At 36.3% G+C, this 72,089-nt stretch overlaps 3 protein-coding genes and 1 long non-coding RNA gene across 4 annotated transcripts; 1 reads left to right on the forward strand and 3 right to left on the reverse strand.

Annotated features, from left to right (window-relative positions):
• Positions 1-23,256: 23,256 nt before the first annotated feature.
• On the reverse strand, positions 23,257-27,252 carry LOC140860829 (uncharacterized). Its single transcript, XM_073263834.1, has one exon. It carries the CDS (start codon positions 27,250-27,252, stop codon positions 23,257-23,259), a length of 3,996 nt encoding a protein of 1,331 aa, XP_073119935.1.
• Positions 27,253-31,029: 3,777 nt separating this feature from the next.
• Positions 31,030-32,110, reverse strand: LOC140866023 (agglutinin-2-like). The gene has a single exon (XM_073270878.1). The coding sequence runs from the start codon at positions 32,105-32,107 to the stop codon at positions 31,229-31,231; it is 879 nt and encodes a 292-aa protein (XP_073126979.1). The 5' UTR covers positions 32,108-32,110; the 3' UTR covers positions 31,030-31,228.
• A 15,878-nt stretch (positions 32,111-47,988) lies between these two features.
• Positions 47,989-49,285, forward strand: LOC140867652 (uncharacterized). The gene is made up of 3 exons (XR_012145218.1): positions 47,989-48,341; positions 48,713-48,771; positions 48,869-49,285. It is a non-coding gene; the product is annotated as an uncharacterized lncRNA (long non-coding RNA).
• Positions 49,286-52,025: 2,740 nt separating this feature from the next.
• On the reverse strand, positions 52,026-52,996 carry LOC140867403 (agglutinin-2-like). Its single transcript, XM_073272468.1, has one exon. It carries the CDS (start codon positions 52,959-52,961, stop codon positions 52,125-52,127), a length of 837 nt encoding a protein of 278 aa, XP_073128569.1. The 5' UTR covers positions 52,962-52,996; the 3' UTR covers positions 52,026-52,124.
• Positions 52,997-72,089: the final 19,093 nt, after the last annotated feature.

Consider the following 72,089-nt stretch of genomic DNA (forward strand, 5'->3'; position numbering starts at 1 on the left):
TAAGACAACTTATGTTTAAAATAGATTTTGGAGGGAAGTATTGTACATGTTAAATTTAGGAAAAAAAATTGCTTTTTTGGTTTTGTATGTTTGTTACTTTGCAATTTGATCCTTTATATTTTTATATTTCAGTTTTAGTCCACTATATTTTTTGGAGAAAATTTTAGTCTTTTTTTATGTGAGCAGACGTTAATATTACACTAATAAAATCTCTTTTTACTCTCCAAATACTCATCATCTTCGTCAACAAAATAATTTCTATAAGACATCGTACCTGCAACAAAAGTGTTAGTAATAAAATATTTTTTTACCCAAAATCTCACAAGTCACTTGAAAAAAAAATCACTCAAACACTCTTTTTTTCGCTTAAAATATTTAGAGCTTCTGTACGTGCATAAGCTATGTGCATCTCCAGTCCATTTTTTTTTTTTATATATATGTACTCTTGTTTGTAAAAAAAAATGAAATTAAAAATAAAATGTGTCCAATAATACATTGTACGGATAAATATATATATATATATATATATATATATATATATATATTTGTTGAAAATATATTATATTATATTAGAATTGAATGTAGAAAATTGAGTTGTATTATTTTGAAAATTAGTGTGTGATGATGTAGATGATGATGAATTAATTTTTGGACTAATCTCCAATTGAGATCTATAAATAGGTCTCTCCATTTGTGTAGAAAATCACAATTTGAGAGAAGAAATTTTAAAGTGTGGAGTTTGAGAATATTTTGAGTTTTTGAGTTTTTATAAATTTTTACTTTTTTCACAACACGTTATCAGCACGATCGCTCGAAGGTTTTGTAAAATTTCCAAAGCTCACAACACAAGAAAAAGGTAACAAGAGTATGAATATTTATTTTATTGTTTATTTATTTATTGTGTATATATTTAATATATAATATCATGTTATGAAAAAATAAGTTTTTTTTTTCAAAAACTTGTTATAAATCCTGGGAGGATGTTAAGACGACATCTCACACTCCCGGTAAGGGATACGACAAGTATAAAAGCCTCTAAGGTTTTTAAACAATATAATCATATTTGTATAATTTCATGTTATTATATAAAAGGTTGTCTATGACACCGATCTTATAATAATGTGATATGATATACTATACCTGACTTTATACTAACTATATTGGTATAATTTCACAATATTATATAAAAGGTTGTCTATGACACCGATCTTATAATAATGTGATATGATATACATAATTATTTAATTATGATTATCAATATATGCTTCACATGATTATCACGAATTTTTATTCATCACATACTCGATTTTTTTTCTTACCCCCAACGGTCACAAACGGTAACAAAACGGCTAGTTTTTTTCCTATAAATATGTTCACTCAAACTCATTTTCAATCACACCAAAATTCATTCTTTCTCTCAAATTAATTTATCCTCGATTTTTCGAAGATGAAGATGATGGCATTTACAAGGCTATTTTTCATAACGATTATGATCATCATGCTCACGAGTCTTGTACTCACCAACGATTTTCCACCACATATTTTTTCTCTATTTGTACACGCACTTGTAATCTTCGTTCTTCCATTATTTTGTATTGTCATATTAATGGAAATTAACTAATAAAATGCATTGTTATTTTTCTAGTACCACCATGTCAAACTTGGCAAAGCTTAAATTCGTTGCACTCGATATCACTGGAAAAAATTATATGCCATGGACTCTTGATGTTGAGATGCATCTTGAGTCATTGGGTCTAAGTGAAACCATCAAAGAAAATAATATATCAACCTCATAAGATAAAGCAAAAGCTATGATTTTCTTACGCCGACATCTTGATGAAGGGTTGAAATGTGAGTATCTCACAGAAAAAGACTCAATGATTTTATGGAAAGGGTTGAAAGAAAGATTTGAGCATATAAGGGAAGTTATACTTCCGACCGCCCGAGATGAATGGAATACATTAAGATTCCAAGACTTTAAAAAAGTCAGTGATTATAACTCAGCGATGTATCGAATAGTCTCGCAATTGAAATTTTGTGGGCATGTGATTACTGAAATGAAAATGCTTAAGAAGACATTTTCCACCTTCCATGCATCAAATATAACTCTACAACAACAGTATAGAGTGCGTGGATTTTCGAGATATTCTGAACTCATCGCATGTCTTCTTGTGGCGAAAAAGAACAACGAATTGTTAATGAGAAATCATCAATCCCGACCCACTGGATCAACGGCATTTCCTGAAGCAAATGTCGTAATTAAAAATGAAAACCAAAATCAAAGGCATAGACAAGATTTTGGTCGTGAACGAGGTCGAGGACGTGGGCGTGGACGTGGACGTAGAAATGACCGTGGTCGTGGACGCGGTCGTGGATATGAAAATAATCGAGATAGTTATTTCAGTAACTCATCTCAAAAGAGCGTCATGTACCACCCACCAAAAAGGCAGCATGAAAACATGAGTGAAAATGAAAATAACTCAAAAAGAACCGAGAGTGTTTGTTATAGATGTGGCACTCCGGGACATTGGTCACGTACTTGTCAAGCCCCTGAGCACCTTTGTAAGCTCTATAAATAATCAATAAAGGAAAAAGGAAAAGAGACCAATTTTGTTGAAAATAGTGACCATTTAATTGGTTCAACTAGTTTCAATGCTGCAGATTTTATGAATGATTTCGAAGACATTGATTAAAAGATTGGTGGCACTAGATTGTAACAAATTTGTATTTTTTTATGCATTCTTGTATTATAAAGCATGTTACATTTTACATTTGTAATGTACTTATTTTTTCTTTATTGAATTTTTGTGAAGTTTGATATGAAAAATGCTACGAGCAAACATGAAAATAATCTCATGGAAATTTGCATACCAGATAGTGGTACAACACACACTATTCTTCGAGATGAAAGATATTTCTTGGAACTAAAACCAACAAAAACAATGGTGAATACAATATGAGGTCCTGTAGACTTGATTGAAGGTTTTGGTAAAGCACAATTTTTGTTACCTAATGGTACAAAATTTTTGATTAGAGATGCTTTATATTCACCACGATCGAAAAGAAATTTGTTGAGTTTTATGATATATATTCTCATGGGTATGATACTGAGACAATGACTGATGGAAATCAGAAATATATGTGTCTTACCACATATAAGTCAGGAAAGAAATATGTAGTTGAGAAACTACCATTGCTCCCTACTGGATTGCATTATACACATATAAGTCCAATTGAATCAAATATGGTGATGGATAATTCATCAATATTAACCAATTGGCATGATCGATTGGGACATCCTGGTTCAACAATGATGCGAAAAATTATTGAAAATACACATGGTCATCCACTGAAAGACCAGAAGATCTTTCAGAATAATAAGTTTCAATGTAAAGCATGTTCACTTGGAAAACTTATTATAAGACCATCACCAGCTAAAATCCAAACTGAATCACCCATATTTCTTGAATGTATTCAGGGTGATATTTGTGGGCCAATTCATCCACCATGTGGACCATTTCGATATTTTATGGTATTGATCGATGCCTCTAGCAGATGGTCACATGTATGCTTATTGTCAACTCGAAATGTGGCATTTGCAAGATTGATGGCTCAAATAATAAAATTACGAAATCAATTTCCCGATTATACAATCAAGAAAATAAGACTTGATAATGCTGGAGAATTTACATCCCAGACTTTCAATGATTATAGTATGTCAATGGGAATCACTGTTGAACATCCTGTAGCTCATGTTCATACGCAAAATGGATTAGCTGAATAATTGATTAAACGTATACAACTGATTGCTAGACCAATGATTATGAAAACAAAACTCCCTGTTTCTATATGGGGACATGCAATATTACATGCCGCTGCATTAATTCGCATCAGACCAAGTGCTTATCATAAATGCTCACCATTGCAGCTTGCATTTGGTAAAGAACCAAATATTTCTCACTTGAGAATTTTTGGATGTATGGTGTATGTGCCTATTGCACCACCTCAAAGATCAAAAGTGGGTCCTCAAAGAAAGACCGGTATCTATATCGGATATGATAGTCCATCGATCATTCGATATCTTGAGCCTCAAACGAGCGATGTGTTTACAACACATTTTGCTGATTGTCATTTTGATGAAAATATATTCCCAATGTTAGGGGGAGAAAAGAAACACATCGAAAAAGAAATCACATGGTATGTACCAACATTATTGCATTTGGATCTGAGAACCAAACAATGTGAAAAAGATGTACATCAAATTGTGCACTTGCAAAGAATAGCAAATCAAATGCCAGATGCATTTGCAGACACAAAAGGGGTAACTAAATCATATATACCTGCTATAAATGCCCCTGCTCGAATTGAAATTCCAAAGAAACAGATTGAAGACACTCATGATTTCATTAAACGCCTGAAGCGTGGAAGGCCAGTCGGTTCCAAGGATAAAAATCCTCGAAAAAGAAAAGGCATAGAGAAACACGATGATCATAAAATAGAAAATGGTGTTCCAGAAGAAACACCTGATGATAAAAATGTTCTGTCAGAACCACAAACTGACGAGAATCGTGAAATCTCTATCAATTATATTAATACTGGAAAAATATGGAACCGAAAAGATATAGAAGATATTGATGATATATTTTCTTTGATGTGGAATATGACATCATAAATGAAAATGAGGATCATGAACCAAAATCTTTTGGTGAATGTAAAACTCGTCATGATTGGGCCAAATGGAAAGATGCCATTCAGGTTGAATTGGATTCGCTAAATAAACGTAATGTTTTTGGACCTATAGTCCTCACACCTAAAGGTGTAAAACCTATTGGATACAAATAGGTTTTTATTCGAAAGCGAAATGAGAAAAAATAAAATAGTAAGATATAAAGCTAGACTTGTTGCACAAGGTTTTTCTCAAAGACCTGGAATTGATTATGAAGAAACGTATTCTCCTGTTATGGATGCAATTATGTTTCGATATTTGATTAGTTTGGCAGTATCTGAAAATTTGAAAATGTGTCTTGTGTATGTTGTTACAGCTTACTTATATGGATCACTTGATAGTGATATATACATGAAAATCCCTGAAGAATTTAAGATGTCTGAAGCACAAAATTCAAAACCCAGAGAATTTTATTCTGTGAAATTGCAAAGATCATTATATGGGTTGAAGCAATCCGGCCGAATGTGGTATAATCGGCTAAGTGAACACTTGATGAAAAAAGAATATGTAAATGATCCAATATGCCCTTGTGTTTTCATCAAGAAAACAACATTCGGATGTGTAATTATTGCTGTATATGTTGATGATTTAAACATCATTGGAACGAATAAGGAAATTCAAGAAGTTATGATGTACTTGAAAGAAGAATTCGGAATGAAGGATCTTGGGAAAACCAAGTATTGCCTGGGTTTGCAAATTGAACAAAAAAAATGTGGAATTTTTGTTCACCAGGCAAATTATACAGAAAATGTCCTTAAACGTTTTAATATGGATAAATCAAATCCATTAAGTACTCCAATGGTTGTAAGATCATTAAACATAGAAAAAGATCCATTTCGTCCATGTGAAGGTGATGAAGTTATTCTTGGTCCTGAAGTACCATATCTAAGTGTCATTGGTGCCCTTATGTATCTTGCAAATTGCACTAGACCAGATATATCTTTTGCTGTAAATTTATTGGCAAGATTCAGTTCATATCCAACAAAGAGGCACTGGAACGGAATTAAACATATATTTCGTTATCTACGAGGAACGACAGATTTGGGACTTTTGTACTCAAAAGACACCAATCAAAGTATCATTGGTTATGCTGATGCTGGATATTTATCTGATCCACATAAGGCACGTTCTCAAACCGGACCGAACCCGGAGGAAAAAATCGACATCATCAATTGGCGCCGTCTGTGAGAATTTGAAGAAAAAGAATTGAGATGGCTGGAGCGAATGGAGTAAACGCACAGATGGATCAACGTACTAATTACCGCCGCTGTTGAAAGAGCTATGAATGAGAGTAGTTTAAACAATTTTTATGATCGATGGAAAAACAAGTTTGATTACTTATGTGTTGGCCATTTTCGGCAAAGTCTTTTGAATGTTATTTTCTATTATTTTGTGCACTTTTAATACTCTTATTTAATAAAGAGATGATACTTCTGCAAGAAGGTTTTATTTTCCCAAATTTTTATTTTTTTAAGTATGTATGTTTTTTAGTAACGCTCCGATTGAGAAATTGGGACGTTACATTCCAATAATGTTATGGTAGCTGTTATTTTAGGTAAACTCAATTAATGAGAGATGCCCACTCCAGTTGCTATAGAAATCTAGAGCACAAGCCCTCATCATGTAAGACCCATGTCCCACATGAGAAAAATAAAAGGTTTAAAATGAGTTTAAAATGAGCTACAATGGACTTCTATAGAAACTTGGGTTAATCATTTTCGTAAAGCGAGGACAAATACGAAGTATTTTCTATAAAAGCCCATTGTGTTCAGTCGCGTGGGTGCGGGCTTGGGCCGGGGCATGACAGAATGGTATCAGAGACGGTCACCAGCCGGCAGACCCCGGGAAATAAGTACCATGCGAGGCAAAGTGCTACGTGCGTGGGAGCCACCTCTTGAACCTGCGGGGCAAAGTGCTACATGACGGGAGCCACCTCTTGAACCCGTATGAGCCTTCTCTAGATTCCCGGTGCTGGTGTATCGGAGGTTAGGTCGCGACGAGGACGTCGCATTCTGAAGGAGGGGTGATTGTGAGACCCATGTCCCACATGGGAAAAATAAAATGTTTAAAATGAGTTTAAAATGGGCTACAATGGACTTCTATAGAAACTTGAATTAATCATTTTCGTAAAACGATGACGAATACGAAGTAGTTGCTATAGGAGCCCATTGTGTGCAGTCGCGGGCCTGGGCCCAGGGCGTGACACATCATATCTTCAATATTTCCTTCAAATAAAACCCGAAGAATGATATGCACATACATGAAATAAATTATAAATAAAACATTTAAAAACACACATGAAACCATATGAATGCATGCCAAATAAATCTAAAAACACAAAATAATGCACACAAAATGCACTTATCAATGACTCAGTATAAATCCAATGCATTATCCATCATAATCATCATATAAAACTTATAAGCATGCCAATACCTCAAATAGCAATTAGACATTTTACATATATATCCTCATAAAGACTGTAAGATGACGATCAATCCGTACCTTAATTTCCAAATAATTACCAGAGTAATTCTTATAAACTTGGTGCAAATCCTAGTTACTCCAAACTTGAGGCAGTTATCATTCCCATCAATCTTAAGATATATTTCAACTTCCAAACAATTCAAATATTCAATCTTAGAGTCAAAAATGCCCAAATTAATATTCTGAAAAATTTCGAAAAGTACAAATAATTTCTAGAACTATTATATACTAATTTTAAAGTATTTTAAGACCCTAACATCCGACAATTCAACAAAATAGTTTGGAAATACCTAAATTATATAATCTGAATTCTTGAATTAAATTCTACAAAATTAGAAAATTTGATGTATACCTCAATTCGGCTCAAATATAGCACCTACAACCAACAAATAATCATATATCAATTATTCAAATTCAAATCAACCAAAAATCCCAAAACTTCAAAATCCGAGCTTGAAATTACCTTAATTATTCGAATTACAGATCTAAACAACCGAAACAACCCTCTCCTAAAATACGGCGACGATGGGCTGCGAACGGAGGCGGCTGCGCAAAGTCGAGCTTCAAGTGACACGAGAAAAGCTTACAAAATGGGTACCAAAAGAAAGTTCTCGTCGCGTGGATTTCGAAACTACTTTTGGATTTAAAATCGGACGAACGACGGAGAAAAAATCAACAAAAGAAGAAACGAAATGGAAAGAAAAGTAAAGGAAGAGATCTGTCGTGAGAGAGAGAGAGAGAGAGAGAGAGAGAGAGAGAGGATATTTTTGTATGTACATGCATGCTGTAACGTCCCATATTTTAAAACATTTAATAAAAGAGTTGCGGAAAAAGAGTGATAAAAATTTGCATACTAGATAGTGGTACAACGCACACTATTCTTCGAGATGAAAGATATTTCTTGGAACTAAAACCAACAAAAACAATGGTGAATACAATATGAGGTCCTGTAGACTTGATTGAAGGTTTTGGTAAAGCACAATTTTTGTTACCTAATGGTACAAAATTTTTTATTAGAGATGCTTTATATTCACCATGATCGAAAAGAAATTTGTTGAGTTTTAATGATATATATTCTCATGGGTATGATACTGAGACAATGACTGATGGAAATCAGAAATATATGTGTCTTACCACATATAAGTCAGGAAAGAAATATGTAGTTGAGAAACTAGCAATGCTCCCTACTGGATTGCATTATACACATATAAGTCCAATTGAATCAAATATGGTGATGGATAATTCATCAATATTAACCAATTGACATGATCGATTGGGACATCCTGGTTCAACAATGATGCGAAAAATTATTGAAAATACACATGGTCATCCACTGAAAGACCAGAAGATCTTTCAGAATAATAAGTTTCAATGTAAAGCATGTTCACTTGGAAAACTTATTATAAGACCATCACCAGCTAAAATCCAAACTGAATCACCCATATTTCTTGAATGTATTCAGGGTGATATTTGTGGGCCAATTCATCCACCATGTGGACCATTTCGATATTTTATGGTATTGATCGATGCCTCTAGCAGATGGTCACATGTATGCTTATTGTCAACTCGGAATGTGGCATTTGCAAGATTGATGGCTCAAATAATAAAATTACAAAATCAATTTCCCGATTATACAATTAAGAAAATAAGACTTGATAATGCTGGAGAATTTACATCCCAGATTTTCAATGATTATTGTATGTCAATGGGAATCACTGTTGAACATCCTGTAGCTCATGTTCATACGCAAAATGGATTAGCTGAATAATTGATTAAACATCTACAACTGATTGCTAGACCAATGATTATGAAAACAAAACTCCCTGTTTCTATATGGGGACATGCAATATTACATGCCGCTGCATTAATTCGCATCAGACCAAGTGCTTATCATAAATGCTCACCATTGCAGCTTGCATTTGGTAAAGAACCAAATATTTCTCACTTGAGAATTTTTGGATGTATGGTGTATGTGCCTATTGCACCACCTCAAAGATCAAAAGTGGGTCCTCAAAGGAAGATCGGTATCTATATCGGATATGATAGTCCATCGATCATTCGATATCTTGAGCCTCAAACGAGCGATGTGTTTACAACACATTTTGCTGATTGTCATTTTGATGAAAATATATTCCCAATGTTAGGGGGAGAAAAGAAACACATCGAAAAATAAATCACATGGTATGTACCAACATTATTGCATTTGGATCTGAGAACCAAACAATGTGAAAAAGATGTACAGCAAATTGTGCACTTGCAAAGAATAGCAAATCAAATGCCAGATGCATTTGCAGACACAAAAGGGGTAACTAAATCATATATACCTGCTATAAATGCCCCTGCTCGAATTGAAATTCCAAAGAAACAGATTGAAGACACTCATGATGTCATTAAACGCCTGAAGCGTGGAAGGCCAGTCGGTTCCAAGGATAAAAATCCTCGAAAAAGAAAAGGCATAGAGAAACACGATGATCATAAAATAGAAAATGGTGTTCCAGAAGAAACACCTGATGATAAAAATGTTCTGTCAGAACCACAAACTGACGAGAATCGTGAAATCTCTATCAATTATATTAATACTGGAAAAATATGGAACCGAAAAGATATAGAAGATATTGATGATATATTTTCTTTGATGTGGAATATGACATCATAAATGAAAATGAGGATCATGAACCAAAATCTTTTGGTGAATGTAAAACTCGTCATGATTGGGCCAAATGGAAAGATGTCATCCAGGTTGAATTGGATTCGCTAAATAAACGTAATGTTGTTGGACCTATAGTCCTCACACCTAAAGGTGTAAAACCTATTGGATACAAATGGGTTTTTATTCGAAAGCGAAATGAGAAAAAATAAAATAGTAAGATATAAAGCTAGACTTGTTGCACAAGGTTTTTCTCAAAGACCTGGAATTGATTATGAAGAAACGTATTCTCCTGTTATGGATGCAATTATGTTTCGATATTTGATTAGTTTGGCAGTATCTGAAAATTTGAAAATGTGTCTTATGCATGTTGTTACAGCTTACTTATATGGATCACTTGATAGTGATATATACATGAAAATCCCTGAAGGATTTAAGATGTCTGAAGCACAAAATTCAAAACCCAGAGAATTTTATTCTGTGAAATTGCAAAGATCATTATATGGGTTGAAGCAATCCGACCGAATGTGGTATAATCGGCTAAGTGAACACTTGATGAAAAAAGAATATGTAAATGATCCAATATGCCCTTGTGTTTTCATCAAGAAAACAACATTCGGATGTGTAATTATTGCTGTATATGTTGATGATTTAAACATCATTGGAACGAATAAGGAAATTCAAGAAGTTATGATGTACTTGAAAGAAGAATTCGAAATGAAGGATCTTGGGAAAACCAAGTATTGCCTGGGTTCGCAAATTGAACAAAAAAAATGTGGAATTTTTGTTCACCAGGAAAATTATACAGAAAATGTCCTTAAACGTTTTAATATGGATAAATCAAATCCATTAAGTACTCCAATGGTTGTAAGATCATTAAACATAGAAAAAGATCCATTTCGTCCATGTGAAGGTGATGAAGTTATTCTTGGTCCTGAAGTACCATATCTAAGTGTCATTGGTGCCCTTATGTATCTTGCAAATTGCACTAGACCAGATATATCTTTTGCTGTAAATTTATTGGCAAGATTCAGTTCATATCCAACAAAGAGGCACTGGAACGGAATTAAACATATATTTCGTTATCTACGAGGAACGACAGATTTGGGACTTTTGTACTCAAAAGACACCAATCAAAGTATCATTGGTTATGCTGATGCTGGATATTTATCTGATCCACATAAGGCACGTTCTCAAACCGGACCGAACCCGGAGGAAAAAATCGACATCATCAATTGGCGCCGTCTGTGAGAATTTGAAGAAAAAGAATTGAGATGGCTGGAGCGAATGGAGTAAACGCACAGATGGATCAATGTACTAATTACCGCCGCTGTTGAAAGAGCTATGAATGAGAGTATTTTAAACAATTTTTATGATCGATGGAAAAACAAGTTTGATTACTTATGTGTTGGCCATTTTCGGCAAAGTCTTTTGAATGTTATTTTCTATTATTTTGTGCACTTTTAATACTCTTATTTAATAAAGAGATGATACTTCTGCAAGAAGGTTTTATTTTCCCAAATTTTTATTTTTTTAAGTATGTATGTTTTTTAGTAACGCTCCGATTGAGAAATTGGGACGTTACATTCCAATAATGTTATGGTAGCTGTTATTTTAGGTAAACTCAATTAATGAGAGATGCCCACTCCAGTTGCTACAGAAATCTAGAGCACAAGCCCTCATCATGTAAGACCCATGTCCCACATGAGAAAAATAAAAGGTTTAAAATGAGTTTAAAATGAGCTACAATGGACTTCTATAGAAACTTGGGTTAATCATTTTCGTAAAGCGAGGACAAATACGAAGTATTTTCTATAAAAGCCCATTGTGTTCAGTCGCGTGGGTGCGGGCTTGGGCCGGGGCATGACAGAATGGTATCAGAGACGGTCACCAGCCGGCAGACCCCGGGAAATAAGTACCATGCGAGGCAAAGTGCTACGTGCGTGGGAGCCACCTCTTGAACCTGCGGGGCAAAGTGCTACATGACGGGAGCCACCTCTTGAACCCGTATGAGCCTTCTCTAGATTCCCGGTGCTGGTGTATCGGAGGTTAGGTCGCGACGAGGACGTCGCATTCTGAAGGAGGGGTGATTGTGAGACCCATGTCCCACATGGGAAAAATAAAATGTTTAAAATGAGTTTAAAATGGGCTACAATGGACTTCTATAGAAACTTGAATTAATCATTTTCGTAAAACGATGACGAATACGAAGTAGTTGCTATAGGAGCCCATTGTGTGCAGTCGCGGGCCTGGGCCCAGGGCGTGACACATCATATCTTCAATATTTCCTTCAAATAAAACCCGAAGAATGATATGCACATACATGAAATAAATTATAAATAAAACATTTAAAAACACACATGAAACCATATGAATGCATGCCAAATAAATCTAAAAACACAAAATAATGCACACAAAATGCACTTATCAATGACTCAGTATAAATCCAATGCATTATCCATCATAATCATCATATAAAACTTATAAGCATGCCAATACCTCAAATAGCAATTAGACATTTTACATATATATCCTCATAAAGACTGTAAGATGACGATCAATCCGTACCTTAATTTCCAAATAATTACCAGAGTAATTCTTATAAACTTGGTGCAAATCCTAGTTACTCCAAACTTGAGGCAGTTATCATTCCCATCAATCTTAAGATATATTTCAACTTCCAAACAATTCAAATATTCAATCTTAGAGTCAAAAATGCCCAAATTAATATTCTGAAAAATTTCGAAAAGTACAAATAATTTCTAGAACTATTATATACTAATTTTAAAGTATTTTAAGACCCTAACATCCAACAATTCAACAAAATAGTTTGGAAATACCTAAATTATATAATCTGAATTCTTGAATTAAATTCTACAAAATTAGAAAATTTGATGTATACCTCAATTCGGCTCAAATATAGCACCTACAACCAACAAATAATCATATATCAATTATTCAAATTCAAATCAACCAAAAATCCCAAAACTTCAAAATCCGAGCTTGAAATTACCTTAATTATTCGAATTACAGATCTAAACAACCGAAACAACCCTCTCCTAAAATACGGCGACGATGGGCTGCGAACGGAGGCGGCTGCGCAAAGTCGAGCTTCAAGTGACACGAGAAAAGCTTACAAAATGGGTACCAAAAGAAAGTTCTCGTCGCGTGGATTTCGGAACTACTTTTGGATTTAAAATCGGACGAACGACGGAGAAAAAATCAACAAAAGAAGAAACGAAATGGAAAGTAAAGGAAGAGAGAAGAGAGAGAGAGAGAGAGAGAGAGAGAGAGAGAGAGAGAGAGAGAGAGAGAGTGAGGATATTTTTGTATGTACATGCATGCTGTAACGTCCCGTATTTTAAAACATTTAATAAAAGAGTTGCGGGAAAAGAGTGATAAAATTTTTCAAAACTTAAACGATGTAGGGAGTGCATCATGCTAAATCAAAATGAATTTCAAAGTATAACTAATAACAATATAATTTTGTGACTCCACCACGCACAAAATATTTGAAACACGGATGCAACCCTATTACAAATACCTTCTAAAATACGGCACGTCAAAAGTTACTACTAACATTTAAATATGAAAAGGGAATGCGAGTTCAATTAATTATTATATAAATAAAATACATTTGAAAGCAATTGAGGAACTCACTTAACAACTATCAAACTGAAAAGAATATTTAAAAGAAGAACCATTTGAAATCCTCAAAACTAATCTTTAAAAGATTGACAATTTAAATAAATTAAATCATTACTCTTAAACATAGTACATAAAATATTATAACAACATGACATAAATAAATATAATTAAATCTTTCTGCTTTAAATACATCAGATCTTCTGAATTATCGTGCCATGCAATGTCTTCGCCTCTTGGACTCTTCAGTCGTGCTACCAAAGCTTTTAAATTGAATTTGCTAATCCAACTGTATCATTCAAGTATAGTGAGTCTAATGACTCAGCAAGATTAAAAATATGCATATTGATAACGTAATATCTTCAAAATATTTTAAACTCAAAATGACTTGAACATACATAACATGATACCTTGAACTTGAAAAACTTTAACGTAAACATCATGGAACTTTAACTTAAAATCTTAAACATGAACTTCAAAACTCTTAAAAGATGCAAGAACTTAAACATATACATCAACTTACTTAACTTTAAAATTTGAAAGTAGACTTCATGCATTTCCTCAAAACTTTACCATTTCATTCTTAAATAAAAATTTGCACTTAACATCTAATAAATAAAATCATGAAACTTGGACATACATTTATCCATAAACATAAACCATGAACATAACATAAAATCTTATCATTTTGGGGGTGATGAATTATGTGAAATTGTGACAACCTTCATAATGGGCACATTCATCTTTTCTTGTTGATCAACAAGCATATGGCACTAAGCCTCATAACATTCGTTCTTTGGAAAGGCCCTCTCCGGAGCTCATCCCGGATCACAGTCCCGTGTACTTATCTGTCTTTTGAGCCATTTTTGGAAAGGCCCTCTCCGGAGCCCAAACCGGAGCACCAATCCCGTGTTTGCCACCACAAAGACACATAAAACATCAAAATATTTTCATGCATCAACATATCATATCTTCATGCTTCATCATAACATTATTCATTCACGTCTCATCATCTTATCATTTCATCATCATATCATCGTATCATCATAATATATCATTTCATTATGAAGCATCATCATATCATCGTAATTTCCTTCATAAACTTTCATTTCATGAACACACAACTTTACTCAATAACTTCATGCATGTCATAAATGATAAAAATCCTACCTTCATATTGAACATAGGTTTCATTAATGAAACTTAGACATGTACATGCATCACATAACGTAATCGATCCACGTAAGTCGTTCTTTTTGTTTTTAACTTAAAACTTGAAACTTTTTGCATAAAAACTCTTAAATATATTTTAGAAGCCTTAAAAGATCATAAACATGAATTTAGGACCCCAAAATAACATACACAAATCATGAATTTCGAAGGCAAGGCGCGACCGCTCCACTTCTAGGCGCGGGCGCGCATGCCATGCGCAGATGGGTCTTCTTTCTCACTCTCAAACTCTATTTTAAAGTTGGAATTTGGAAAAGTGGTAAACATGAAAGTTGTAGCTCTTGAGCGTGGCTTTCTAACGCCGAAAACCGCACCTCAATTGGAGTTTATTTGTAAAACTTTATTCTCATTCTCCCGAGATGTGTCACTTCCACAAATTCAAAACACTCGGCACATTTCGGGGTGATTTTGACTAATCTTTAAAAATGATTTTGACAAAACTCAAAACATGAAAGTTGTAGATAAATGAGGTATCTTTCAAATCAAATTGGCCTCATATCATTTGGATTAGTAAACTAGTCTTAATAATCAAAATGGTAACAAGTGCCGCTAATCCGGAACAATCCAGCACACGCAACATTTCAAAGATTTAATTCAAACTAACTCAATACTTCAAAATATGATATTTTCTACTAATATAGCTATAAAATTTAATTAAAACATATCTTAGAACCTCAAAAACTCATCAAAACTTTAAAATAAACATGTATCTCTTGAATCAAACTCAATAACTTGGCAGGAACGACTTTTGCTTCACGATTTCATACTATCACATAACATGCTCTTCAAACCCTTAAAATCAAAACTTCATGCTTACATATCTCAACATACATATTCTCATATCAAAATAATTATATTTTGAATGGTGGTTTCAAAACCTTTAAAATTTGTACTTTCCTTAACGAAGATTGAGATGATCCAGAACTTCGATAACGAGCTAACCTTTGGTACGAACGGAAATTGGGAGCTAAACTTTACCTTTGATCTTAAGGAACACCGATGGAAAGGGAAAAGGAAGAAATGGAAATGGGAGGAAGGGAAGTAGGCGTGTAATTGAGAGGGGGAGGGGGAGGGGGAGACAAGTGGTAATGAGGGGGGTCAAGGGTAGATGGATATGGATAATAGGAATTAATACAACAGGGGTGTTGGATACATAAAATGTAGTCAATCCAACACGCCTCAAATCGGATTATTAAAATTTTCCTCCCAATGCTAGAAATAAAACCATAGCAATATTATACTCAAAATTCTTGTAATAATATTCTATACGATCTCGTGTATTGGTTAGCTTCGTTCCGTGAGTCCAGAATCAAACTCGACATGAAATCGTTAACTCAATCGAGAATATTAAAATAAGATAGACATAAATCATAAAATCATTAATCTAATCATGACTTAAAGACTTTAAAGAATATAAACCATTAAAACAAGTATAACCATTTAAATCAAGAATAATAAAATAAAATAATTTAAAATCATTTAACACAATGAAAATATTTAAATGACAAAAGCATTTAAATCATAATCAACCAAATGAAATAGATTAAAGCTCATTTAAAATTCCTTTGTAAATCATGAATAATACAATAAAATAACTTAAATCTATTAAAATTCATTAAATAAACCGTGAATGGACTTATGAAGTTTCTGGGTATTACACATGCGTATCTATTTTATTTAATTGGGTCCGAAACTTTACCCGGTCAATCTTATTCCAACTTCTGTGTGCCATAAAAATTAAATATGCATTAATTTTAATACCGTCTATACACCGATATTTTCTAATACCTATTTTTAACACACCAATTAGTTATTTGGCTTAAATATTTTAATTCCAACAATTTAAAATAATTATTAACAAATCTAGCCAAATAATAGTGTAATTAGCATCGAGTCTTTTCACGTAATATTACGGATGAACCCTTGAAACTCCAAAACACCATAGATAAAGGACGTGAAAGGCAGCTTTGTAGACTTTAAGCCTCCATCAGCAAACTGGAGCACTGTTCGTAACACTAGCTTCTCAAAATTAAAAGGACTTCTAGTCCCTATGGCATAAAGAATGAACGATTGTGGCCTATTTACCACTGTAGAGTTTGAAGAAGGCGTCCAATTCCGCACAACAGTCTTGTGAAGAACGGAGTAGAAGGAAGTGATCAGCTTGGCTGCAGAAAAATGCTAAGAGATCTTCTTGACCATACCACCATTAAGGACAACGATCACTTCATGAATGTCAGGATGGTGTCCTTCCTCCACTTTGGGGGTAGAATATAGAGAATTGATATGGGCTGGAGTGAATTTGAACAGCCTTACCATACGATTATTTCCTTCTTCTCCGTAATATGATTATGGAGAATTTAGAAATCAATGGTATTATCTTTAGATCTCAACGTCATAGCTCAATTTTCCCATAGAAGGCGCCAATGATGTGATCCCAAAATTTTCTTTTAGTGTGCTTGTGAATTCTCCATCTGTGTTTTCCTGAAAGTAATGAGAAAACCGGTTAGGGGACGCCCGGATTTCTTCCGGCGTGACCTCTCTGATGCCTAAGTCAAGCAGAAAAACATGAAAGAAAAAAAAGAAAGAAAACGATGGGAGACATCATGGGGAAGAAAGTATAAAAACTCCCTTTCTACGTTGTGTCTCTGTCAAACAGAAAAAACAGTATCTGAAAACTTCCCTGTCAAGTAGATTATTGAAGTCGTGTACCACGTTATGTCGGCCCACCTGAGTGGACAAAGCCCATCATCTGGAATGCGGCTCATGCATGCTCTGATAATATAGACAAGTCTAGGACCAAATTTAGATAATGAATATTTGTTAGACCCATATCCAATAATAATTATAAGACACCAACTACCACTAATAACTTTTCTGTTATCACAAATCCCGGTCTAAGTTCATGCGAAAAGATATATACATCCCGATATATCATCATATGATATCTCGGGATATGTCCCATGACATCAGTTCTATATAACAAGTATAGTAAGGATTTTGTTATAATTATTATTTCTATAATTGTTGTACTTAATAATATTAATTACTATAGTTATTATATTAATAATTATTTTTATTGGAATTAATATTTTATATTAACGATTTGTATAAATAATGTGGCAGTGTCATGCTCGTTTCGGGGGTTGACAGTTTGAATAATGTGCAAATCTTTATTTAAATGAAGATACATCCTCAACCCCTTGAAATCTAACAAAGCCGAATATATCGTTTTCCTTTCATGTTTAATGTTTTTTGATGATGTTGGAATTTTACCTCGGGTTCGGTCTGGTAGAATGGATCCTCCAATTCTTTTATATAGCAGGTCGGGTCGGGTATGACGGAACTGCACAAGCAACAGCTAGGTCAAAGGGACGTCGAAGGTGTTTTCGGCGTGACCCTTCCGATGTCTAAGTCAGTGTCTTGAAGGCAGAGGGTATGGTTAATGCGAAAACTGAGAGTTATGAGTGTGTGAATGTAAAAGTGAGTAATGAATAATGAATAAAACCATAGCAGCACCTGTATTTATAGAAGAAAATAGAATAGGTTATCTAGTAGAATTATAACACATCCTGGACTAGGACTCTTCATCTATTGGACCCTTCTTAAGTTTATCTCTATCTTGTGAATATTTGAGAAGATCCAGACTTATCCCACATGTATCAGAGTCTCACTCGAATTATAAAAGAGATGCGTACAACATACCGGGCCCAGCACTGGTCGGCCCATTGAAACATAACCTAGCTCGGCCCCTTATGACCAGCCCAGGTCATGACGAAGCCCAACATAGCTTTGGACTGGACTGGACCCTACCACCTTGGGCTATGCTAGGTAAACCCGTTATAAACGGGCTCAGGTAGAAATATTTTATCGGGGTAACAATAGTACCTCCCTAACTGGTCTAAAAGAAGAATGAGTTTAGACCAATTACTCTGTCATGACCCCGTGCTATACAGGCTTTGTACAGACAGCCCGGAATTGAATCCACGAGATGTGTTTCTTTGAACGGTCCAGATCAAGATCCGCGTGATGTGCTTTTAATGGACGACTCAGATGTCGTAGGATGGTTCATCTCCCGAAGCCTTAGTGGCTCTGACCTGTCCCGTCCCGAACCGTAGATCAAGAAACTAATCGACGGCTTAGATCATCTCACCTCCTCTATAAATAGGTCAGTAAAAATTTTTTTTTTTACTTTTCACTTTTGTACTGTCACGCTGCCAAAATTTCAAGAGCTTCCCCGACCCGGACTACTTGCTCCCGACCTGCTTATTTTCTTACCGAGCTTCAACTTTCCCACCTGTAAGTCTTCCTTTCACTAGGTTAGTTAACATGTCTTCCCCAGATGAGACCTCTATTAGAGAAATAGTAGAATTTGTTGACGCACCCAGCTCTCCCCTTAACAACCCCGAGTCCTCCGACTCGGATAATCCAAGCTCAGACCTGGATCTGTCGGAGACTCGTATAGAAAAATTAAAATGATTGCACAAACTCAGGTCGGATGAGGCCCGATTATCTGCCAAAGGGAAACAATGGTATGCAGTCCTGGCCTCCCATCTAAGTCCAGACCTAGGTCCCCTCATTAGGGAGAGATCGGGCATGCTCGATACCTACGATCTTATAATCCCGGGCCGTAAAGACCGGGCTCACAGACCCCCTCCTAATTTCTTGAGCTTCAGCCTAGATCAAATCAAGATGGGTTTAAGATTTCCAGTCCCGAACTGCATTTCCTACTTATGTTAATATTTTTGTGTGTGCCCGAGTCAATTATCCCCGAACTCGTTTAGTTCAATTCTATCATTAGGTGTACTTTTCTGCTTCTTCCGAATTCCCTTAGACATAGGAAATTTCACTTACTTCTTGCAAATTAAGAAAACCGCCCCGGGCCGCTTCTATATTTCCATGCGACCCGAATACCCCTTTTTGAAGGGTAAGCCGAGCTCCCACAAAGGCTGGACAAACAGATACTTTTTTGTCAACCCCAACCAGCCATGGGAATGCCGGTCTAACTGGGCTATGAACTTTACCAGTCCTGAACTGCCAGCTTTACCTACTCATAACTTTACCAATTTTATCAATACCATGTCTGCGCAAACCTTTGATATTGAGAGCCTGATTGAAGAGGATCTGCTCTGTCATTATGGCTTCAGTGGGAAGGGAGTAGAGATCCAAGGGGATATAGGTAGTACCCCTGTACCCGTGCTATCCTTATCTTAGACTGATTCCCCTTATTCCTTTGATTTACCGTATTTTTATCTATGTATACATTTTTCATTTTCAGACGACAGGTTCAAATCTGCCGCTATGCCTGCCAACTTCAGAGCTGCACTGAAGAACTTGAAGAGGAAGAAAACAGAGGACAGTGAGGCCAGAGCTCATCCCGAACCTCCTCCCCCTGAACAGTCAAAAAAGAAAGCTTCCAAAACCAAGGAAAAGCCCAGCGCCAATCTTCCCGAGCTTGAGCAGCCGTCCATTGTTTCCTCGTCCAGAGCCCGTGGCAAAGAACCCATAATCAAGTTCGGGTCCTTACCTGACGCTGAACCTCAAGGAATGCCAGATCAGCCCGGGGTCCCAGAGATGTCATTTTTCTCAAAGCCCGACCCCCAAGGGTGCCTCGGCATTATGCAGAACCTGATTTCTCGTTCTGATTTAAAAATCCTTCAAGGAGTGCCTACCTTGGAGGCTGAACAGAACTTCGCCCTTGCATCCCTGCAGGTTTTTTGCATTTTTTGATCTTACCTTATATACGAGCTGTCATGTACCGAGCTGGGTTTTAACCTTCATGTTTTCACAGGCTCTAGCTTGGGGAGGGGAGATCGCCAGCCGAGCTTTCAAAGACCGGGAGGAACACAACCTGAACCAGGAGGCCTTCGTTGCTCGGATTTCTGAGCTCACACAAAAAACCCGGGAAATGAAGGCTGATCATGATGAAAAGGTGACCGAGATGAGGTTGGAGACTGAATCCATACGGGATGCTCTGGAGGCTGCTCATAAAAAGACTGCCGAGCTGGAAGTGGACAAGATTGAATTAAAAAACCAAGTACGGGCCCTGACTCGGGAACTTGAGGCTGCGAAGGAGGTCGGGAAAAGAGAATTCTTGAATTCCGTTGATTTTGCGAACGCCGTATTTGAGAAGGCAGCTACTTTTTTTGACGAGGGTTTTAAGGGGTGCTTAGCCCAGTTCAGGGCTAACGGGTATTCAGAGACCGAGCACCCCGCCCTTTTCCTGGACTGTTCCAAGGCCCTAGATGACATGCCCGATGAGGATTCCGAGGAGGCCAAGCCGGAGAGAACAACAAGTCCCGGCCAGAGCTCGAGGCCACAGGATGCCCCCACCCCTTGATTATTTCTTCTTCTTGTCTAAAAACATGATATGAATGATACCCTGCGTGGTCATCAATTTTTGTTATTGCCCAGGTCGGGCTGATACATTGTTGCTATGAATGAACGTTTATTTCTTATTCTCTTTTTAGTTCGGGTTTCTTTACGAAATGCAAGAAATTTTACCAAGTCCGACTCTTTTAAGGCCCCGATCTGCGTGTGCCCGGACTGTTCTAATAACTGAAACCAAACTTATCATGCAAGTTTATAAGGTCCCGACCTATATATGCCCGAACTGACTTAATAACTGAGCAAACTTACGCAAGTTTATGAAATCCCGGCCTATATATGCCCGAACTGACTTAATTACGGCAGGGCGATGATGAATTTGTTCAACCTTAATTCAGCCCTTGAGATCGATTCCTATTTAAACTTTTAAGTTCTAAGTACCGTTAATGGAAATTGTTTTGATGCTAGACCTGCTTATGACCGAAGTAGTTGATGTGCTGGATCTGCTCAGCTATTAGGCTTTGAGACCACTGATGTGAATTTTGAGTGCCAGACCTGCCTGGGCTTTGAGACCACTGATGTGGATTTTGAGTGCCAGACCTGCCTGGGCTTTGAGACCACTGATGTGGATTTTGAGTGCCAGACCTGCCTGGGCTTTGAGACCACTGATGTGGATTTTGAGTGCCAGACCTGCCTGGGCTTTGAGACCACTGATGTGGATTTTGAGTGCCAGACCTGCCTGGGCTTTGAGACCACTGATGTGGATTTTGAGTGCCAGACCTGCCTGGGCTTTGAGACCACTGATGTGGATTTTGAGTGCCAGACCTGCCTGGGCTTTGAGACCACTGATGTGGATTTTGAGTGCCAGACCTGCCTGGGCTTTGAGACCACTGATGTGGATTTTGAGTGCCAGACCTGCCTGGGCTTTGCAAGGTATGTTTCAAAAAATTGTTTTATAAAAAATAGACCAAAACTTTTCAGCGCCATATTTCCAAAATAAAATTGACACTAGACAGGAATGATCCTAATGTAAACAAGAAAACTTCAAAAATATAAATAACTGGTTAAGTGCCAGTTTAGTGAAAAATAGATAACATGATGAGGCCCGAACTGCGCTGTTAGGGATAATATTTTTTCAAGTGCTGCGCGTTCCATGGCCTTTTTCCCTTTTTACCTTGAGCATCTTCCAAGTAATATGCGGCTACTCCGGCTTTTCCTATCACTTTGAATGGACCTTCATACTTAGCTTCTAACTTTCCTCGTTCCCCTTGATGTTTTATTTTTCGCATAACTAGGTCTCCCTCTTGGAAAACCTTGGGGTATACTCTTTTGTTGTATGCTTGGGTCATTCGTTTGCGATAGGCTGCTAGCCTAATTGCAGCTCGGGACCTATTTTCTTCGAGTAAATCTAGATCCATTGCTCGTAATTCTTGATTGTTTTCCCCATACGCCATGATTCTTGCACTCTCTTGCCCTATCTCTGCTGGGAGCACAGCTTCAGTCCCGTATACCATGCTAAAAGGGGTTTCACCTGTACCGGACCGAGTTGTAGTTCGGTAGGACCACAATACGGAAGGGAGCTCATCTGCCCACTTGCCCTTAGCCGCATCCAGTCGTGTCTTGAGAGCTTGGACTATCGTTCTATTGGTAACTTCGACCTGTCCATTCCCCTGTGGATATGCGACAGAGGTGAAAACCTGTTCAATCTTCATTTCTTGACACCATGCTCGGACTTTAGATCCACAGAACTGTCGCCCATTGTCTGATACTAGCCTGCGAGGGATCCCAAAGCGACATACTATATTTTTCCATAAAAAATTGAGCACTTCATTCTCCGTAATCTTTGCAAGGGGTTCGGCCTCCACCCATTTGGAAAAGTAATCGACTGCGACCAACAAGAATTTCCTTTGTCCTGTGCTAACAGGGAATGGCCCTACTATGTCCATCCCCCATTGGTCAAAAGGGCAAGCAGCCACCACTACCTTTATGTATTCTGCAGGTCTCCACTGTAAGTTAGCGTGTCTTTGGCAATTATAGCACGAATGAACCAGATCTGAAGAGTCTTTGCGCATTGTAGGCCAGAAGAAACCAGCAAGAAGAGCTTTGCGAGCTAGGGCCAGACTGCCCAGGTGACTTCCGCAAGATCCCTCATGAATTTCTCGTAATACGTAATTTGCCTCGTCAGGGCCTAAACACTTTAACAAGGGCTGAGAGATTGATCGATCATGAAGAAGCGAAGAGCCCTTCTTTTTACTTCCTTGGCCTTTTTGTTATCATTTGGTAATTCCTTCTTAGTCAGATATGTGTGTATGTCATATCTCCAATCCCCTTCTGGTACTTGAGTTAGCATATCATCCAGAGTCTCCAACTGAGACACAAGTTCCCGACCTGCAACAATGGGATCAGGCCGATCATTCAATGCACTAGCTAGGCGAGCCAAATGGTCTGCCTTGATGTTCTCAGCTCGGGAGATTAGCTCTAAATTCAGCTTGGTGAATCCTTCCTTAGCTGTGTCTAATGCCTTAGCATATTTCCTCATTTTATCATCTTTGATCTCAAACTTTCCGTTGCTCTGCTGAATAGCTAGTTGGGAATCGGAATATAGAGTAGCCCGGGAGATACCCAAATTCCGTGCTGCCTTAAGTCCGAGTAGCAATGCCTCATATTCTGCTTCATTGTTAGAGGCTCTGAAGTCCAATCTGATTGATATATTAGTTTCTTCACCCCAAGGTGAGATGATCACGATTCCAGCTCCGCTCCCTGACTGACATGATGACCCATCTACAAAAATCTTCCATAGCTCTTCTTGTTCTAGCTGGACTGTCTCTGCCAAGAAGTCAGCCAGGGCTTGAGCTTTTATAGCTGTTCGAGGCTCAAACTTGAGATCGTACTCACTCAATTTTGTGATCCATCTGACCAGTCTACCTGATGCATCTGGATTAGTTGCAATTTTTCCCAGGACGCTATTGGTGAGCACGGTGATGGGATGCGACAGGAAGTAAGGCCGTAATTTTCTTGCGGTGATTACCAGAGCTAAGGCAAGTTTTTCTTGGGTTAAATAATTGAGCTCGGGTCCCTTCAAGACATGACTCACAAAATAAACAGGCTGATGATTTGCCCCGTCCTTCTTGACCAGGACTGAACTGGCTGCTCGGGGTGTGACTGCCAGATATAGGAACAACTCTTCCCCTGGAATAGGCTTATTCAGCACGGGCAATTGTTTTAAATAGGTCTTCAAATCCTGGAAGGCCTTCTCACTTTCCTCATTCCATTCGAAATTTTTGGTCTTTCGCAATGCCTTGAAGAAGGATAAACTTTTATCTGCTGATCTGCTTATAAACCGGGCTAATGCGGTAATTCTTCCTGTTAGCCTTTGTACTTCCTGTACATTTCTGGGCGAGCTCATAGAAATGATAGCTTGGGCTTTTTCAGGATTTGCCTCAATTCCCCTTCTCGTAACCATATAACATAGGAATTTACCAGCCCGGACTCCAAAAGTACACTTGCTAGGGTTTAGCTTCAATTGATAATTTCTCAATGTCTGGAATGTCTGAGCCAGGTCGGTGATGAACTGGCCTGTCGTTCGGGTTTTGATCAGGATATCATCAACGTATACCTCAATGTTTTTCCCAATTTGTTGCTCGAACACTTTGTCTATTAGTCTCTGATATGTTGCCCCGGCATTTTTTAGTCCAAACGGCATGACCACATAGCAATAAGTTCCAGTTGATGTGACAAAACTCACTTTGTCTTTGTCCTCTTTTGCCAAGGGAATTTGGTGATATCCCTGATAAGCATCCAAAAAATTGAGTAATTCATGCCCTGCAGTTGAATCAACCAGCTGATCGATTCTAGGTAGGGGGTAACAATCTTTAGGGCATGATTTATTCAAATCTTGAAAATCTACACACATGCGCCATTTTCCCGTAGACTTTGGAACTAGGACTATGTTGGACAACCAGGTCGGGAAGTGGATTTCTTCAATGTGCCCCGCCTTGAGTAACTCGTCCACCTGCTCCTTTATTACTGCATCCTTTTCAGGACCGAAGTGTCGCTTCTTTTGAATAATAGGGCGATAACCCTTTATCACATTGAGCTTGTGTTCTGATATTTCCCGACGGACCCCTACCAGGTCTGAAACTGACCATGCAAAGACGTCTTTATTTTTTTGTAAGCATTCCAACAGTGTTCGCTTCAACTCTGTTTCCAGGGTTCGAGCAATTTTTACTTCCCCGAAAGGAGGGGAGATTATTACTTCTTCAGTTTCTTCTTCAGTGGTGACAGATGTATCTTCTATCAAGTTGATTTTTTCCATGCCAGAAATTCGAGGTCGGTCGATGTTATCAGTTCTGGCTACTTTTTGCTCTATTCTGACCTCCTCCACATAACACTTGCGCGAAATAACTTGATCACCTTGCACCTCCCCAACCTCATTACCCACTGGGAATTTAATTTTCTGATGCAGAGCTGATGCCACAGCCATGAAAGTGGTCATGGCAGGTCTGCCTAGTATAGCATTATAAGCGGATGGGGCGTCCACTATAATGAAACTTACAATTTGGGTTTTGCGAGTGTTGTTTTTTCCAAGAGTTAAGGGTAGGTGGACTAATCCAACAGGTTGGATGGCATGACCCGTGAAACCAAAGAGTGATGTTACCACAGGCTCCATCTTGTACTGTCCCAAATCCATTTGATTTATTGCTTCTTGGAATAAAACATTGACTGAACTGCCTGAATCCACGAATATCCGAGCTACGTCATAGTTTGCGACTGTGGCCCTTATTACCAGCGCATCGTTATGGTTGCTGGAAACCCCTTTCAAATCTTCTGGACCAAAGGAGAGGGTTGGGCCAGTATGGAAGATTTGATTCCCAATCTCCATATTTATTAATTTTCTACTGCTAGTTTTCCTAGCTCGATTGGAATCTCCGTCAGTAGGGCCTCCAGAAATCATGTTTATAATTCCTCTAGCCGGCGGAGCTGGTCTTTGATGAGCTCGGTCATCGTCGGGCTGGCCCTGATTCGGGTGATTGAAATCTTCATGGGGAGGAGCAGTCCTGGCTCTTGGCCTCGGTCTTTCTTGCTGTCTCTTGTTCGGGCGATATCCCTCTTGACGGGTCAATATATTTTTTAACTCAGCATGTTGTTGTATTATTCTTTCAATCTCTTGATCTAATTGACGACAGTTCTCAGTAATATGCCCATACTCATTATGAAAGAGACAATATTTATCTGACTCCCTGTTCCGAGGTCCCTTCTCAGTCCATGGAGGCCTTTGTGTGAGCTTCCGATCATCACAAATTTGGAGGGCTCGGACTTTACTCATGCGCAAGGGAGTGAAAGAGCTGAATTCTCCCAACAGAGCAGGTCGGAATGGTTGTCCCATTCCTGTCCCATTGCTCGGAACCCTATTGCCCTTTGGACTTTTTGGTCGCTCCCTCTTCACAGCTGCTCGCGAGACCTGAATCTCTTCCATGTTGACATATTTCTCAGCTCGGGCAAGTAATTCCTCATACGTCTCCGGCGACCTTTTTATTAAAGATTTAAGAAAATCTTTTGTATCCAGCCCTTGCATGAATGCGCTGATGAGCAGGTCTGGGGTAGCCATGGGTACCTCGAGAGCCAAGGCACTAAACCTTCGAATATATGCCCTCAAATTTTCATGTTCCCGTTGTTTGATTGCAAAGAGACTGAAAGTAGTGGTAGGATGCTTTTTGCTACTAGCAAAGTGATGCAAAAAGGATTTGCTAAAATCCTTGAATTCCTTGATCTCCCCAGCGCGTAACGTATTGAACCATTGCTGGGCTGGTCCTATGAGAGTAGTAAGGAAAGCCCTACACTTGATCGGATCCGAATATTTATGCAGCAGCGCTGCATTCTCGAAGCGTGCTAAATGTTCCTCTGGATCGCCTTTACCATCGTACTCCCCGACGTGGGGCAATTTAAATTGTTTGGGAAGGTCAGCGTCCAATATCTCCTGAGTAAAAGGAATGTTTCTGATTGTGGTAGCTAGGTACCCGGCCTGCTTCTTCCTGAGCTGCTCCATTTCTTCCTTCAATTTTTTGATCTCCTCGAGGTGGGCATTATGATCGGGGTGCGGAATATTTGCCTCATCCCTCTCTGCCAAAGCCCTCTGAACAGCCTGAGCTATTAACAACTCTAAATTAGGATGATTTCCATTCTGATCAGCCATCGAAACTCTTTTTCTTCAAATTCCCACAGACGGCGCCAATTGATGATGTTGGAATTTTACCTCGAGTTCGGTCTGGTAGAATGGATCCTCCAATTCTTTTATATAGCAGGTCGGGTCGGGTATGACGGAACTGCACAAGCAACAGCTAGGTCAAAGGGACGTCGAAGTTGTTTTCGGCGTGACCCCTCCGATGCCTAAGTCAGTGTCTTGAAGGCAGAGGGTATGGTTAATGCGAAAACTGAGAGTTATGAGTGTGTGAATGTAAAAGTGAGTAATGAATAATGAATAAAACCATAGCAGCACCTGTATTTATAGGATAAAATAGAATAAGTTACCTAGTAGAATTATAACACATCCTGGACTAGGACTCTTCATCTATTGGACCCTTCTTAAGTTTATCTCTATCTTGTGAATATTTGAGAAGATCCAGACTTATCCCACATGTATCAGAGTCTCACTCGAATTATAAAAGAGATGCGTACAGCATACCGGGCCCAGCACTGGTCGGCCCATTGAAACATAACCTAGCTCGGCCCCTTATGACCAGCCCAGGTCATGACGAAGCCCAACATAGCTTTGGACTGGACTGGACCCTACCACCTTGGGCTATGCTAGGTAAACCCGTTATAAACGGGCTCAGGTAGAAATATTTTATCGGGGTAACAATAGTACCTCCCTAACATTTTTGGTGGATTAAAATAATATCTCGGACTTTGCCGCGGTCGTGGAAATTAAGTTTTCTCCATTTCCGGCCACAATACTCCTGTCCTCTGTAAAATTTGAAAGAGAGAATGATATTTTCCCCATTACCCCTTCTATTATATTCATACCTGAAAATGGTCGAACTGTCACGCCCCGCTCCCGGGGTCGGGTGACATCGTCGTTGCTTTTAAATAAAATTCAAAAAAATCAGGCTCTTAGTACATAATTTAACTAAAATCAGTCTATTTTATAGATAAATTCCAAAATAAATATTCTGTACAACTCAAAATTCCCAAATAAGGAATACACTTTGCGGAAACGTCTTACAATTAAAAAATAATATATTAACTATAAAATCTCATAACTATCTTCTTCACCATCTCCAAGAAATGACTTGTCTTTGATTTCTTCGACTTGATCTTCATTTCTATCTGGGGAGGAAAGTAAGGGGTGAGTGTTTTGGAAAACACTCACCAAGTGGGGGCCGTTCGAGACATGTAACAAATATATGCATAATCATAGGAACACAATAGATCATGAACACAAGCTTAAACATAACTCAATACTTGGGCCATCGGACCATAACATCATCGTGATACATAAACTTTCAACACATTAACATAAGCACTAAAATTCATCTCCTTTCCATGGTTTACTGTCTCCTATATGTTAATCCTCTAAGGAGCGAGACCATGTTCAATATGTTAATCCTCTATGGAGTGAGGCCATACAACGGTTACAATCCCGCCGTATAAAGGTCATATCATTACCATATCCATTCGAATCATAACAGTGCTTAACAACATGCATGACACAACATGAACAAACATGACACGAACAAAAGACACATGCTCGAACGAATTTCGAAAACCAAAATGCCATGACTCATCAATAAATATTTATAAAACCACATTAAGAACATACATACAAAATTCCACTTACCTTCCTACACGTGAAAAATCAAATACTTGTATTGTTGCAGTGTTTATCTTCAAAAATTCAGTCATCTTGATGAAATGTCGGTGTCAGATTGAACCGTCGGATCAACATGAAATTAGGTCTGGGAATCTCTAAGGGCGTGATCTAAATTGTGAACGGTGAAGATCTGGTTTCAACATTGTTTGTATTCATTTCTTGTCCACAAATAGAAGCTGCTCAATTCCCAAGTAGAATATGTGCAGAAATCTTGTAAAAATGGTATAAAATATTTTAGCCGTTGGATTTGGCTGAAATTTGGACTAAAACTTTATAACATCTTATTCTTTAATCTGAACGATGAAGATCAGATTCAAATATATGTAGAATCAACAGTAGGTCTCGGACTAGGGGCTGATTTTTCGAACTATTAAAAAAATCTGCGTTTCGCCTACTCTCACACGAAATTTGAGAGAACTTGTGGTGTGATTTTTCTTAACCTTTGCTGCTCTATTTATAGACACCCAATAGAAGTTTAAGATTAACTAAGATACTAATAATTAAAGTTGAATGAAAAAATTCTATCTCTCAAGATTTGACTCCATCTAAATCTTGATTACTTATCTTATTTTTGTAAACTAAATATCTCACAAAATTAATAATAAATAAACATATGAAAAGATTCTCACCAAATCTACTTATCTTGCATATATTTCATCTTCAATATGTAAACTTTCAAAATCTAATATTCTTGATATTAATTTATCTTGGTACAATTACCTTCAAGATAATTAAATAAAATCAATATTTTAATATATTATAACCTTTAAAAATCCGGGGTTTCACACTGACACATAGCTAGTTACCTCTCCCTTGCTGAAACCAGCTGACTACTCCTTTTGGGAAAGAATTGGGTTTTAGGTTGGTAATTTTTGGAATAATTAAAGTTGAGTGCATGGGGTTGGATCGATTTTGGTCGGAATGTAATAGTTAATTTTTGTGAGTTAATGTAATAGTTAATTTTTCCGTAGGAGGGTGTGGAAGGGGATGTGGTAGCTAGGTTCGCTCGTATTCTCTCATCTCTTTCCTCCAATATATCGATTTCATGCTTAAGGCGATTTCATCCATGAGACAGGTATATATGCATAAAGTGGATATATAGTAGTATTTCAGCCATAAAAATTAAAAACAAACTTGACACGTTACACCGTTTCACAAGAATTTTTCTGTTTAAACAATATTTTTGATGTCACGCGATAACTTGAGACGCGACAAGACTTATAATAATTTGAATTTTATTTCAAATTTTAAATATCATATTTATATAAATAATCTTTTTATTAAACACTTTTCAGGTCGAATGCATATTTACTTAAATAAAGTATAGGGTTGGTTATCTAAGAAATTTTCCCAAAATTATTTAAAAAAATTTTCTAGATCTATTTGATAATTGAAATGAGATTTTTTTATTTTTGACAATTTTTATTTTAATTATATGCGTATTTGGACATTAATAACTAAGCGAGCCATGTAGCTAGGATCACATGCATGGAATTTTCCCCCAATATTACGACAGAGAAAGTATATAATAGCGGGATTGGGAGACCGGCCAAGTCAGAGTGCAAAAGTGGAAATTTCCGGCGAAAAAATTTAAACCTAATGCATTAAAGGAAAAATAAATTTTTTGGTCCATTAACTTGTCCATGTTTTAGTTTTGGTTCATTAACATTTTTTATGTAAGTTTTGGTACACTAACTTTTTGCATTTTCAATGTTTTTTTATCCAACTGCATACGTGTCAGTTTTTGATTGATCCAAAATGATGCCCTGGACCAATCAAAAACCGACACATATGCAGTTGGACAAAAAATTAAAACATTGAAAATGCAAAGTTAATATACTAAAACTCACAAAAAGTTAATAGACCAAAACCCAAAGAGGTAAAGTTATTGGACCAAAAAACTTATTTTTCCCTGTATTAAATTTGCAACGTGCCAATATATAGCTAGTTAAAAGACTAATTAAAATGGTAATTAATCAGCTGGCGAGATTATATTTTTAGGCCAGGGATCTTTTAAGAATATGTAAATACAAAGATAATCCGCATGCATGCTTGACCATATATTAATAGAGGATACATAAAATTATTAAGGCACGCACGTACAGAAGGCATTTTATTATAATTATTTTCATTATAATTACATTCCGATTAATGCCGCACAGTACAGTACTACATAGACATGGGCATCCCATTAACATATGTAGAGATGGCGATCTTATTTAACGGAGTACGTACGTACTTGGAGCTAGATAATCCAGCTTATAATTAGCATGCACACACATATATAAAATCACACATACTATTTGATGAAGGCTCCACCATTGACATTATCGTCGTTATTGGCGGTATATACCAGAGTGGAAGTGAAATACCACGAGAAAACGTCGAAATTTGCAACATACGCTGCCGACAGTCCCGTGGAAGCGGAGATTCCAACTCGAACCTGTTGAGGCAGAGCGTTCTTCAAGTCATACACGTAGCTGAGCGTGGAAGTTTTCGACCCGTAATTGGTCGCCACGGTTATCTTTTTAGTGTTGGAGTTGTAGTTGATGCGTGCAGTCACCACTTGACCCAGCCCCTCGAACCTGGTGATGTTCACCGAGGTTCTGGAGTTGATGTTGATTCCAACGTGATTATAGCTTGGATCCCACTGATTAGCGTAGACGTCGAATTCCACGGCGAAGAGGGAGGTAGGCCTGTCCGAAGGGTCGTAGATTCCGAGGTGGCCTCCGGTGGAACCGCTGGGGATGGTGGTGTTGACGGGTGCAATGAAGAAGGCAAGGCCATCGGCCGCTTGACCGCTGGAGGCCGATGGTGAGATTTTAAATCTTATGGTGGTCTCGAAGGTGGCCTGTCTCCCTGGTTCCCAGAAGTTCACCGGAGGGGAGTACAATACTCGGCCGGCGCTGGCCTGCTGTGGGACCCCGGAACTGTCGGTTCTTACGAGGCTTAGGTATGAGGAACCTGGTGGAACGTGGGCACCTCCTTGGTAGATTAGGTCACTTGGATTTGATTTGAAGGTGTCGATTTGGAAGGAGGTTGTGTCTTGCGAGTCCACTTTTTTCATGTAATTGGATAATAGCAAGAGCAGGAGCGTGAGCATGGGAAGAAGAAGCTTGGGCTTGGGGAGATCAGCAGCCATATTTTGATGATTAATGTTTGTGTGGATATATATCATGTAGTGCTAAGGTCGTCTCTCGTATTTATACTAGTCTAGTGCATGGCAAAGCACGTAAATAATTTACAGAAAAATAAAATGTGTCCCAATAATACATTGTACGGATAAATATATATAATTTTATCTTACAATAAAAAAAAAAAAGAGAGTTCTGGTAAGTTGCATTGATGATAAACTAATGAATCACATGACCAACCCTTATCGTCTTCATTCTTCGCGTTTTTGGAGTATTATGAATTATTGGGTATTAGGGGACCTACACTACACTACCATGACCTTTTAATTTTGCAAATTTCAGAAAATGTAAAATATATATATATATATATAGGACTCAATATTTAAATCAGGTCCACTGTACTATTACTAGAAGTTTTCACACTACACTGAGTGGAGATGTACCCAATTTCATATCCGCGCTTTAACCAATTCTAAAAGCTAAGCAGTGAACAAGTAATAAATAATGAATAATGAATGGAATGCATATATATATGTAACCTGCAGGTCGAATCGATCCGTTCATGTATGATGTGTGCATCTGGAAAGCAACTTCTCGAACTTCTTTATTAAAAAAATTCAAAATCCACCAACATTTTTAGCAAGTCTTCAATATTCGGCCGTTGGGGAACCGAAGTGGCGACGGTGGTGGCGCTGCTAGCGACGGCGCCGGTGGGAACTGGGAAATGGAGTGGGAGGTGGGTTGTTTGCAAACAGAAAAAAAAATGTAAATAAACTCCCACTCACTATTTTTCGCAGCAGGATTAATGTCCTCAATTTTTTAAAGAAAAATTTACGCTCCACACTCTTGAAATCATAAAGATGGATATCAATTTTCTCATGAGTCAATGAATCTCTGATTATATAAGATAAGATGTTTCGAAATCAACTTTTTTTTTTATGAAGATGGGTGCCATTTTTTTTAACCTAACCATGGTTGGAGGAATGCAAAAAAGCACGATCGGGGATAAAAATTTCACAAATTGAATTAATAAATTGGACACGCGGCGGCCTCAAATGACGTGGGGCAATTCTCCTTTATGTCAGCATCAAACTATTATTATGATTTATGGTACGTTTGAACGTTTCCTGAACCAATTATTAAATATAATAAAGTTGGTAATTATAATCCACACAATTGATTCATAACTTATGCAGCACACTGAACATCATGTAATTTATTTTAGACTTAGTTTGAAAGTTGGGCGAGATATGCAAGCGTATTATACTATTCATGATGTTCGTCCAAATAAATAATTCAAGGATGAATGTGGAATGGAGTCATGCATGCTGCGTGAGTTTCTATGTAGCACGAGATTCATTTACCATTCGTGGTTCTGCAGCTTGCTTAATTAGCTGAGTCATTAGCACATGCTGGTCAAAGCCTTTAATTACTAAATCAGCTATGTATGGATAATTATCATTCTAATAACTTTGCTATTAGAGATCATCATGGTAATTTGGTTCTTGCATTTAATCGTGGCTAAATGCACCGTTGTTAAAGTTAGCCACGGTTTTAAACCATGGCTAACTTTCACCATGGTTTTTTTAAAAAATCGTGGTTAATTTAGCCACGGTTTTTTATATTGTGGGTAAATTAACCACGGTTTTAAAAATTTTTAACATTTAAAAATCAAAATACATAGCTAAAACAACATGCACATAACCATAGTGTGAATGAGACGAAGCAGCAATACCTTTCTAGATAAAATGATACGACCAATCCATAAAATCCATGACATGCACACACACAAACCAAGTCCAAAGCCAAATGAAGTACATCCATCATAATTCCACTATGGAAGCTTGGAAGGGTGCTCAGTCGACTTCGATATAGTCTGAATACAATACACAACAGAGAAAGGTTGATATAAATGGCAATGTTGTCATATGGCATAAAGAGAAGAAAGTATATTTACCAATTTCTTGTATTTTTTATTTGCTACGAACATCGACTCCCGGTCCTCCAATCGTAATGCAATGCACTAGAATAAATATCAGTGATAATAAAAAAAAAAAAAAATTGATTCTGAACTTAGAATATGAAACCATACCGAATATATTTACCACTGAATTAAACAAATCCACCACAATTAATCTCAATATGGAAAGTAAATGGTCATGATAAACATAGCAACAAAACAGGACAAAATAAGCTCCAGTATCATCCACTAAAATGTATTAAAACAAATTCATCCTAAAAATTCCAAAAATGAAACAAAATTAAGACGAAAATAACTACTATATTCTAGCTTCAATTAGAATATAAGAGAATTAATTACTTGTGCAACGAACAGTAGTATCCAAAAATACATAATGTAGAAAACATGCAATGTGCTTCAAGTCGAATGAAATAGAACACGAAAACTTTATCACCTACCGAAAAAGAGTTACTGATGTTCTATCATAATTCAGATGGATGGAAAAATTTAGGAACTTCGATAAAGAGCATACAACCAGAGTCATTAAAAAAAAGAAAGAAATGTCGAGGTAAGCTTTCAGAAATGTAAAGGTTATAAGACAAAACTTGAAATGTAAGGATGCAACGAAAACTTGAAATTATAAGTTCGTCGAAATATACCTCGAACTCGACCGACGGTATAACCTACAACATAAATGGTTTTGAATCCACACTTAACAAGATTAATGTATACAACAATACGACATAACAAAGAAATATGAAAAATGGATATATATGCTCTCTACTTTCTTCACATTGTCTTCTTTTTTTTAATTAAAATCACAATTAAGAGAAGCTATGTTGCATATTTTGTGGACCTCGTGCGACGGTGACCAGCGAGCTTCCGAGGAGAGTATATGAGCCTATATGTCAAGAAGATGAAAAACCAATTTATTTTTTGTCAAGTTTTCAGCTATTTCTCGAAATTTGACCTCTAAAACTTTTATTTTTTGTGATTCACACTAAAACATATCCCTATCCTTGAAAACAACCTGAATTTTACGTATCTCCATTCCATATCTTATGGCTAATTGTTGAATCCGACATTTTGGTGATAACAAACAACAACTCATTGTATAGGAATGTGCTGCCAATCTTTTGTATTTCAGGAATCTACTACAACTCCTACCGCAACCGTCTAAACCCTTCAAGTTATCTACCGAAAGCTTATCAACCGCCTTTGTCTCTCGACCGGTTGCAGTCACAAGCCTATCGACTGGTTATTCAAACCAGCAGAGGATAAATCTATCTACCGGTAGAAAGTCAACTGCTTATCAAGATATCTCAAGACAAATACTTGAGACAAGACGTTCATTGCAAGATCTTTTATCAAAAGCAGAACCGGCGTATCAGAAGATCTATTGACTCTTGCATCGAGACAACAGGTTGCACTAAAATGGCAAAAACGCAGAATGGCTACAGATAAAGCATTCGACCGTTTATACCAGTTTTGGACCCTTGAAGTTGTCTGCATTTAAAGAAGTGTACGATCTTCATGCAGAATCATCGATGCATTTATGAAGCATTAAATGTGCATTCAATGCAGCATCAGAACGTTCAAAATAAAGACGTTGATGATTGACCTATATAAAGGGCTCAAGAAGTGATAAGAGGAACAGAAGCAACACGAAAAATCTCAATCAACTCAATCACTTGAATACTATCAGAAGTCCTCATCTGATATACTGAAGCAATACTTGAGCACACTTACAAGATCATTCACTTGCTGCTCAAATAAACCCTCGCCTACAGTTTACATATCTGATCTTCAAGGATCATCCTAGGGTTTCCAAGCCTCTCGACCGCTCTGCAGTTTGAGAAGCTCAACCGGACTGTATTCATTATTGAAGAGACTTGAAGCTACTCTGAAAGCTTCCACCAGTCTGATAAGAACTGAGAATCTTATCTGTGTAAATCTAGGAGTTTCGGATTAGGCATTGGATAAGTCCTAAGTCTGAAGTAGGTGTATTGCAAGACGTTGTAATAACCAAAGTCTTCTAGTGAATTCCTTCCTAAGTGGAAGAAGGGGAGACGTAGAAGGATTAAGCCTTCGAACTTCCATAAATCGTGCCTTAGTCTTTACTGCATATTTATCTTATATATTGCTCATACATCGTGTTAAAACTTGCCTTTGAATCACTAAAACCTCTGAACTATTTTCGCACTATTTAAGTTGTTCAAACCATTTTAGAAGTTGAGAAAACAGATTAAGTGAACTAAACTTCACTTGATCATTTTGAAAAGAAAGAAAATAAGTTTCAGAGTGTATTCACCCCCCCTCTACCCTCTGAACCGATCCCAACAAGTGGTATCAGAGCGGGTTCCTTTCTCAACTGCTGATCTAAAGTTTTAAAATCATGACTTCTTTCAACAAAATTCCTATGTTTTCTAAAGAAGATTATGATGACTGGAAAATTCGCATGCAGGCACATCTTGCAGCACAGGACGATGACATGCTATATGTCATAACAGACGGTCCTATCAAAATCATGAAGGTCAACCCAGCTCTAACCGATGGTGCAGGACAAATGATTGAGAAACCAAGAGCTGAGTGGACTACTGAGGACAAAAAGAAGGCCAACCTTGATAATGTGGCCCGGGACATCCTATACAAAACACTGGACAAGAACATGTTCAACAAAATCAAGTCATGCTCCACAGCAAAGGAGATTTGGGAGAAGCTCACTCAGCTGTGTGAAGGAAATGACCAGACCAAGGAAAACAAGCTCACCATGGCCATTCAAAAATATGACAATGCCAAAATGAAGCCAGGGGAAACCATGGCTGAATTTGATGAACGGTTCAGTAGTATCATTTGTGATCTTATTGCTTTAGGAAAAACTTATACTAACCGTGAAATTGCTGTGAAGGTTATGAGAGCTTTTCCCAAAGAATGGGAAATCAAGACAGTGGCCATGAGGGAGTCAAAAGACTTAAGCAAGGTTGAACTGCATGATCTCTTTGCAGATCTCAAAGCCTACGAGTTCGAGCTCAACATGAGGACAGAAGATGAACCATCTACCTCTCAACCAACCAAGGCCTTAACCTCAACGGTGATGCGTCCACCGGTCGAGGAAGCTCCAAAGAGATCAGCTGAGCAAATCAGCAACGAAGCCATGACACTCTTTGTCAAGAAATTTGATAGATTTATGCGTAAAAAAAATTCTAAATTTAAAAATTATCATAAATCGGACCATACAGACGATGGTCCTACTTGTTTTAACTGTGGCAAGCCAGGCCACTTCATTGCAGATTGCACCAAGCCTAAGAGCAATGATCAGAAGCAATCATTCGAAAGAAGAAGGGGCAAGGAGGACAAGAGGACGTTTAGAAAAGGAAGAGACCAAAGGGTTCTAGTAGCAGACGAAAGCAAAAGCAAGTGGGCTGAGTCTGACTCTGACAACCCCAATACCGGAAGCTCTTCAGATGACAGCGATGATGAAAAGGTGGAATGCCTTATGGCTGATATCGAAGAAGAAGCTGAGGAGGTATTTGACTTTGGTTCACCTGAATTTACACACAGTGATCTAGTTACTGCTTTACACGAAATGGCTAATGAATACAAAGCATTATCCAAGGAATTCGAGGAGGTAAAGGCAAAAAGAGCTGACCTAAAAGATAAGTCAAGCGAATCAAGCTGCATGCAGCGAAAAGAGCTTGATGGTCTTAAGGTCAAGCTAAGTCTGCTGGCTACTGAGAATGACACCTTGAAAAGAGTGTTCCAAGCAACCTTGACTGAGAACAAAAAACTACTTGAAATAATTAAGGCTTGGAATAAATCTTCTGTAACCATTGACAAGATTCAAGAAATCCAAAGACCGGCACATGACAAAACCGGTCTAGGGTTTGGAACAAATGAACAGTCTATGGAATCTTGTATTCAGTCAAGCCTGGACAAAGGCAATCTTAACAAAATAAGATTTGTCAGGTCCAGCACGATATATGAACATGATGAGTGCAGCTTTGACAAAAATCAGAAAGTATCTAACGAACAAAGCTCTAAGCATAGAGGGCTGGGATATGTGGATCCCCAGATCTCTAATCAAAGAGGAACTTGGATTAAACCAAAACCTAATGAAAGAATAAAGGGAAACCAATCTAATTTCAAAAGGCCATGGAATGAGTCTAACTACTCTAAGAGAAGATGGTCAAAGGAGAAGCCTTACCAGTACTTTAATTGCAGGCCAGTTCAAAAGAGGTACAGCCTAACTGATAAAGATCAAAAAGGCAAGAAGCACACAGCAACCTCACAAGCACACACATTTACTGCTTATCGACCGCACAGATTTCTGGACACACACACGGGCAAACCTGTAAGGGTGTTCCAGGTGTGGGTCTCGAAAGGGCTAATCCGACCTGGACCCTACTAGATATGGGTACCAAAAGTTCTTCACTTTTTGCAGGTACTAAAAGTACAAACAGGCGAGAAGACCACTTCTATCAAGGACACTACCTGGTACTTAGATAGTGGTTGCTCACGGCACATGACAGGGAATCCAGAACTTCTAACAAAAATTGTGCTATGCAAAGGACCAAAGATCAGCTTTGGAGACAACTCCAAAGGTAAAACCGTGGGTAAGGGTAAGATTATCCTTGGTAACATCATTATTAAAGATGTGTTGCTTGTTGACAAACTGTGCTATAATTTGATAAGTATTAGTCAACTATGTGACAATGATCATTCGGTCGAGTTTCACAAACACACTTGCATCATCAAAAATGACAAAGGTGAGACTCTTATGACCGGTGTAAGAGACCTAAACACCTACAAGGTAAACTGGTCTTGCTCACATATTTCTTCACCTACTTGTCTTACTGCTCATCATGATAAACATTGGTTGTGGCATATGCGGTTAAATCATCTAAATTTTAAGTCCATTTCTAACTTGAGGAAGCATGATTTGGTTTCTGGTCTGCCTGAAGGAGATTTTATAAAAGACAAAGTTTGTCCTGCTTGTCAACTAGGAAAGCAGGTGAGAGCAACCTTTAAAAATAAAGGGTGTATGTCTTCTTCCAAATGCTTAGATTTACTTCACATGGACCTATTTGGTCCTATACCAGTAAGAAGCATAGGGGGAATGAGATATGCTCTTGTTGTTATAGATGACTTTTCTCGATTTACTTGGGTCATCTTTCTCCCTTCAAAAGATCAAACTGCACCTCACCTGATAAAGCTTTTTAAACGCTTGCAAAATGAACAATCTACTGTGATAGATAGAATCAGGAGTGATAGAGGGACTGAATTTTTAAACACCACTCTTATGACTTATCTAGATGATCAGGGAATCAAGCATGAGTTGTCAGCTGCTAGATCCCCACAGCAAAATGGGGTGGCTGAAAGAAGGAACCGTACTTTAAAAGAAGCAGCCAGAACTATGATTGCTGATTCAAATGTTTCTCAAAGGCTTTGGGCAGAAGCAGTTAACACAGCTTGCTATACTCAAAACAGATCTATGATTAATAAACGATTTAACAAAACTCCATATGAGATCTGGAATGGCACAAAACCTGATATTTCATACTTCAAAATTTTTGGGTGCAAATGCTTTATCCACAACAATGGCAAAAATCATTTGACAGCCTTCAATGCCAAAGCAGACGAAGGAACTTTTATTGGTTACTCAGCCGTTAGCAGAGCTTATCGAGTGTTCAATCAAAGATCACTAACGGTCGAGGAAACCATTCATGTTGTTTTTGATGAATCTACTCTTTGTACAGAACAAACTCAAGGGAGCATAAATGATCTGAATCATAGACTGGAAAACACAAATCTACAGGAAGAGAGTGACAGTGATCCATATCCTCCAAAGAAGGATGATCCAGTTTCCTCTACCGTGTGTGATCAAACAAGGCCAGAAGAGGATCCACCGGTTGATAACGATCCTCCTGCCAATGATGATCCAGTAAACGAGGACGTTCGTCAACCAATTGATGACAACCCTTTAGGGAATTATTTTAGGTGGAACAAAGATCATCCACCTGGGTTGGTCATAGGTGACCCTTCTGCTCCTCGAAAAACACGTGGTCAAATGATTAATGAATTCTTGCATGCAGCTTTCATATCTCAGGTAGAGCCCAAGAAGATAGATGAAGCTCTATCAGATGCCAGCTGGATTGAAGCTATGCAAGAAGAGTTGAATCAATTCACCCGCAACAATGTTTGGCATCTAGTTCCTCGACCGGAAAATCAAAATGTGATTGGAACTAGGTGGGTGTTTCGTAACAAGCTCGATGAACATGGCACTGTTGTGCGTAACAAAGCTCGGCTTGTTGCACAAGGATTCAGACAAGAAGAAGGCATAGACTTTGAGGAATCCTTCGCGCCAGTTGCAAGACTAGAAGCAATCCGCATCTTTCTTGCCTATGCAGCTTTCAAGGACTTTAAAGTTTATCAAATGGATGTCAAGTCTGCATTCCTCAATGGTCTACTTCAAGAAGAGGTGTACGTTGAACAACCACCAGGTTTTGTCAATCCTACTCATCCTCAATATATCTATAAACTTGACAAAGCCCTCTATGGATTAAAACAAGCACCGCATGCATGGTATGATACATTACTAAAATTTTTACTGGAACATGATTTCCAAATTGGAACGGTCGATAAGACCTTGTTTAAATTTGTAAAAGGTGATCATGTATTACTAGTACAAATTTATGTTGATGACATTATATTTGGGTCAACTAACCCCAAGTTGTGCTCAAAGTTCTCTAAGATGATGCAGGAGAAATTTGAAATGAGCATGATGGGCGAGCTAAATTTCTTTCTTGGATTGCAAGTGAAGCAACTTGAAACTGGAATATTTATCAATAAATCCAAGTATGCCAAGGAATTGGTAAAGAAGTTTGGAATGGAACAGTGCTCAACTGTATCTACCCCCATGAGTACATCAATCAAGCTTGATAAAGATGAAGGGGGAATCCCGGTCGAGGTAACAATGTATCGAGGCCTTATTGGCTCATTGCTTTATTTGACTGCCAGTCGACCGGATATCATGTACTCAGTTTGTTTATGTGCTAGATTTCAAGCAGCACCTAAGCAATCTCATTTCATTGCCGCCAAACGAATAATTAAATATATTAAAGGAACTACTAATGTGGGTCTTTGGTATCCCAAAGATTCAAATCTTAATCTTATTGGCTATTCAGATGCAGATTATGCAGGTTGTAGAATTGATCGCAAAAGTACAAGTGGCACATGTCAATTCCTTGGAGATAGACTAATTTCGTGGTCAAGTAAGAAGCAGACATCAATTGCTACCTCGACCGCCGAAGCAGAATACCTTGCTGCTGGCAGCTGTTGTGCTCAAATACTGTGGATTCAACATCAGCTTAATGATTATGGAATCCGGTCGAGTGAAGCTCCAATCTACTGTGACAATACAAGTGTCATAGCCATCACTCACAATCCAGTGATGCACTCTAGGACAAAGCACATTGATGTCAGGCATCACTTTATCCGAGATCATGTCTTAAAGAAGAAAATCAGGCTGGAATACATCTCTACCGATCAGCAAGCAGCAGACATATTCACCAAGCCTTTACCGGACGCTAAGTTTTCATATTTTCGAAATATTCTGGGCTTAGTAGATCTAAGTTAGTATGCATGCTTTTAGGGGGAATGATTGCTAGTATGACTTTAATAGCTTAACTGTTACATTGCCATAAATGTTGGCATATCATCCGCCTTTAGCCAGTCTCTGACAGGCTCCGTACTAGCAGCTTTGTGCTTTGAACCAAATGACATTGATTGGGCGCGGTGATTGTACTCTTCAAAACTTTTTGAATTTCAAAAATACTTTTCATGACATCATCATATGGCCCATAGGTTCCTATATATACTTCTTTACACTCGTATATCAACCTTTCACCGTTGCTAAAGCTTTCATATTGCACTAAAAGTTCTATCGCATTACTATCAAGCTTTTGCTTACTCTCTGCTCGAGTTCTTATCTACAGCTATCATGTCGATCCAGAAGACTTGCCTTGCAATCAACTTTGATTCCGTTATTGAGGCAAACAATGCAGGAATCACTGAGGTCTTCACCATGCTTGAAGCCTCTGGACTGAAGAAGTTTTTGGGAAGCAGCGCCATCTGCGATCTGCCTGTCTTGAAGGAGTTCTTTTCAATCGCTCAAATCGAGCATGGGACTGTCAAATGCTTGATCCGGACAGAGTCATACTCCTTCAATCAAAAGTTCTTCGCCAGCACATTCGATCTGCCCTCCAGGGGTTTGACAAAATGCGCGGATCTTCCCGATGGTAACTGCTCATACTGGTTGAAGGAATTCTCAACCACTGATGCTCCGATCAAACTGCCAGCTCAGAAGACATCTCTCAAAGCTCCATTCAGGCTATTGACCAACATCGTGGCCAAGAATCTTCTTGCCAAGGCTGGATCGTACGACAAGGTGACGATGGAGAAATTCTAATACATGGCTTGTATCGCCTCCAAAATCAACATCAACTGGTCAGACATATTGTTCACTACTTTATGTGAAATGATCAGGGGAAAAGGGCAATCCGAGGGATTTGCTCTGCAAATTTGCCACATCTTGAGCGTTCTTGGAGTAGACTTCTCCAAGACTGAGCCTCTGCATCCCACCAAATGGCTCAACAAGTCTATCATCTTCAAGTTTCTGAACAAGAAAGAGGTTGCGATCGACACTCTGCCTTCAACCGCAAGTGTTGTTGCTGTCACTCAACCGCTTTCAACAGTCCCGATAGCGGCCAAACCAGCCCATAACAAAAAATCTGCCAAGCGTCAACTTATCATAGAGTCTGACTCTGAAGAAGAATCACGTGAGAACATTCCACTGATTCAAGCCTTCAGCAAGTCATCTCCTTCTGTCTCCAAAGCAGCTGTGCCATCCACGCCTGCAGGCGAGAAGAAGAGGCAGCACAAGAAGTTAAAGTCCCTTTCTGGACTTGCTCCTACCGTTCCAACACCAATTCTGCCAACGGTCGAGACTACTACCACTACTGCTACTGCTGCTCCACGTCCTACCAAGGGTGTGATAATCAGGGAAGGTGCCTCATCAACTCCAAAGGTCACTCTCGCTGATCCCAAGGACAAAGGGAAAGATGTGATGATCTACTCACCTAAGGCTCAACCAGCAGCTACTGTAGAGCTCAACTTGATCATCTCTCACGTTCTCCGCACTGTCAAGCGTCACCTACAGCGCTTTGACAGATGGCATCATTCCCGTACTCACCTGATGCTTGCTCAAATATTTCCTAAGTGGAAAGCTCTAAACATTATTGAGCAGAAGATGCTTCTTTTTGCTGACACTGAAGACATCGTGGAGGCTCTGGGAAGAAGACAGCTCATCGACTTGAAGCTTCGAGGAAGCCTGATATCTCTGTTGATTAATGAGCGTGTCAAGAACTTCAAATCCAAGAGTCCTACCGCCGCCGATGACTTTGTGATTTTGACTGGACTACAGAATAGTCTACGTCAAATCACTCAACTACTTCAGCACTTCCAAGCTCTTAACAACGTAAAGACGACAGCTTCAGCAGCTTGTTTACAGGCTTATGGACTGGAAGCACAGGTGATGATGAAAACTTTTCTTACCCAAGATCAGGGTGAAGAAGACGTCTCTGCTATTACTCTTTTAGATGGGATTCTGACCGGTCTCATCACTGCTGACCTGTTTCAATCATCCGCTCTAAGATCGAGTGTGGCAGCATCTTCATCGGTCGACCCCGCCTCAACCGCAGTCCAAGTAGTAATTCAACCGGAAGCAGCTGTGACTGCTCACTCATCTCCAGCGGCGACCGCTCACACCTCTCCCAGTCGTCTACAAGATTTTTTAGAAGTGATTGAACAAGAAATTCTTGTCACCTCTGTGACAGAGGCTCCTTGCAGCAGTGAAGCAGTAGTGCCCCCAACAGAGATACCAAGCACTATTGTATCACTTGCACCTCCAGAACAGCCAGTGACTGATGCTGACCCAGCACTTCAACCGTCTCCATCTACTGAAAAGTTTGTGGAAGATCTCCTAATGGATGAACCGAGTGCTGATCCTGCTACTCCACCAACCATCTTGGCTGCAGTCGAGACCCCTACATCTCCAACTGTACCACTATTGGAAGGTACATCAGCTAGCTCACCAGCCAGATCACCAGCACCACCTCATCTTGAGTCTGGCCTGGCTTCACCAAGGAATGACACACAGCGTCAAATGCTTCAGACTGATGACTCATATATTGAAGCCATGGCAGCAGCTCTGGATCACACATTGATAAATAGGCTTCATGAGCTCATGCAAACAGTTCGATCCTTTTCACAAGCCATCACAAACACATCCTCATGGGTTGACAATTCACGCACGACGATGATTCGGCATTTTGAGACCGTGTCTAGCGACCTTGCTCATCTGTCCAAAGAGATCACTGCCCATCATCGCACTCAAATCAAAACGCTCTCTACCGTCTCCGAACAAGTTGTCAGATCCGAAAACCGCCTTCATAGGCAGTTGAATGATCGGATGGACACTATGCAAGCTACTCTAATTGCTCAACTAGATGCAAAAATTGATACTATGCAAGCCTGCCTTGGCACTCAACTCACTGAGATCATCCTTCGACTCAACCAAGGTGATGCCAAAAAGGGGGAAGAAGAGCAACGAAGAGCAGCAGAGGCAAGAAGACGTAAAGAAGAATCCAGAAGAAAGGAAGAAGCCGACAGAAGAAGAAGAGAAGGCGATAGGTCAGGAGGAGCCAGTTGGTTCAAAAGATGAACAACTTGTCTCTTCTTTACTTATCGCAGCTGTATCTCATTTTGTTTTTCTTCAGTAGGTGTAATAAGAATGCTTATTGTAATTAATGAAATTCATTCTCTCAATGAAGTTCATTTTAATGCTTTCATATTGTTTTCGGAGCACTTAAGTTTTGTCATCACCAAAAAGGGGGAAATTGTTGAATCTGACATTTTGGTGATAACAAACAACAACTCATTGTATAGGAATGTGCTGCCAATCTTTTGTATTTCAGGAATCTACTACAACTCCTACCGCAACCGTCTAAACCCTTCAAGTTATCTACCGGAAGCTTGTCAACCGCCTTTGTCTCTCGACCGGTTGCAGTCACAAGCCTATCGACTGGTTATTCAAACCAGCAGAGGATAAATCTATTTACCGGTAGAAAGTCAACTGCTTATCAAGATATCTCAAGACAAATACTTGAGACAAGACGTTCATTGCAAGATCTTTTATCAAAAGCAGAACCGGCGTATTAGAAGATCTGTTGACTCTTGCATCGAGACAACAGGTTGCACTAAAATGGCAAAAACGCAGAATGGCTACAGATAAAGCATTCGACCGTTTATACCAGTTTTGGACCCTGGAAGTTGTCTGCATTTAAAGAAGTGTACGATCTTCATGCAGAATCATCGATGCATTTATGAAGCATTAAATGTGCATTCAATGCAGCATCAGAACGTTCAAAATAAAGACGTTGATGATTGACCTATATAAAGGGCTCAAGAAGTGATAAGAGGAACAGAAGCAACACGAAAAATCTCAATCAACTCAATCACTTGAATACTATCAGAAGTCCTCATCTGATATACTGAAGCAATACTTGAGCACACTTACAAGATCATTCACTTGCTGCTCAAATAAACCCTCGCCTACAGTTTACATATCTGATCTTCAAGGATCATCCTAGGGATTCCAAGCCTCTCGACCGCTCTGCAGTTTGAGAAGCTCAACCGGACTGTATTCATTATTGAAGAGACTTGAAGCTACTCTGAAAGCTTCCACCAGTCTGATAAGAACTAAGAATCTTATCTATGTAAATCTAGGAGTTTCGGATTAGGCATTGGATAAGTCCTAAGTCTGAAGTGGGTGTATTGCAAGACGTTGTAATAACCAAAGTCTTCTAGTGAATTCCTTCCTAAGTGGAAGAAGGGGAGACGTAGAAGGATTAAGCCTTCGAACTTCCATAAATCGTGCCTTAGTCTTTACTGCATATTTATCTTATATATTGCTCATACATCGTGTTAAAACTTGCCTTTGCATCACTAAAACCTCTTAACTATTTCCGCACTATTTAAGTTGTTCAAACCGTTTTAGAAGTTGAGAAAACAGATTAAGTGAACTAAACTTCACTTGATCATTTTGAAAAGAAAGAAAATAAGTTTCAGAGTGTATTCACCCCCCCCCCCTCTCTACCCTCTGAACCGATCCCAACACTAATTACTTCAAGACAGAAACTAAATTAGAGATATAAACACATAACATTCCATTAAAACAAGTTAACATCCCTAGTTTGAAGGATGAAAAGAACCAGTACATGGCGTTGTACCAGGAAGAACGATGACATGGAAATCAGCTAAAACAGAAACACGAATTGGCTAGGGAAAAATGGAGTTCTACCAGGATCTCACAAAGCATTACAAGATCACAAAATGCATAGACAACACATCGAAAAAGACGGCACTCATCAGTTTCAGCATTATGCATTAAGACGAATTTATTCTCCGCATCTTGCAAACATTCTTGAGAGTGAAAGTCTTTCGCTGCAACCAAACCCAAAAATATGTCATCATATTGAAATCCAATATTTAAACCAGATTTACATCACACATGAGTAGAGATTAATATTCAACATTCATACGAAAAAAAGACAAAAATTTGAAACCCTATGACTCAACATATATCTCAAGGATTCGAATTAAAGCTTGAAATATAGCACATTTTACTTGGATTCTTTCGGTCAATGCATAACAATATTTAGAGTTGAACTAGACAGTTCTAATGCCGGCAATGAATACTTAGAATCCAATATTAAAAAGAAACTTTATTCCGAAGTTCAGTCTCGAGCATCACTAATAGTTGCAAATAAACAGTCGATCCACGTATTTCTGGAGGAGCAGAATTCATATTTAATAAATCAATCAAATCTCGGAACTAACACATATATATAATTTATAGAGCATTTAAATACCCAATTCCCAATCAATTCAATCAAAAATTTCAAAAATCCTATATAAATAAATCCGGAAAATTAGAAATAAATTACTAAAAAATTTAAAAATTTGATCAATAGCTCCAATCGATTGAAATATATAGGGGTGTTCATATTTCGGATAAAACCAAAAAAACCGGAAATCCAAACCGGAAAAATCAAAAACCGAACCGAACCGAACCGAAAATCGTATTTTGTAATTCGGATATAAATATTAAAATCAAAGTTTATTTGGTTCCATTTTGGATTATATATGTCAAAACCGAACCGACCGAAAAAACCAAAATTGAATTAAATTAATAAATTTATTTAAATTTTTTATTTATATTATATATGTTATGAGATGATATTTAGTGAATGAATAATCATTTTGAATAATTTTTTGTTGATTGTTGTTTATTTAATTCATTGTTGTTGTTTATGTAATTTATAGTTGATTAGTTGATTGTTATTTATGTAATTTTTAGTTGATTGTTGTTTTTGTAAGTCATTCAAACTTTATTTTTAAAATATTTGCTAAAAAATCATGTAAAAAAACATATTATATTTTACAATGTATTTATATTATTAATTTTAATAATTGTATCAAAATCGGAATAACCGTATCAAAATTTGTTTTGTTTTTTTTGAAAATATTATAAGATTGTGGTTGAATGTTTGTCCTTGTATTGGTTGTTATTTTTTGTTTCTTCACTATATGATTATAAATTTATTGTGTTATGTATTATTAATGATCAAACCGACCAAATCAAACCGTATAAACCGGTCCATTATAGTACATAAATCAAACCGAACCGAAGTAGAACGGTTTGACTTCGGATTACATTTTTATAAACCGAAAACCGAGAAACCAAACCGAAATTAGACAAATTAAAACCGAACCGACCGATGAACACCCCTAGAAATATAGCACCTAAAATCAACAAATAATCACATATAAATTATATAACTTCGAATGAACCAAAAAGCCCCAAATTTCAAAACCTTAATTTTCTAGTTATAACTTCTAGGCTATGAAAACAAGCTACAAATGACTAAAAAACCTCGACCCAAGGCTGAACGGCGGTCGGCGACGGCAAAAGCGGCAGAGGCGGCTGCTGGGAAAAATGGGTTCCACGGAACGAGCTCAAAACTTAAGAAAATTGGAAGTGGAGGATAGCCCTCGACAAAAGGATTCCGGATCTGCTCTCAGTTTTGAAAATTGGCGGTCGACGACGGAGCTAGCGGTGGTCAAAGGCGGCAGGAAATGTGAAGAAAAGAAAAGAAAGAAAAAGAAAGAGAGAGTCGGCCGAGAGAGAGGGAAAAAAGGTTGATAATTGAGTTGACAAGGATAAAGTTGGCGAGTTCGGGTTAATGTTATACCCCCGTTCAATGAAATTAGATTGCCCTAAATTTGCCAGATTTGGGGCTGTTTGAATGGGCATGGTGACTTATTTGATTTTTATAAAAACTCTGGACTTAGATGCAGAAATTCTTTGTTTTAAATGGTGCACGAAACATTCATTTCCAAATCATTAATTGCTTTGTTAACATGGCAGATTTGATGCTAGATTAATGAACAAATAAGCTTGAGATGTGGTTTTGAACAAGTAAATTCCATTTAGTTTTTTAAATATTTGATTGAAATGTTATTGAATTTTAAGAACATGCATGACATGTGAAGTATAATCTGATTTCAGTGACATTCTTGCGGTGAGTTGTGCATAGGAGAAGCAAGGAATTTGCATATTCTTGTTAGGTACGTAATTATATTTTTGCTTAGGTAGTTGTGTTTCTTAAGTTGTTCATTTATTTTTATTTTTTTGTCTAAAAGTGTGCTCACATCCATGGTGTAGCCATTGATGAGAGGCAGAGACTGGAATTATAGTTGGAGTGTCTTCAAAATTGCAAAGAAAATTTAAGGTGAAGATGCATATGTTTCTTGTACTCATATTTATCACACATTCTTTCATACTTGCTTATTCTATATCAGTTTTTTATGAAGCGATATTTGTACCTAATAATTATTAGTTTGAATTTGGTTTGTTCACTAAGTTAAATATTTTTTTCCTCCAATTTAGTAGGTAGTTCTTGTCGTATAAGCTTGTGCTACTCCTAAAATTTCCCAAGGAGATAGTGAGAAGACACACAAGAATATTTCAGTTGGAATGTACTTGCATTTTAAATTTATGGAATGGATTCAATTATAAATGCAGTGTGCAAGTTACATCTTTGAAGCCTTGTTTTCTTGTAGTGTGGGTGCTTATGCTACAATTGGTCCATTGTTACAATATATCTTCATATGAAAACAAGGTAGATTCCACGTTATAATACATTTTTCATGATGTAATTGAGATGTGTATATATTTTTTTATTATTGATATTTATCTATCAATAAATTTGAGTATAATTTATATTTTTTCTATTTTACAGGGTTTATGCATACATGCAACAATAAAATATTCTTTCATAGAGAAAGTGAAACGAATCCTAAAAAAAGTCATCTTTTTGCTATTAAAACATATTTGTGACAGAAAATAGACTGAAATATACAATCAAATTTATAACTAAAATAAATGTATACGAGATATTCGATGATACTTTTCTTTCAAAAATGTTTGAATTCAAAATCTTTAAAGATTTGAAAAATGTGGATTCCTTCGATTAAACAAAAATTTTTGCTACGTTATTTTTTTTCTTCTTCCTTCATGAATATATCACATTTATATCTTTTTTTACTTATTAGTTTTTTTTTTAGATCCATTAGCTAATTTATATTTTATTTATTTGTTCAAATTTTCACACTTACCAATATTTATCTAGGGGTGGAGAAAATACCAAAATACCGAAATACCAAAAAATCGTACCGAAAAAATTACCGAAATTATCGAAAAAATCGGTATACCGAAAAATATACCTTAATACCGAAAAATAATTTTTTTAAAAAAATATATATATGAAAATTTTCGGTATACCGACTTTTTTGCCGGTATACCGAATTTTTTTCGGTATACCGACAATTATTCGGTATACCAAATTTTTTTTTAAATTCAGTATCGGTACACGGTATAGATTTTTGCCATACCGAAAGTTCGGTATACCGAAAATTTGGTATATTCGGTATACGGTACGGTATCGGTATGAAAAAATTCCATACCGATTTTTTCGGTACGGTATCCGATTTTCGATACGGTATACCGTACCAACCCACCCCTATATTTATCGTTAATTATATAAAATAATATTTCGTGCATCGCACGGATCAAATACTAATGTGTCCAATAATACATTGTGCGGATAAATAAATAAATATATATATATATATAATTCTATCTCACAATTTTTTTTAAAAAAATGAGAGTCTGATATGTGGTGTTGTTACATTGATGATAAATGAATCACTCGTCTCCACACTTCGAAATTGAATATTGCGTTTTTGGATAATTATGAATTATTGGATACCTACATGACCTTTAAATTTTGCAATTTTCAGAAAACGTGTAAAATATGACTGCTGTCGATTTTGATATTTAAATCAGAGTACCAATTTCATATTCGCCCTTACACCAATTCTAAAAGCTAAGTAGACTGGATTAGATCCAAAATCGCCAAATCATTGGTAAATCAAACAGCATTCAGTGAAATTATGGTTTTATTAATTTTATAATTTTTTTTTATCAAAAATATTAAAATTTATTTTTTCATAAAACATAGTAATTAGTCTAATTTACAAATATTCCCCCTAAAAACATAGAAAAATACGACTCAAAAATAAATGAAAAGTAAATAACAATTTTTAACAAAATTAATATAAATAACATTATTTTATACATACAAAAGTAAAATTGTACTTAAGAAACATTAAATGCATTATTATAAAGAAATATACAATTGATAAAATAATTAATTATGGAGAGTGTTATTCACACTTCAAAACTTGTTAATAACACAACTCATTACCTAATTGAAGTAATATTAGACAAATAAACTCTTATAATGTAACTACTTATATGAGATATACTTTGATTTACCATAAAAAAACTCAAATATAATAAGTTTGGTTCAGTTTGTTTTTTACCACTAAAATTTTAATACCCACTTATTAAAATTAGCAATAATGAGCATTTGAATTCTTTAAAATATAAATAAACAAAATTAATTACAAATCATGAGATTGAAAGGAAAAAAGAAACGACAAATTTTGAAAATTTTCTTAAATACTAAATATTTTATTTTGATAACAAATATATTATTTGAATATTAAATTAAAATATTTATATTTTATCTCAAATATTAATATGATATATGAAAATTAATGAAAAGAATTCGAAAAGAATATTGGATTTGAAAATTTAAAATGATACGACTTTCCGTTATTTATTTTAATATAAAAATATTTAAAATATTTGTTTGTTAATTAAATATTTTTTAAAGATTTTTTCCTTTATATTATTTGTACTAAATTCAGAAAATATTAATTTTTTTATTATGATACCTTTTGATTAAAATGTGTCAGTCAACTTATTTTTATTTTTATTTTTATTTTATCTTACTAACAATTATATGATAATAATTATAATAATAACATTTTATTTTATTATATTATTATTATTATTATGGTAATACGAGAAATTCTTTAAATTTTGAAATAATGAAAATGAGGTGATAAAAATCAGTCTCTTTTCAGCATGCTTTGTTTTTGTCTTTTTGACGAATGACGATAAAGAATATATAGAGCAACAATTAATATAAAAATAAAAATAAAGCAATAAATTATATAATTAACTCAATCAAAACACCGATTTGTTTTCCTTTTTTATGTTGCCCAAAAGTCATTTAACATCTCTTTAAAAAAAAAAAAAACTAGTTAGCAAATACATGCAAAGATAATCCGCATGCATGCTTGACCATATATATATATATAAAGGCATTTTTATTAATATTTATTTCATAATTACATTCCCATGTATATGTCGTGATTAATGCTGCACACAGTACTACAATATAGTCCAATATATTAACATAGTCCAATATATATATGTAGAGATGGCGATGGAGTACATGCACTTGGTACGTAGGTAGATAATCCAGCTTAATTATTAACACATAAAATCACACAATCTGTTGGATTAACTCTTCACCATTGTCGTCGTTATTGGCGGTAGCTATGAGAGTGGAACTGAAATACCACGAGACAAGGTCGAAATTTGCAAGCGACGACGCTCCCGTGGTAGCGGAGACTCCAACTCGAACCCGTTGAGGCAGAATGTCCTTCAAGTGATACACGTAGCTGAGCGTGGAATTTGTGGAACCGTATTCGGTGGTCACGGTTATCTTTCTGGTTTTGGGGAAGTAGTTGATGTTTGCAGTCACCAATTGGCCGAGCCCGCCCTCATCGAACTTGGTGACGGCGGACGAATTTCTGGAGTTGATATTGATTCCAACATGGGTATAGCTTGGATCCCAAAAATTAACGAAGACGTCGTATTCCACTGAGAAGAGGGATTTAACGGTGCCCGAAGTGCCGTAGATTCCGAGGTTGCCTGGTTCCGCGCCGACGGGGATTATGGTGTTGACGGGTGCAATGAAGAAGGCAAGGCCATCGGCCACTTGTTTGCTGGGGAGTGGTGTGATATTAAATATTAGGGTGGTATCGAAGGTGGCTTGTCTCAACGCATCCCAGAAGAGCACCGGAGGGGAGTACAATACTCGGCCGACGCTGTTCGGCTGTGGGACACCGGAACTGCTGGTATTTATTAGGCTTAGGAATGAGAAACCTGATGGAACGTGGGCATCCCCTTGGTAGATTAGGTCACTTGGATATGGTTCGAAGGTGTCGAATGCGAAGTAGGTTGAGTCGGCCGAGTGCACTTTCATGTTGGCTAATAGCAAGATGAGCAGGGGAAGAAGAAGAAGCACCTTGGGCTTGGGCTTGGGGAGATCAGCCATAGCTAGATATATAGGTTATGATTAATTAAATTAAGGATATACGTACATATGTAGTGCATGCTATATATACTAGTCTAGTGCATGCATATATATCGGTGGCAAGGCACGTAATTTAAATACTTTTAAGAAAAATCAAATAAATGTGTCCAACGTAGGATTTTTGAAAAAAATAAAATAAAAGATTCCCTTCCCTTTCGTAATTAATGTATACGTTTGTTTTTTTATTTTTATTTTTATTTTTTTAAAAAAATTCATATCTTTAAATTTAATATATTTGTTGTGATTGTTAATTTTAGGATGTTTTGATTTAAAATTTCAATAATCAGATTATATTTACAATAAATGTATAATAATTTTTATAGATAATTACATCACTTAATTATTCTTTTATAATACTATATTAATTAATAAAATAATAATAAATTTATAGATTATTGTGTTTATAAATATTTTATGGAATAAATTAGTTAAAAACTTTATTTATGTAATAAATAACTAAATTTTTGTTTTGAATTATAAAAAAAATAATATTGTAATATAAATATTAATTAAAATCTTACATAAAAAAATATTATGATACACTTTAAATAAACATAATTATTTTTTAAAAAGACTGAAATTATAAAGGCATCCTACTACGTTTAGTAGGACGCACATATTAAAACAAATAAAATTTATTTTTTTAAAATAATTCTCAAATTATATTTAGTTAAAAATTTTAATTCATTAATATTTCTAATGAATATTTATATAGAAATTATTATTTTAAATATTAATGATATTTAATTATTGTGTTTACAAATATTTAGTGAAATAAATTAATTTATGTGTGAATAAAATAATAAAAAAATATTAGGAGAATATTTTTTTTAGTGTAGAGTTTAGAATGAATGAGTTGGAGATGAGTTTTGCATTTGGATGGTGTTTGGGTGAGCTTATAAGCTCCAAAAATCTGTTTGATAATTTTTTTTACAAACAGCTTATAAGATGTCAAAATAAGTTATTTGACAGTTTATAAGCTATTTTTAAAAAATTAGATACTGTTAGGATCGAAAAGTGTGTGTAGAGGAGGGTGAATAGACAATAAAAAATATTTAAGAGTTATAATAGCTCGTTCTTGAAATGTTCAAAAATAAACCGAATACCGATGAATTATATCGACTTTGGTTTTCAAACCAAGCAGAATACACCCGAAATAATACTTCGTAGAAACTGAATAAACATTTTGAAAATCGTTTGAAAGAATGCAAGTTGAAATAATAAAAAAAGTTTGGTTGAAGCATTTTACCAAACAATTTTTATGCAATATTTTGGTTTATGAAAAACACATAAAATGCATACTAAAAATAGTGACAATAAGAAAGTAAATGCGATAAACAAATAGACACAAATTTGTTTATGGATATTCGGAGCTCAATCTCCTACGTCACTCATTTTTCCTTCTTGGAAGGATCCACTAGAACACTTTGATTTATACAACCTATTTGTACAAACTCAATCTTGTTTAGGACTTATCCAATGACTAAACAAGAACTCCTAAAACTCTCGATTGTAGGCCTCAACCTCACAATCCGCATAATGTTTAACGTCTCTTATGCCAAGTCTACAAACACAATCTTTAATGTCTTTGCACTAAGACTCACTCAACTAATCTTTGAAGCTTATTTCTATTGTATATTTGTAAGTGATTGTGTGTGAAGAACTAGGATGTTAACGCTCAAGAATTATGATGATGTTCTTCACACTAAGGACAATGCTCTCAACTAGCCGATTTCTTAAAGTAGGTTGCCCACACTTTTAATCTCATGCCCAAGCTTGTGTTTGATCTTCAAAGTGTTATATTTAAAGTCTCCAAGAATGATTTGAACGTTAGATTCAAGAATATGACCGTTTGGAAAGTTTTTGGACACTTTATGAAGTTGCAACGGTCATATTTGAGTTGCTGGAAATTTTCTGAACTTGTGATGGATTTACCGTTCATCGGACTGGTTTGACCGATTTGATCTGGTCAAACTCATCTGATCTGGTGGAACTCATCCGGTTTGGTGGAACTTGATCTGGTCTGGTCGAACTTGATCTGTTCTGGTCAAACTTGATCTAGTATCTTAGTTGATATGCATCATTCCCATTGATTTAGTTTGTTCATGATTCAATCTGATCTGTTCACTTACTAATAGCTCTTGATTTACTGATTTATGGGCAAAGTGATAACATGAAAGTTGTAGCCATTTCTCCTGGCTTTCCACGGAATCAAGAATCACTCAATTTCGAGTAATCCGTACGGAGAGATGCTTAAAATACTAAGATGTGTCAGAAATTCTATTCTGCAGAATTTCAGTGCAAAACTCGAAACTTCATCTCGATTTATCAGTTTTTAAACTCCGATTCAAGCTTTGACTTGTGAAGATGATTTGTAGATTATTGTCTTAGCTTTGTAATGCATATTGAATCGTCCTGTTTGGATAAGCTAGCTGTAAGTTATAGCCAAAATATCAGAGTTGGTCATTTTTGATCTAGTTACTGTAGCATTTATCTGATTTGCATCCAGCTCGATGTTGTGACCAACTTTTTGCCTTGATAACATCCGAATTAACTGATTTGGCCTGAAATATGACTTATATATATTTGAATAAGATTTCCAACCGTTTTGGCCTCAAGTCATTTGGATCACCGACCAATGAGATATGCTCGATTTAATCAGCTGCGCCAGTTTGAATAACTTTGAGTTCCAGCTCAAACCTTCAAAATTTGATCTACTATCTACAACACTTGATTAAATATGTTAAAAACATAATAACAAGTTTTTTTTATCATCAACATCAAGATTACTTGTTTTCACAACCCAACAGATACACCCCTAATTTTTTTTTAAAAAAATCTTATTTTAATATTTTATATCCTATTATTATCCTTCTATATTTTAACTTATGTCGTCCAACATGCCCTTCAAATAATTTTTAACTTGCACGATTCAGCCTCCTATCGTACGCAGCCTTCGCCTTTGACTCTTCTCTCCCAACAGTGTTCTCCAACTTCCATTTTCTTCTCTTCATGGCACACGAATTTTCTCCGAATCGGTTAGAATTTTATTTTGATTAGCCTGATTTCTTTCTATATCCATCTATTACAAGAGTGGTTGCAAAAAAATAAACTTTGATTCATGATACCGGATTGAATTGTATGATTGTGGAGTTTTTGGAAAGAGAACCCTTGTTTTCTACCATTGTTTGGCTCATTCAAATTTATTCTTTTTTTTCTTTTCAGTGCAATCAACATCATTTTGTTGTTTTCGTTAATTCCACAATATATTTAATTATAGCTTTCTTTATCAATTTGATATATATATATATATATATAATTTAAAATATGTTTCGTTCTATAATTTCCTTATAATTTAAAAAAAATAAATTGTGAAGATATTATTGAGTAATTTTAAAAACATTATAACATTAAATATTTTTTAAAAAAAATTCAAATCATAATATTTTTATAAATTAAAATAAAAAATAGTTTTTAATTTAGGTTTAACATTTATCATAAAATTTTAAAATTATTTTCATGTATGTATAGAATTACATCACCTTAATATTATTATACACTTTTGGTAATTTTCACAGTAAAAAGATCTTATTATACAAAACACATCAAGATTTTTAAGTTGTTTACCATAAGTTCATCCAAACACTTTAACAACTTATTTTTAAAATAATACCTAACAGATTATAAGCACTTAAAGCGGCTTATAAGCTCTAGGACCTTATAAACTGTTTTTAATAAGTTTAGTCAAATACCCTCTTGATATAAAAATTACACTATCTAAAACTTAATATTATATCAAGATAACGTGATGGGTTGGAGCTAAATTGCTTTTGGGAACCTTCATGACCTTTTAATTTTGCAATTTTGGAGAAAACGTGTAAAATATGACTGATACACTCAAGTCGATTTTGATATTAAATTAGAGTAGCGGTCCACCATATTAATTGCTGTAAGTTTTACACTCCACCCCAGTTTTAACCTAACCATGGTTGGAGGAATGCCAAAAAGCACGAGGACAAATTGAATTAATAAATTGGACTAGCTAGTGGCGGCCTCTAATTACTAGTTTTAGAAAACCATTTTATAATATGACAACTTATTTTTAAAATAGATTTTGGAGGGAAGTATCGTACATGTTAAATTTAGGAAAAAATTGTTTTTTTTGTACCGGTTTAGTATGTTTATTACTTTGCAATTTGGTCCTTTATATTTTCATATTTCAGTTTTAGTCCGCTATCTTTATTTTTTCTTTGAAAATTTTAGTCTTTTTTGACGTACGGGTCATGTGGCATTGATATGACACAAATACAGTGTTGATGCGAAGCTAAGCATTTTCGAAGAAAAAGAACTGATATTGTCAAAAATCGGATGATGCAAGACTAAAATTGAAATATTAAAACATAGAGAACCAAAATTACAAAATGACAAACATTCAAGACAAAAATTACTGTTGTCTCTATTTTTTAGTGTACATGTTAACTAATTTAAGTACTAGCTTCTGTTGCATAAGCTATGTGCATCTCCAGTCCATTTTTTTTTTCTTTTTTATATAAGTACTCTTGTTTGTAAAAAAATTTGAAATTACAAATAAACTTAGAATTTTCTAATTTTTTTAAAAAAAATTAGTTGTTTTTTTTAGATAAACTATGTATGGTATAGATAATATATATTTTAAAAATTTCACAAAATTTCAAAATTTTGGTAAGAAAAAACTGAGAAGTGTTTCTCAGATGCGATGGAATATTGGCAGTTGGATTGCTGATCAATCATAGAATAGTAGATGCTTTGTATGCTTTATGTTCGCAGCGTCTGCACCGGAACAAGTACGATGACATGCCACGCCCAATATTTGAGTCTGCTAGCCAGACACAAGACATTGAAATGTACAGGCGAGGACGCGGAATTATTCAGGAAGAATTGGTTTGTAAGTTTTTTACATTCCTCGCTTCCATGATTTCCATTCTCAAATATAGGTATGCAGTAAACACGTGATATATATACAGACACACAGTAATCTAGACGGCACGTTCATTAATGTAACACTGATTTTTAACCATCCAGGCGCGAGGTTGAGTAATATAAAAATAACAAGAGGATTTAATTTGAGCCACGTAGAAGCAAAATTCTGATGAAAACATGAAATATATGAGTCCAATAATACATTGTACGGATATATATATATATATATATATAAATTCTATCTCACAATTGTGTACTTACATTGATGATAAATGAATCACACCACCCTTATCGTCTTCATCCATGTGTTTTTGGAGTATTATATATGAATTATTGGGTATTAGGGTACCTACGTATGTCATCACATTTTAATTTTGCAATTTTAAGAATACGTGTAAAATAGGACTGATCATATGCTCAAGTGGATTTTGATATTTAATTAAATCAGAATAGCGGTCCACCCTATTGCTGGAAGTTTTACACTAGGGTGGTCTCCACCCAAGTTTTGCCCAAAACATGAAATATATGAGTCCAATAATACATTATAATATATATATATATATAAATTCTATTATATATTATAAATTCTATCTCACAAAATATTGTGCAGTTACATTGATGATATAAAATGAATCACACCACCCTTATCGTCTTCATCTATGTGTTTTTGGAGTATTATATATGAATTATTGGGTATTAGGGGACCTACGTATGTACGTCACATTTTAATTTTGAAATTTTAAGAATACGTGTAAAATAGGACTGATATACTAAGTCAATTTTGATATTTAATTAAATCATAATAGCGGTCCACCCTATTGCTGGAATTTTTACACTAGGGTGGTCTCCACCCAAGTTTTGCCCAAAACATGAAATATATGAAGGTAGTTGATAGTGGGTCTCTCCGTTATCATAACCCTATATTGACTGTGAAATCAAGTATTATCCGGGGAAGTCGAATGCTGCTGCGGATGCTTTGAGCCGAAAACTTTGTTCTTTATATTTTTTTACTATCGGTGTTTCTCAGTTGATCGAGGAATGTTCCACTTCCGATTTGGAGTTTGAATCAGATAGGAGGTCTATCAGAGTCTGTGATATCCAAGCCGAGCCAGAATTATTTGTGTTGATCAAAGAAGCACAGAAATCCGATGCGAGTATCCAGAATTCGATAGAGAAAGTCAGATCATGACATCAGTCTGAGTTTCAGGTCAGAAGATGATGTTTTGTTTGTGAATAGCCGTATAGTTGTGCCTGATATTTTTGAATTGAGACAGTGTATTCTTCGAGAGGCGCATTTCAGTCGTTTCAGTATTCATCCAGGTGGCCGAAAGATGTATAACGATATGAGGAGTCAGTTCTGGTGGAAGAAGATGAAGAGCGATGTTACGAAGTTTGTATCCCGATGTTTGAACTGTCAGCAGGTGAAATCAGAGAAGAAGCGATCGGGTGGTCTGTTGCACAGTTTATCCGTTCCAGAGTGGAAGCGGGATCACATATCAATAGATTTCGTCACGAAGCTACCGCGATCAGTCCGTGGATGTGATGATATCTGGGTAGTGATTGACCGACTGACGAAATCTGCCTGTTTTATTACATACAGGATGACTTATCGTCATGATCAGATGGTCAAATTGTATGTCAGGGAGATTGTTAGATTGCACGGTGTGCCGAGGTCGATTGTTTCTGACCGAGATCCTCTGTTTACTTCTCACTTCTGGCACAGTATACAGGAGGCAATTGGTACGCGTTTACATCTGAGTACAGCATATCACTCTCAGACCGACAGTCAATCTGAGCGGACGATCCAGACTTTAGAGGATATGCTACGAGCTATAGTTCTTGACTTTGGCACTAGTTGGCAGGATTTGTTGCCTCTTGTAGAATTTTTTTACAACAACAGTTATCAGATGAGAATTGGTATGGAAACTTTTGAAGCGTTGTACGGGAAGAAGTGCAGATCTCCTTTGTACTGGGATGAGATTTCTGAGTCTCCTGACTTGCGACCAGATATGATTCGTGATATGTCTGAGCAGATAAATATTATTCGATTGAGAATGAAGACGACACAAGACAGACAAGCAAAGTATGCGAATATCACACGCAGACCTCTGGATTTTGATCAAGGAGACCGAGTTTTTCTCAAGATTTCTCCTTTCAGAGGCACTGTTCGATTCGGGAAGCGAGGGAAGTTGTCTCTGAGGTTCATTAGACCGTATGAGATTCTGGAGAAGATATGCGATCTTGCCTATAGATTAGCTCTTTCTCCTTCTTTATCTGGTATTCATGATGTTTTTCACGTCTCTCTGTTGCGGAAATATCATCCAGATCCTTCATATATTCTTCAGCCTGACGAGGCTGAACTGGATGAGACCTTGAGCTACTTCGAGCGACCAATTCAAATCCTTGACAGAAAGGAGAAACAGCTCAGAACCAAGTCAATTCTGTTGGTGAAGGTTCAGTGGAGTCGTTACGGAGTCAAGGAAGCGACTTGGGAGACAGAATCTAATATGCGACAAAGATTTTCGGACTTATTTATCTGACGTGAGTCCTTATTCAGTTTCTTGATTCTTTATTCTCTATCTTATGTGTTGATTTTATCTGATTTCGAGGACGAAATCTATTCTTAGACGGAGAGAATTGTAACGCCCCAAATTTATCTTAATTGAGTTTATTTGAGATAATCGATAATTATAGAATTCGAGGATCGTTTTGATTTTTATCAAGGACTATTTTGCAAGTTTTGGATTTTTCAGGGACTAAAGTGCAACAATGGGTTTTTATATATTATTCTTGACTTATTCTTGTTGGACTTAGTCTCCTTATTCTCCTCCAAGCCGTTTCCTCCATTGTTGAAGAGAGAAACGTGAGTTGTAGATTCTGAATTCTCGGTTTTGTTCGATCCGTCCGGTAAAAATTAAATCTGAAGGCAGATTATCGATCATGATCGTGAGAGCTTCGTTCTATCGTAAGTATTTCTCCGATCAGTTATACTTTATTTTCCGGATATTGTTAGAATCGAATGAGTTTCGAGTATGATGTTCTTGAACTAGTTCTTATCGTTTATTCTCAGTCGGATCGGAAAAAGAACATCGTTCGGATTTGTTATGAATTTTCTTATGATTTTTGAGATTTGGAGTTTTGAGATTTGATGGGTTTGAGTCTTTATTGATGAATTGGTATTGATTTGAGTTGGTTTCGATATTATACTGTTGTCTGTGTTTTCGGTTTGATCAGAATATAGCCGTTATGCCGTCGGTTTGAGTTTTGGATATCGTTTCGTTTGAATTGATCGAACCGTGTATTGATTGAAGTTCGAATGTCGATATTGATATTCTTTGTGGCTTCATTTCAGATTGATTGAAGGCCGTTAGATTCAGAGTCGACAGAATTTCTAATCGTAGAAGAAGGGGTAGAGTTGGTAATACGTTTTTCCTAGTTTGTTTATGAGATTGATTGGATCATTGTTGATTATCGTTGTTTTTTCAGATTTGGAGCTTCAACTGAATCGAGAAAGGTATAAGACGACATTGGATGGAATATGACGATTAACTCGAATCCGGATTGATTCGAGTGTCCTAGAGAAATCACATACTTGCATGTCTATGTGAATTACTTGAATTATATGTTTGAATGTTCTAGTTTTCATATGCATTCATATTGAGCCGAACATTTCGTTTCATTTTAATTAAACGATCTGGGGATTATAGTCTAGTGGCACTGGTAGGCGATTCACTACAGTGACCGATCAACAATAATTTTTAGATTATTTTGGTCTAAGACAGAGAATACATGAAACGGCCGAAACTCGAGGGATTTTTAGAAGTGTAAATATAATAATAAAATTTTAAATGATGAGTAATTTTTATTGTGATGGTGTGAAATGAGGTTGATAATTTCAATAATAAAGAAACTATATTAATTGATTGCACTTATATTACAATAATATACGAGGTTAATTTTACAAATGCAGTTTTGAAAACCAATTAAAATATTGTGTTTAATGCATTAAAAATATTATATTATTTTTATTTTCTTACTCATATAGTGTGCTTTTATTATTATAGTAAATTGTGTAACCTATTCTTAATAATATATATATACACATATATATATATATATATATATATATATATGGACGATGATTCTCTCTATCTATATATTATTTTAAAAACAAATTTTGTATGAGTGTAAATATAAAAAATATATAAATGATTAATTATTTTATTGTGATAGTGATAAATGATGTTTCCAATAATAATAAATAAAATATATAATTATTTATTCATTAATTGCACTTATGCTACAATATTATATATGGTTAACTTTATAAATGCAATATGACGTATATAAAATCAAAAACAAAATCACATGAGCTTTTTTTGGCCTCTTAATTTACCTCACAATTCTATATAATTCAAGATAAAAAAATATCACGGATAATATTCGCCTATAGTATTTAATAAATCAAGAGAAGTGTATAAAAACCACTTTTGATATTACTATGTCAAAATTCCAGAAATAATCTTTAAAATAATTAGAGAAAAGATAAAATTAACAAATTATACTGTAATTTCAGTTATTTTTTCACCTTATTTATTCAGTCACTTTCAACTCATTCTTTTAACAACAACTATCTTCTCCAATCCACCCTTTTTTATGGTAAAGGTAAAATTTTGTGTTCAATTTACTTTTCTATTTAAATTTTAGAAATGTAACACATATTCTAATTGAAAATACGAGAAAGATGTCGATATTATAAACTAACTAATTATATTGTAATTTCATGACATTACATGATATTAATTTATTGTGTGTGTACGTCACCGAGTAACTATTAAAATAAGAATGATTCATATAGAATTAAACAATATTTTTTAAAAATTTTATATATAATATAAATATTTTATATCTATAATTTTTATTTTCGTGGTTTCTTTAGAATGACTTTAGGAATATGATGAAAATCAATTAAATACTAGCAAAAAACGCACACGCGTTGCATGTGTAGTATATCATATATAGATATTATATGTTGTTGTGCATATATGTTTTAATTATATTATATTATATATATATATATATAATTAATGAATGAGATATAAATGAAAATTTTTTCTATCCTACTAAAAGAGGTGTATACAATAATTTTTTCTAATTATAAAACAATGTAATAGATTATTTAATCTCGAAAACCATTAAAAATATAAATTTGGTTTTCCTATTAACATATTATATCAAACAATTAGTTTGTAAATGACAAACATAACAAACAACAATTTGATGTAAAATGTATGCCAAGTACTTTTTGAGTATATATATTATACAGTTTACAATATAATTTTAATATATGTGTACGTAGGTAAATCAAGTATATAATCTCTCTTCCTTCTGAGAAAGATGATGATTTCTTGGTAATTCAACAAAAGAGAAATGATGGTGAATCAAATAAAATACAACAAAAATGTCTGCAGCTTCAACCTTTGAAAGATAAAAACGCGACACTTTGAATCTTGATTTTAAAATTTTGATAAAGATAACCTCAAATCTGGGTAGCAAATTATATATAGGATTTGGCAATCTTCTTCAAGAAAAATCATTCAATGTCCTATACATGCAGATCATGATGTCGTCCATTAAATTTCATTCTCTAGTGTCCTCACAATAATGATGATAAAAGTTTCGATTAAAACCATTTAAGCTTAAAACAAATACATCGAAAATAAAGACTATTAACATGCAATTGAAATTAATATATAATCTTCTTTTAAACAATTCAACTTTGTGACATCAAATTAAACTAAAAAGAAGGAAAAATTGCCAATTTAGTCCTGTATGTTTGTCACTTTGCAATTTTTGTCCTCTATGTTTTCACATTTCAGTTTTAGTCCTACATGTTCTGATTTTTGGCAATTTCGGTCCTTTTTATTCGAAAATTCTTACGTGGCATTGTACACGTCAGCTCCACATCAGCACTGAATTGGTGCCACGTCAGCGCCACGCCGGAAAAAGGGCTAAAATTGCCAAAAAAATAAAGATAGCAGACTAAAACTGAAATTTGAAAATATAAAGGACTGAAATCGCATGATTAACATACAGGACCAAAAAAACTATTTTTCCTAAAAAGAATGAAGTTAGAAGTTAAATAACTTCCATATATATATAAACCGAAATCAAAAGAAAAATCATAAATGTCAAAATCCTATATGAAATATAATTATTTCACATGATAATAAATATTTATGGACGTTTAAAACATAAAAATTAACCTTTGACTATATCATGCATAAAAATGTGAGAACTAAAAAATGAAGCGTTCACAAAAAAATAACATTACATAAAAAAGTAATAAGAAAACACTGTTGTCTAATTGTTCCATATGTTTAATTATACATAAAAAGTAACCATCGAGCATATCATACAACCTTCGATACATTTGTCCACAACCTTCGAGCTCGATGTTTGTCTTCATTTGCACCAGAAAAGTAAAATATATATATTTGTTTAGTTGTGAAAAGAAAAAATTTAATCGAAAATTTTTTTTAAAACAAAAAAAGACACGTTCATAAAATATCACATCAGTTGCCAAAAACAATCAAAAATTAAAATTCTTACCAACAAAAACCAAAATTTGAAAATTTAATGGACGAAAACTCAAAATCGCACTAGGTAGTCGGTAAAAAACCATTTTTCCTTTAGAAAATAATAGCCAAGAAATCACCGCATCTCATCACTACCCATTACAAATACATGTTATAAGGATAATATTCCGAATTCTGAACACACCAGCACTAACAACAACAACAAGTCGAGGCAAGAGAATCTCTCTATCTGCAAGACGAAATTGCCCGTTAACAGTGCTTAAACGTTGACGACAATCGTCTCTAAGATACAACGACTTTACAATAGAGATATAACAGCACAACAAATATCTCGATCTTCGACGAACGAAAATATGTGTCAACTTGACTTTTGTGAGAGAGAGGGAAGAATTTGCAGAGAAATCTGATGTATCACGTTATCAGATGTTATTGATGATATCTTGGTGTATTCACATGATGTAAATGAACACGCTTACCATTTGAGGCTGGTATTGCAAACTCTGAGGGATAGACAGTTGTACGCCAAATTGAGTAAGTGTGAGTTCTGGCTGGATCGGGTGGTGTTTCTTGGCCACATTATATCCAGAGATGAAGTTTCTGTGGATCCGAGCAAGATTGAGGCTGTAATGAACTGGTCGCATCCGACGACGGTAGCTGAGATCCGTAGTTTTCTGGGTCTAGCAGGATATTATCGTCGCTTTATCGCGAATTTCTCACAGCTCGCTCGACCTTTGACACAACTTACTCGGAAGGGCGTGAATTTTGATTGGTCCTCAGAATGTGAGGAGAATTTCTGTGAACTTCGTAGACGGTTGAATTCTGCGCCTGTGTTGGCTTTGCCGTCTGGATCTGGTGGGTATGTAGTGTACACGGATGCTTCTCTTCAGGGACTGGGATGTGTCCTGACTCAGAATGGGCATGTGATTGCATACGCCTCTAGACAGTTAAAAGTTCACGAAAATAACTACCCAGTGCATGATCTTGAGTTAACATCTATTGTATTTGCATTGAAGATCTGTCGTCATTATCTTTATGGAGAAAGATTTGAGATCTTCACAGACCGCAAAAGTCTCAAGTATTTGTTTACTCAGGCAGAATTGAACATGAGACAGAGACGTTGGATGGATTTGCTTAAGGATTATGACTGTGAAATCAAGTATCATCCAGGAGCTGCTAATCTCACTGCTGATGCCTTGAGCCACAAGGTGCGACTGTCCGCACTACAGACTTGTTCTGTGGCAAGTGCAATTGAAGATTGTTGTTCTTCAGGGTATACCTTCAAGCATAAGAAAGGTATGCAGAGTATCCAGATGTTTGCGATCTTATCTGAGCCTGGTTTGTATTCTCGGATTCGAGATGCTCAGATGGCTGATCCGAAGACCCAGCGTTTGGCTCGTTTAGCCAGGGATGATAGTTCATCTGGATTCCATTATCAGTCAGATGGTTTTCTTTGTTTATCTGGCCGTATTGTTATTCCGAAGGATGATACTCTGAGGGAGGAGATTTTATCCCAAGCTCATCGTTCTAAATTGAGTATTCATCCGGGGAGCAATAAGATGTACAAGGATTTGTGTACCAGGATCTGGTGGAAAGGAATGAAAAGGATTGTGTATCTATATGTTTCTAGATGTTTGGTGTGTCAGCAGGTCAAGGCAGAGCACCGACGACCTGGAGGGTTGCTTCACAGTTTACCTATTCCTGAGTGGAAATGGGAGTTGATCACGATGGACTTCGTGACCCATTTACCGGTAAGCTCGAGGAATTGTGATGCTATCTGGGTTGTGGTGGACCGACTCACCAAGTCAGCACATTTAATTCCTTATAACCGAGACTTTAGTTTTGATAGGATGACACGATTATACATCCAGGATATTGTTCGATTGCACGGAGTGCCTGTGAGCATCGTCAGCGATCGAGATCCCAGGTTTACTTCCAAGTTCTGGGGGAGTCTTCAGCGCGCTATGGGTACTACTCTTAGTTTGAGTACATCATATCACCCAGAGGCTGACGGGCAGTCAGAGCGCACGATTCGTACTCTTGAATACATGTTGTGAGCATGTTCTATGGATTTTGGTCCAGCATGGCAAGATCAGTTGCCATTGATTGAGTTCGCGTACAACAACAGTTACCATCGCAGTATTGGGATGACACCGTTTGAGGCGTTGTATGGGCGACGATGTCGTACTCCACTGTTCTGGGAGGAAGTGGGAGAGCGACAGGTTGAGGGACCAGAGTTAGTCCAGTAGGATGTTGATATTGTTGGACAGATCAAGAAGAGAATTAAGGTTGCACAAGATCGACAAGCTAGTTATGCGAATGTCAAGCGCAGACCTTTACAGTTTGAGGTGGGTGAGAAAGTATTCCTGAAAGTCTCACTATTTCGCAGGATTTTTAGATTCGGTCACAAAGGTAAGCTATCTCCTAAGTTCATTGGTCCATTTGAAATTCTGGAAAGTGTTGGAGATCTGGCTTACAGGTTGGCGTTACCACCGTATTTGTCAAAAATCCATGACATGTTCCATGTTTCACTGTTACGACAGTATGTGGCGGATGAGTCTCATATCTTACAGCCGTCTGAAGTACAGTTGGACTCGGATTTGACATACGTGGATCATAGGTCATAAGTATAAGGTGTTACGCAACAAGATCAATCCTCTTGTTCTAGTTCAGTGGCAGCGTCGAGGCACTGAGGAGGCCAATTGGGAACTTGAGAGTCGTATGCGTACAGATTATCCAGAGTTATTTTGAATTGTTGTATTTTCAGACTGTAACTTGTAAAATGAATCAGTTTGAATAAAAGATGTTTATTCAGTGTTTTATTGCATTCAGTACTTAAGATTGTTCGAGGATGAAATATCTTAAGTAGGGGGAGAATGTAGTAGCCCGGTTCCATTTTACAAGATTAAGTAATTTTAAACATGTTAGAAAATGACATATAATTTTAAAAGTGTCAAAACATGTTCAAGGAGTCCTTATTTGGTAAAAATAAGTGGAAAATCAGATCCGGAACGTCCGAAAATGGTGGGGTAGGTCCCGGGGGTCTTGGGGGCCCAAAACCAGTTCGGAAACATGAGAAACAGTTCGGAGCTTCCGGGCAGATCGGAGCTTCCGATCCGAGATAGGAGCTTCCGATCCTGAGATCGGAGCTTCCGATCTCAACCAGAAACAGGTGTCAAGGAGATTTAAACACGTGGCCAGATGCAGGAGATCGGAGCTTCCGATCCTGCGATCGGAGCTTCCGATCTCGGCCATCCAAAACGTGGCAAACATGCACCGATCGGAGCTTCCGATCAGGTGATCGGAGCTTCCGATCGTGGCCTATAAATAGGGGTTCCGAGGGCCACAATTTCACACCAATATCACATCTTCTCTCTCGGTTTTAGAGTATTCTAGGTGTTTTATGGGTGATTCTAGCCTTCCTAGGCTTGGTCCGGAGGTTGGCGAGGCGATCCAGGATTACGGTGGAGTGGTGCCCAAGTTCTGGGGCAATCGTCATCAGTGGGCTGACGACGGACGCAGGTATAGCTCTAGCTCCTTATAGTAAATAGGGAGTATGCTATAGCGTAGTTAAGGCTTTTAGAATAAAGTGGTAATGCATGAGTACTTTGCATTGTAGTGCAGACTGTAGGCTTGGACATAGTGCTGGTCTAGCTTGCCTAGTGTATGAGGTACGGAAGTATTATTCGAGATATCCAGATTGAGGTGTCGTACCTAGATGTTGCCAACATCTCGTGACAACATCTCTGCTTATAATTAGAGGGAGAATCTATTAAGGGGGAGTTTTGATTAAGGGTGAGTTTCGTTGATCTGTTTGTGAATTAAATGTGTTTTGTCCAGAAAGACAAAAAGGGGGAGATTGAAAGGAATATTTTATTCCTTAAAATCATCCTATTTTAAAAAAGATTTTATTTAATATATTTTGCCTTTTTTGGACATGAAGTAATATTATATAAGTTATTTATTTCCTTGAATAACTTGGTTTGAGATTTTGATATGCTCATTATAATAGCTTATCTAATATATCGTTTTTATATTGTGTAGATTTGATATGAACAAATCTAGAGAATCCTATGTCTACAAGGAAACATCTACAAGGAAGGATTCTAGTATATATATTGAAGGAAGGAGACCAACAGAGATAGAGAGAGAATCGATTGTGAGAACTTACGTACGTATATTGTGAAAAGCTGAAGATTTCTCTGAAGCTTAGTTGAGGCCGTGACAACTTGAAGCCTTGTAGAACACTTGAAGATCAGTGATCAAGAAGTGTGCTGCTCGTGTGATTTTGGCTTCAACATTTTTATCCTTACTTCGTTTTTGTTATTCTATTTCATATAGAATATTTTGGGAAACTTTTACTCTTTATTTTCTCACTTCTTTTGAGAAATTGATTTTTACAACAATCACTAGTTTTAGGGTTATAAAACTCTTTGAAAGTTTTCTATGAAGTTTTGCCCTGAGGCGCTGCAAGAGTATTTTATACTCTTGCTTAAATCATTTGAGTCTATTTATTTGGTTGCATGTTTATTTTATTCATGCCTAAATTATATTTCGCTGCAAATTACTCAAGGAGTTATTGTAGGTGTTGTCAACACCTTGTAACAACACCTCAAACTGTTTATGTGCAACCCCCATTCCCTTACAAGAATAATAACATTTACTCGGCGCTCGGGAGAGTCAGTAAATAACAATTAAGGGTTCTTGGCCTATAAATTGGAATAGATGATATAAACAATTGATATAATTTGCATGAATGAAAATCGAGTGATATCTTGTATCTAGAACCCGTCTCAGATGATCGTGTACCCAAAGCCATCCCTAAAATTCTGGATTTATTTTATTTTAGTTTATTGAATTTTGAACTTTGATTTTTTGAACAAAGTTGAGATTCTTTTAATTACAGTATTTAGTGTGAATATAAATTTTCAATCCTCGTGGGAACGATACTCTACTTATCATATATTAAACTTGACACTGTGCACTTGCGGGCACAAAAAATATCGCAACAAGTTTTTGGCGCCGTTGTCGGGGATTGATTCAATTTATTGTGCACTAATACTGTTACCAAGTTATCTTGATTTTGATTTAGAATTATTATTTTTATTGTTTATTTATTATTATCATTTTTTGTATTAATTTATTTTGTTTTGTCTATGTCTGCAGTTTATTCACAGATCTTAAAGTTTTGAAAGTGCAGACACAGTCGGGCCGAGGACTATAAACTAAGCGCTGCATGAGAGGCAACCCAAGAGTTTTTAGTATTATTTATTTATTTTGTTTATTTGATTTTTATGTGTTTATTTCTTAAATTTTTGTTCCTGTCATTTTTTTATAGGATGTGTGGAGATGAAGTTTGGTGGTGTTACCCCTACCAAACTCCAATGCGCTGCAAATGACAATGAAAAGGATGACGACTACTGATGGTCGTTGTCACAGGTACGTATATTCCTCTGCTACTTAATTTGTTTATTTTACATTGAGTACGATGCACAGTTTAAGTTTGGGGGGGGGGGGGGGGTGTTTAAAAAATTATGAAAATTTTAAAATTTTTTCATGAGTTAGTTTGAGTTGAATAAATGATGCGTACTTGTGTTGGCCTGTGATGAAAATAATTTTTTGTGCTGAAAAGTTCATGTTAGCGATATTTAATCTTGAGTTCTTACTTACATGCACGAATGCCATGATTTTTGATACTCCTAGCAATTAGAGAATAATTATGTGGATTTGTGATGTGGATTAGAGAATTTGATTCTTAACTCTTGTGATTTTTACTTGAAACTGAGGTAGATTTTTAAGAGCACAGAAGTGATTAGACATTTTTGAATTCGTTGAGCCTTTTTAGCCATTATTCATTTGTTAGTCATATAAATCATGAAAAAATCCAATACAAATTGAGTAGCTAAAAAGTTCAAAGAAAAGTAATGGCGAAAAAATTAAGGTGAGGAGAGGCCTTGAAAAGAAAAAAATGGATTAAAATTCTAGTCCAAATACAAGGCATAAAGATGGAGATGTATGGAGTAGAAGAAAGTCAAGACTAATGTCTGGTCGGCAATGCAAATAAAAAATTTAGCTACTCATCATCCTGCACAAATTGAAAATATTAAATTCCCTTTGATTTGAATTCTGAGTCCTTGTTTACATTGATATACATATGGATGCTTATCTCCTGCTGATTATACTTGAGCCTAATGTTAACTGAAAAATTCACGTTGATCTGTGCAATTAGAAGTTGAACTTGGTGGAGAGTTTCTTGAAACTTGAGGGCGGGATTAATGAATCTGTGAAGCTTACAAATTGCATGATTTTATCGAAAGTTGGGTGGGTAGATGAGATTGACAAATCACACACACACGAGAACTCTTGAGAAAATTAGCCTATATGTGTATTTAATCTTGGAATGTAAAAATTCGGAGGCCGACTATATTTCTCATTATTGTTTTGCTCGGGACTAGCAAAAGTCTAAGTTTGGGAGAATTTGATAAGTGCAATTTATGCACTTAATTTATATATTATTTGACTTGAATTTTGTGATGTATCGAGTGGATTTTATGCTATTAGTTGTTGTTTTTGTGAGATGCAAGGATGGGCGCAAAAGGACCGAGAAAAAGCGAAAGGATGAATTTCAGAGCAACAACTTCAGAACATTACTGGGAATGATTGAATCAATCAAATCAAATCTCAACCGTCCACATTTAATTTTAGGATGTTTTAAAGCTTCTGTCAAAATTTCAGCTCAATCCGACGGTTAAATTGTGAGATATGAATTTTTGAAAATTGTCGCGCGCTGCAAAACTGCACATGCGAGAGGTATGCTCGCCCGCGCCTCTTTCCGGCGCGCCCGCGCCCCCTGGACGTGAAAAAGGAAGCCAAATTCGAAGCTCATGCACGCCCTCGCCCTTCTACTGCGCGCCCTCGCCGTCACGAAGTCAGATTTTGTAATTTTTTGGGAAGAAAACTTGGAGACTTTTTCGAGCTTTATTCGGTGGGCTTTCAAACACATAAAAAGAGATATCAGACGTGAGAAGCAAGGGGAGCTGCTACACAACAACACGCACAAATTTGAGAGATTTGAGAGGAGAAGAAGCGGCACCCAAAAAAAAGAACCTCACAACTACGCATTCAAGTAGGCTTGGTACATGGATTTGAGACGTGGGAGTGAACGACAAGGGATAATCGAATCACACGACAGAGGAAATTCATCTGGGGACGGAGAATCAACTCTACTATGTGATTTTTATTATCTGCCTTTATTTCTGATGAGATTTTTGGATATGTCTATGTGTTTGATTATTTCATTATAAACTTATTAGTTGTTTCTAGAGATTGATGGATCTTGATTGGAGTTTCATGTTTTGACTATTATTTTGTCTACTATTATTTATTCTTAACAATTTATTTGTGTATTCCTGTTTTGATTTTCTTTCAATTACTTGATCAATAATTGAATTGTTATATTTATTTGAAATCTGGCACTCGGGAGAGGGAATTTTGAATAGGATCATAGGAAAACACAACCTTGGATTTTTGTAGA

Source organism: Henckelia pumila, chromosome 4, assembly GCF_033568475.1.
Source record: "Henckelia pumila isolate YLH828 chromosome 4, ASM3356847v2, whole genome shotgun sequence".
Lineage (NCBI taxonomy): Eukaryota > Viridiplantae > Streptophyta > Magnoliopsida > Lamiales > Gesneriaceae > Henckelia > Henckelia pumila.

Bases quoted from the DNA above. Each gene is read 5' to 3' on its own strand.
- LOC140867403 (XM_073272468.1), bottom strand. From the start codon at position 52,961: ATGGCTGATCTCCCCAAGCCCAAGCCCAAGGTGCTTCTTCTTCTTCCC.
- LOC140860829 (XM_073263834.1), bottom strand. From the start codon at position 27,252: ATGGCTGATCAGAATGGAAATCATCCTAATTTAGAGTTGTTAATAGCT.
- LOC140866023 (XM_073270878.1), bottom strand. From the start codon at position 32,107: ATGATATATATCCACACAAACATTAATCATCAAAATATGGCTGCTGAT.